Here is a 53,251-nt window from a genome sequence, read left to right on the forward strand (position 1 = left end):
GCCTGCAGCTACAGTACAGCAGTAGTAATATACGTATTATTATTAGGCATTGTTTAGATCCAAATTTTTTTTGGATTTTGACAATGTAGCATTTTTATTTTTATTTGACAAACATTGTCCAATTATAGAGTAACTAGGCTTAAAGATTCATCTCGCGATTTACAGACAAACTTTTTTTTGAACGCAGATTTACAGGCAAACTGTGTAATTAATTTTTATTTTTATCTATATTTAATGTTCCATGCATATGCCGCAAGATTTAATGTGACGGAAAATCTTAAAAAGTTTTTTTGTTTTTAGAGTGAACTAAACAAGGCCTTACTGTACAGCAGCAGTAACTCGTGGGCCTTGTTTAGTTCACCCATCAGCGTAAGAGCAACTCCAACACTACCCTAAACTTCACTTGGCAAATCTTGGATTTTGCCAAGTGTAAAGCTCAAATGCCAAGTGAAAAAAAGAGGCTTCTCCAACAGTTAGCTATTTTTTTGGCAAATTTGGACTATCTTGTGATTCCTGAAAAAAATCAGAGGGACTTTTATGCAAAAGTTGCAATCTATTTAAGGCATGCGTGCATGCTGAATGTGTGGGTCCCACCGCGTAGGCAGGATGCCAAGCGCTCCCAACGCTCCTAAATTTGAGCCAGTTGGTCCTCTTTTTGCCAAGCATCCTATTTTGCCAAGTGCATATAGGGTAGTGTTGGAGGAGCTTTTTTCATGTTTTGCCAAAAATTAAGATTTGCCAAGTGCATATAGGGTAGTGTTGGAGTTGCTCTAAGTGCTGGAAGACACATGGACGACATGAGGTAGCGCACGTCTCGCAGAAGTGAGAAGTCCATAGTCATATGTGCATGCCGAAGCGGTTGCGACCTCAGTTGAGACATCACAATATATGACGAAAATAACGATCTACCTGCAAAAAGTAAAGCTACTTTTCAGTCACCTGTTCCAGTTTATACATCCATATATGACAGACCAGCACCTGTTCCAGTTTTCTCAAAAATCATGGAACAGTAGGGCCTATGGAACAGCACGAGGGTAACCAGCAACAGAAGATAAAATAAGACAAGTCATCTTTGCTGAGCAGGGTAGCTCAATGTTCTAGTACATCGATTATGATTTTCATGCACATGTCTCAATGTATCAGGGTAGCTCTCGACAATACACTGGGGAGATAAAATAAGACAAGTCAAGCCAAATGTTGCAGGGTAAATAGACAAATCTACAGTTTGTTAGTAAAAGATGATGAAATCCAATGGTAAAACAAGGCAAAATCATCAACTTTGCTGACCAAAAACAGTGGTAATATATTGACAAATCTACAGATTGTTATAGGTACACTAAGTTACATGATTAGCTGGATTTTGAATTACATTACTATTTGCAATAGGTACACTAAGTTACATGATTAGCTGGACATATTTTTAAGAACCATTTGGTCCTTATATGACAGGAAAATGTTAATTTCAAACTAACTTAGCCGGATACTGTAGTCTCCTCTTCCTGCTCTGCAGTCTACACACACACAATCACTAATTCACTACTAACCAATAGTCAAAAGCAAATAGAGTCCAAAACTAATTTTGAAGAATTTGATCAAAGAGAAATTCAGATTTATGCCAATTTGGGGATAAAACAAACTTTTAGAAAGAAACCACAGAAAATTTTATAACACAAATAACTATTAGTTTTTTTTTATTTTGACAATAGTGGTTTGAATTGATCACGTAATGAAACAACATTCAGACTAGCCAAGACACTATATAATCCCCAATTACATTTTCTAATTAAAATTTTGATCTCCATTGATCAACTTATAAAGTTAGGATCAAAACATGCAATTCTCATGTCCAGGGATCCAAGCAACACAACCATGAGAAGCAAGCCTAGGAATTTTCTCTACAATTTTCTCTAAATTAAATTATACAAATTCAAGGCAAGCTACTACAGGGAATTATTATAAAGTTTTTAGGATCTAAACACACAATTCTCATGTTTAGTAACTAACCTCAAGTAGTAGTTCAGCCATGTATTGACCATCTGGCACACCCTCAAACCATCTGTTTTAGAAGCTCCATAAGTATAGAAATAGAAATCCTCCAAATAGTATGATTCAGAAAAGAAAATATCTGCAGGCAACCAAGTACCGAAACAAGTCTGGAAATCATAATGTGAAATTAAGGTATTGAAGAAAAGGTATATTTTAGTAACAGAATTTTCACTCGTGATGTACCAGCTAAACACACATGATGTGTTTTGTGATTTTGTCACAATGGATACCAGCTTGTGAAGAATGCGTTCTACACCGTAAGGCTTGGTCAGCCATTTAATGTTTTCTGGCAAGCAACCTGTACATGACCAAATAAAAACATAGCATTATGAACTATACGAGAGGATAGTGGTAGATGAGTTCAAGCATTGAAGTGCAAACTGAAGAAATACATTTTTAGTTGTACGATATTTGTCTGTCAAAAGGAAAGCATTGAGTGAGATGCCCAAAAGAAAACTATGTGATTGTGGTCGAGCTCCAATGGTTCGGTTCAATGATCAAAAGATGAAACGAAGTAGTAGCAAATATATTTTCAAAAGCAAATAAAAGAATTGAGCAGGAAATCACCGAAGTCGAAGTTTTCGTCAATTCCCTTATGGCCATTGTAGCATAAGATGATGCTGGTAGAGTAAATTCTAATTTCACAGCCAGTTTCTCTGGTGACAGATCTAAGATGCCAATTGATTTGGTTTCTGCTGAGCTAGCTTCAATGGTTGGTCCAGAGGTGACCACTGAAACTTGCAACTGGGAATCACTTGATGGACAACTGCAAGTCCCATCAGATAACAGCTCATTTGTTTCTGATGATTGGATTTCTGATAGAACATCTAAATCAGTTGGTACTAAAGGTGTATTGTCGTCTGTGTAAGTCATTAGGTCCCTGCATTCATTAAAAACAAATCATAGCACCAAATGTTCTATAGGAGTACATGTACAATTAGCTTGGGTTGTTCATCTAAATTCACTGTGGATAAACATGCAGAAAATTAAAGTTAAATCTAAAACATAAGGGGGAAAGCATTTGATTCGACGGAACAGAAAAACTCTGATTGTATTGTGTGTACCATTCAAAATCAATAGGGCGTTGGAGTATGCGGCGGTAACCTCCTTTCATGCTTGTAATCGAGAAGTCCCTAACAAATTACAGTTAAAGAAATGCATGACAAAAAAGAACTTGCTCCACTGGCCTAAGTATATTGTGCATAAGGAACCAAAAGGAATATATCCCCGATATGTAAGGCACAACATTTGAAGCCTACATAGATAAATGCCATTTTAAAACCCTCATTTTCCTTCTGGTGAAATCAGAAGGAACTTTCTAGTGGTAGTGTATAATTACAGTTCATAAACACCATTAAGCTGTTCAAAAGAGTCAGATGGCAAAAAGTGGACCTTGTGACAGAGCGACTTACTTGATACCATGGGCGCTCTCTATCAGGCTAATGCCATCCTGAGTCACAAAATTAAGATGAACATTATGGTACATTGGAAAAGAAATCATTTCAACATGTGAAACTATCACTTGTTCATACTCTGACTGGAAGAATTATGTATTCCATGAGTTTATAAAAAATTATGAATCTCACAGATTTCTCTAAAGAAGAGATAATATAGTAAACAATGGAAGAACCACACTAAAAGTTACAAGGAACTTCATGACCTAATAAATCATTCAGACAAAACATATATACTTCATAACTAGATACTCCAAATGATATGCATGTAAACAGAAAATTTTCAAATATATCCTTTCTTGGGCATAAAAGAGCAAAGATGCTTGTACAACATAATCCAGTTATCATTACAGATGTTTCTTCAGTTCATAACATGACGACCTCTTCAATATCTGAAAAGTTCATGACAAAACTCATTACCTTCTTGGCTATTTCATGATAAATCCTAGCAACTTCATTCCCAGGAAACAATGTTTCTGACCTGCACGTGGAAAAGGGTAAGCATAAGTGCATAACACTCAAATCACAAAAACATAGGACATAAGCATATGCTCCTCAGTACTCACCCAGGCAAAGGGAGGACAACATCCTCAAACGAGTAGACTGCCTTCAATAAATCTTCAGAATCAACTATCTAGAAGAGAAGCACACAGTTGGGAATTTTGTTATATCAGTGTTATGCAAAGGTTCACCATCAGAAGTATGATCAGTAACGATCTTCTATAGTATACCTTCACAGACTGGATCTTTTCTTCAGGAAGTGTTTCACAAGACATTTCCATTTCAGATGAATTAACATGGCTATCATCATCATCAAACGTATCTGTGGTAGTTGCTTCTCCAAGAGAGGACCCTGTTTTGTAAACTAAGTCACCTTCTACAACTTGTGAAATGCCTGTTTGTTCAGCCATTAGCATATAAAGATAAACAAGAGTATATATTAGTCCCTAATCCCTAGAAAGCCAAAGGTTTTCCCGTTCAAAAAAAAATTGACAGCAGCCAAAGGTTAGTATTAGAACAACAGCTTGACAAGAGCAGCAGAATCTGATGCACAAGTAGACTTACCATATTTTTCCACTCTCATACTTGCAGCATGATTCCATAGGTAACTCTGGTAGCTATGTACATACCTGCACATTAGCATGGTTCCATTGGGGTACCAGAACACAAAGTAAATACGAAAAGCCCTAACAATATATTCTGACAGTAGATTTTGAATACTAATTTCTTACATAACAGTGATGTACCGCATTCTTCATTACGTAATTAGCAATACAAATGAAAATTTAGATAATGTATTGCAACATACATCAGCCTCAGTGTTTTAGGTATAGCCATTAGTGCTTGTAGATAGTTGCCGGGGTACTTCTTCAATCTCTGAAGCTGGAAATTGAAGAAAACATAGTTCTAAGGCTCCCACATTAATGCAATTTAATTCAGACTAACAACAAGCAAGAGTGTAAAATCTTAAAATGGTAACAAGAATGAACAGTAAAATATGGCATCCATGAATTATCATGATCACTTAGTAAATATTGGAAGTTTGGAACAGAAAATGCAAAACTCAATCTCACAAAAGCAGGACAGAAAGGAAATTTTCTATTCAATACCTCTTACTGTGCAAGTAAACAACTTTTATCTTTCGGGTGAGTACATTTTGTACAGAAAAAGTAATCGTGTATTACCTGAAGTTTCAATTGTTATGAGTAAGGCAGGCAGTATGGTGCTGCCTAGTACGGTAGTACCTAGAGGTGCCTAAACTAGTATAATGTAAAGCACATGTCTGCCCAGGCATGCAGATATTTGAGCAATTTTCACCACTCTGGACCAATTGCCAGGCTTGGTTTACCTCTCAAAGCCTCCTAGTTTGAAACTGAAGCTAAAACCAAACTGCTGAACTTAAAGTTCATGAGTGGAACTGCACCAACACCTCAACAGTTCACATAGCCTATGTATTGTGTAGTCAAGAATGCTCTTGGCGGGCGGGAAACACAAACACCTACATCTTACCTTTCTTATGTAAGTGGACTCCGTAGGAACCAGAGAGTAGGAGCCTAGGACCAATCAAATCCCAGCATCCCAAAACTATGCAGTAAATGTGCTAGGAGGAAAAGGTGGACGAATTTATTTTGATAACATGTCCTATATCTGGAAAAAGATCAAGGAAACCTACAATAGCTCTCTCCACTGTGAGATGTCGGGGCATGCCCCTAAGTGCTGCATCAACATCACCATGCCATTTATAATGTACCTGCACGTCATTCATTGCATTGAAACTGCTAGAAGTGAAATTAAGTTTCAAATATTCACATTTCACATAAATTATTTAAAAAAGAACACCTACCCTTGTACCCAGAATCAAGCTAACAGCATGTCTCCACTCTCCTCTCAGTAAAGCAGCACCAACAAAGTGAGTAGGCACAGAACCGCTGCCAAAGCGCTACCAAACACAATGGAAACATACTATGATAATTTGCAGAATAACGAACAAAAAAATCATTTCTTAAAAGGCACAAGAAGCAAGAATAATGAACCACATGTCACATAATAACATAAAAATAAAAACAGTATTAACGTGAAGCATGTTTCCTGTACCTGTAAGCCATAGTAATTGATAAATCCATTTTTACTTAGACCATTAACTGCAGCATTTATAACATCATCTGATTCTGCAATAACATTCCTGGAAGAGATAAAAGAAACGGGAAACATGAACTATCTGCTCACTCTTTAGGCCTTGTTTAGTTCCCAGAAAAATTTGCATTCCTCGTCACATCGAATCTTTAGACGTATGTATGGAGTATTAAATATTGACGAAAATAAAAACTAATTGCACAGTTTGGTCGGAATTGACGAGACGAATCTTTTGAGCCTAGTTGGTTCATGATTGGACAATATTTGTCAAATACAAACAAAAATACTACAGTGTCAATTTTCCAAAAAATTTTGGAACTAAACAAGGCCTTAATTAGAAAACAAGGTCATGGCCTGAGTAAGTGGACCAAAGACAATGGCGCATAATAATGACAAAATTCTACAGTTCCTTATAAGTTGAAACTTAAAACTTATAACCATTGATACAACACATTGAAAGCAAACCACCAAACATTTTATTGTGACTCTGACAACATGTTTCATAGTGCGTGTACAGCATAAAAATTGGCAAATCACAAGCAGTTTCGCGAAGACCATTCATGACATTCAACCAGCACGCTATGTTGCCTATAGTGCCATACAAAGCAAGGAGAGTACGCACCTCAAAGTAATTGCAAAGCGGTTCCCTCTGAGTTGACCAAGAGTAAGGCCCTCCTTCACATAACTGACGAGGCATTTGCAGCTAAGTAGTCAGTGACTTTAAATAAAGGGGTTCATAGATATATGCTTGACTGGTTACCTAAAGTCTCCAACTCTGATACCTGCGAGTTTGCTATTAAGAGCAGCCAACCTACTGGCATGCACTTTGAAAAGTGTCACCTGATCAAGCGGCAGGGAATCAGGACAATGGGGAAAAAATAGAGGGGGGCTTCACACCTGATTGACCCAGATTGTCCAACAACAAACCATATTGACCCGACCAATATGGGTATTCAAATACTTTGTTTCCCGACCAAACCATATTGACCCAGATTGTCCAACAATAAACCAACAAATGGGAAAACTCAGGGCATACCTGTTGGGTTGTAACAGCACGTTTATCCTTTGTCCCTGCAAATCCAAACGATCTTGGCTGTGGAAATTAATCCCACCAACCAGTCAATGGAAGCGATGAGAATTGAGCAACTCAACATAAAACTTGTAAAGTACTTTGATGAAGTAAAACATGGAGACTACCTGAACCCCTAGCATCTTTCCTATAACTCCTAGTGCCTCTTGTGTGTCCTTATTCTCCTTGTAAAGGTTAAACCTGGTAATATTGCTTACTATTATCTACTATATTTCAAAATCAGAATACATGAAATATGAATCGCAAGTCAAATGTGCATCCTAACACATTCTTATCTCAGCAGGTCATAGATGCATATGACAAAAAGAAATGGCAGCACCTCAGGAACTTCCCCAGGTGATAAGGCCAGGATGTAGAGCCTCTACTGTCAAATGGCTTGTCATCTCTCCAGCCTGAACTGTTCATGCCTCTCCTGTTCCTTGCCCTCCCACCGCGTGGCCCTGAACCCAAGCGCACCCTAATACATTTCTGAATACCGTCGCTGTGCTCAACCGTATCCGTGTTCAGGAACTTGAAATTTCTCTTGATGAACTCGTGCACCTCCTGCAGCAAAACAATTACAACGGAGCAGGTGACACGCATATCATCCTCATCCAGGCATCCACTGAAACCACGTTCGGGTTAACCAAACTCACCGATCGATGGGCCTTATCTGCATCGGCTGACAGAATGATTGGCGACAAATCACCATCCCCTCCCTCCGAGACCCTCTCCAGGAATCCCCTCAACGCGTCGTAATCCACTTCGCCGCAGAGCAGCCGGAACGACGCGAGCGCCCGCGATGGATCCGCGGTGGCGTCGCATTCGCCGTCCTCCACATTATCTCCACTCTGGAAATCCACAAACACCAGGCAGGCGAAGTGAGGTCAGAACCTCGGACATGGCAGATAAGATTACAGCCCAGTCCACTAATCCAAGCCCGCAGCGTGGGAGTTCGGGAGAGAAATACCTCCTCGCCGTCGGGGAGATCGAAGGAGGTGAGGCGAACGAGGGCGCCGTCGCGGGCGACCTCGTGGACGATGAAGTCGGAGTAGCGCTGCTTGAGCGCGCCGTTGAAGCCCGGGATGGAGGCGGCGAAGCGGGAGATGCCGACGTCGGGCTCGGCCAGCGGTGCGCGGCGCGGCGTGGGCGGATGGGCTGCGGCACGGGCGCGGAAGTGGGCGGCGGGCGGGCGGGAAGGGGGTTTAGGGGTGAGGAGGGGCAAGGGTTTTAGGAGGTGGCGGCCGCGCATTCTGTCGGGCGCGCCGCGGGAGAACGAGCCGCCGGATTGGGGGACGGGGAGCAACTGCTAGATTGCTATCCCGCTTGTGCAGTTGTGCCTAAAGATGTCAATGGGGGCCCACGACCCGCGACCCGATGGGTATTTACTCTATTAGGGTACCAATATGGAGTGAAACCAGTACCTATGGGTACATAAACGGAGCAAACCCTTCACCCATTGGGTACGCGGGTATGGGAACGTTCTAGTAGTCCCCATACCCATTTACCCATGGGTGAAAAATACCCAGCCCAAAACTAAAGAAGCCCACCAGCCACCAATCCATCGGCAGCCCATACACTGAAACCCTATGTAGTGCTAGCAAAGTACTACTCTCTACTACGTGATTTGTATGGACAATGAACTATTATGGTGTTGTGACTAGTGGTTGCAGCAGAAATTATTATGTTGCTATTTGCTAGGTATATGATGAGGTGGCTATGTGACGATGCTTGTGAATGGCTATGTGACGATGCTTGTGAATTGCTACTATGTGACTGGTGCTTGTGAATTGTTGATGTTTGGCGGGTATGGGTGACCCACCGGGTCTAATTTACCCATCCGGGTATGGGTCTGGGGAAATTCTTCCACCCATCACTGTATATGGGGATACCCGTGGTGTCATATTGTTGTCACGGGGATGGGTCTGGAGACTTCATACCCCATGGGGATTTACCCATTGCCAACACTAGTTGTGCCGCTGTGCGCGGGCGGGCGCTCTGTTTCTTCTCCACGCTCGCAATGAGCCAATGGCGTGGCAGGCCTCCCTCCGTTTTTCTTTTTAATATCCAGCGGGTACAAAATCAAACATTTCTAATTTATAACTATCAGTTTTAAAAATATACTGATTAACAATATAAGATTTATATTGTTTAGAATTATATGGTCCACATGTTATGAATCTATATAATTTTTTTTTAAAAAAAGTTCAAAAACTCAAAATTGAAAATATTTAACTTAGAAAAATCTAATGTAGCATATGCAAAATAGAGGGAGTATAATTAATTTTGTTTCTACTCACTCTCTATCCTGCAAAAGAGACACATGTACTCCCTTTCTAGTTGTGCCTGATGATACAACTGTTGATGTTTTTTTTTCATTGCTTCATATGTGTCTTTTATTGGTACTAGTTCAAGAATGTACTCCCTCCGTCCCAAAATAAGTGACGTTTGCGCTTTCCAAAAAATAACTTTAACTAAACACATAGTAAAAAATATTAATATTTATAGTACATAATTAGTATCATTGAAAAGATCTTTAAGTCTAGTTTTTTAACAAATTTATTTCGAGACACAAATATTGTACATATTTTCTACAAATCGAGTCAAACTTGTAACACGAAAACCTAAAACGACACTCTTTTGGGGACGGATGGAGTAAGATTTTGCATGTCTAGTGCGTTACGGGATTAATCTTTGGATTCGACGCAAGCATTGTACTCAGATTTTGATGTTCAATTGGCCTTGTTTAGTTGTAAAACTTTTTTGGGAAATCGACATTGTAGCACTTTCGTTTGTATTGATAAATATTGTCCAATCATAGACTAACTAGGCTCAAAAGATTTGTCTCGTCAATTCCGACCAAATTGTGCAATTAGTTTTTGTTTTCGTCTATATTTAATACTCCATACATATGTCTAAAGATTCGATTTGACGGGGAATCTGAAAAAATTTTGCAAAATTTTTTGGGAACTAAACAAGGCCAAAGCTTTATCTATGTAAAGCACAGATTGCTTTGAGGAAAGCCATTGGAAAAACGATGAAAAAAATTGAGTATTATTGTACTCCCTTAATTTCAAATTGTAAGTCATTTTAAGAATTTTGAAGAGTCAAAATATTTTCAAGTTTGACTAAAATTATAAAAAAAAATACTAAGATTTGTAAGATAAAATAAGTATAATATATGAAATGAAAATATAATTAAAAAAGAATCCGATGATACTTAGTTGATATCATAATAATTATTATTTTATTATATAAATTTGATTAAATTTAATATAGTTTGATTCTTCAAAATTTACAATTTGAGATAGAGTGAGTACCTTTTATTATGTATGCTGCATCCACGTATCCGGCAATCCACTTCCGAGTTTAGCTTGCGTCGCGACACACTGAGGAATTCCACATTGAGAAGCATGTGAGGCCAGCGTTTCTCGGCGTGCCGTTGTCTGCTACCTTTCGCGGCTTCGCCTCTGCTCTGCTGCCGCGTCTCGTGTCAGGCTGTCAGCTAGCTTGGGGGCGCGGGGGCAGTGGGGCACTACGGCCGGCCATGGCCGCCGCGGCGAGTACACCTCACTGCCACCGACCGTGGCAGCTGCTCGTCCCAGCGAAAGCGTGCGCGAGCCGCCGCACGGGCTGGCCTGCCGTAGCCGCAGGAGTCGGAGCTGGCGGTGCGCCGAACGCATGGACGGGCAGGCTGCTACCGCCACCTGCAGCTCGGCGCGCCGTGAGGACCAAGGCCGGGGCGGCCGAGGCGCGGCCGTCGTCGCCGCCGGACGCCGTGACCTACAGCGCGAGCATCTCCACCGACACGCCCCTCCACGAACCCCCTGGGGTAAGCCAGCTACCACCTACCACCTAATCTCTTCGAGTGCGGCCATGGATGTGGATTGGGGCAAAAACTGAAGCTGGCCTGGACGGGCCGTGCGCGCGCGCGTGCAGGTCTCCTTCGACGAGTACCTCCAGGACAGCGCTCGCGTGTTCCGCGCCATGTTCCCCGACGAGAGCAGGAGCCAGCGGGTCGGCGACGTACGTAACCACCACCTCACGCGCTCGCAGCTCTCCTGTCGATTTCTCCAGCTCGCCCGGCGAAACCTATCGATTTTTGGGTTGTGCAGGGGGAATGGCGGGTCCAAATGCTGCCGCTGCAGTTCCTCCTCCTCACCGTGCGCCCCGTCGTCGTCATGCAGCTGCGGCACCGCCACCGCGCCGGCGGGCTCGACCTCCGAGTCGTGCGTATAGCTTGACTAGCCAGTAGCCACGGCTGGCTTACCAGAATTCTTCTCTCCTTCCTTCGTGGACCGTCACCTGCAACTGCGAGTGGTGAACGATGCGCCTTTTACTTTTACAGACGGAGTGGGAGCTGAGGGGGCTGGACGTCAGCTACGCGCCCTCCAGCTTCGACCTCGACGTGAGCGGGTCGCTGTACGCCGACCGGAGCCGGAGCCGCGGGTGCCGGATGAGAGGCCACCTGGAGATCGCCATCACCTGCGTCCTGCCGCCGCCCCTGCGCCTGGTGCCAGAGACTGTCCTGCGCGGCGTCGCCGAATCGGTAAGATGGTGACCACAACTGCGCGTCTGCAGACTGCAGATCCTAGCTCTCGTCAGGCATCCAAATATATAGCACCAGTTCGGTCACTGAACGGTGGAGCTAAGGCCTTGTTTGCTTCCAAAAAATTTTGCAAAATATAAATAGTAACACTTTCGTTTGTATTTGACAAATATTGTCCAATTATAGACTAATTAGTCTCAAAAGATTTGTCTCATCAATTTCGACTAAACTGTGCAATTAGTTTTTATTTTTATTTATATTTAATACTCCATACATACGTCTAAAGATTCGATGTGACGGGGAATCTAAAAATTTTTGCAAAATTTTTGGGGAACTAAACAAGGCCTAAGTAATTTAATGCAGGTTCTGTCGAGGCTGGCGGAGAAGATGAGGCGGGACGTGGACGTCGGACTCGTCGCCGACTTCAGGAGGTTTCACCGGGAGAAGGCGGCAGCGTCCAGGGCCACGCCGACGCTGGACGGGACGGCATCGAGCAGAGACCAAGCCTCTGAAAGACAGAGTCGCTGATGATCCTAGCCTTAGCTTGTATTGTACATGGAGAGGTGTACGTGTGCAGCGTGATCATTTACATCTGGTTTCTGCTATATACAGGAACTAATCCGAGACTAGAACACACGGAAACACGGCGGATCGGAGTCCAGTCCACTGTCTACATATGAATCGATCTCTGTAGCATCTTTATGTAATCTCCCATCCCAGCACATCCAAACGCAACCCTGACATGTACACCAACACCGCCACGCGAGAGCGATCTACCCAAGAACATAAACACAGTAAGCTATAGCGCTCTACTAGCAAGCACTGCCCCCGTCTCATCTGCCGCCGCTGGTGGTCAGAGGAAGAAGAGCGGCAACGCCAGCAGCAGGGCGCAGATCGCCCACCGGGCGCTGGACACTAGGCTCTCCGCGCCGTCCAGAGGGATCAGGGTGTTGGAAGGGCTCCCGATGCCCGGCGTGAACGTTGACGGCGGGGAGAGGCCGCTGGGGGCGCTCGCAGCCGGCGTGCTGCCTCCTGCCATGGAGCTGCATGCCAACAAGAGAAATACTGCGTGTTACAACTTACAAGCTGGTAAAACGTTTCTGAATGACTGACATGTATAGTGTGTTCTGTGATCTCAAGACGCTCACCTTCCTGTGAAGACACACTGCCCCGAGCCTGAAATGAGAAGAATTCAGATGAAAAGATCAGAGGTCGTGATTCAGACAATTCCCAGCAAATCTAATGAAACTGAATATCAGAACATCGGTACTGCAAACTTTGCTGAACCTGAACTTTGCCAACGACGAGGACATGCTTTCTCTTGCAAGGAACATTTCATATTGACAGGTAACAAACAGTAGACTTACTGGGATCAGAGGTGGTGGTCGCGGCCGTGCCGTTGAAGTTGCAAGAGGCGCCGGTGGCAAAGTTCTTCTGGTAGTAGTCGTTGTAGGCGTAGGACGCTAGCGCCTCCAGGTTGTCCTGCTTGTAGCACGACCCGCCGGGCTGAATGGGCGCACAGTTCGCTTGCCCCGGCCCGCACGCCCAGTTCAGTCCCATCTGCAGAGCCGTCGGGTCCGCGCCCTGTTTCGCCACACAGAACAAGCTGGTGGCCAGCGACCTCCTCTTGCTGCCGTCCACTGAATCTGGATCGACGGTGGTTTCAGCATGGCTGCCTGCACATTGTAGGAACAGAGCACGTTGTGAAGTTGCGACAAATGGCGAAACTGGTGGCTGGGGTTTGAGCTACTACAGAAAACATCAGAACCAAGAGCGTTCTTGTCTACAACACGTCAACACCACCCTCATCCAACCCTACAGACTCCACGTACATATAGAAGTAATATCTATATATATTTTCACATAAGTAGTGGTGAACTACACTTGATCAAGGGAAAAGGGGTAAAAAAAAGTACCGATCCGCACACAAAAAGAGCACTTTCACTGATGTAAGACTACACATGAAAGTGATACTCTCCGAGCTTCATATAAGCAGATATTTTGCAGCATAAACCCATCCACAGCCACAAAAGTAGCACCGCCTTTTATGGTGAAATTTTCAGGGGCATTGGGAATCTCAATAATGAGAAAAAGAAGTGAGAAAGAAATGGATGCGACTACTGCAGCGAAAGCTACGTTACACGTACCTGCTACGTTTGCCAGAAGGAAGACGAGCAGGAGCAGGAATCCGTGCAATCTTTTGCCAAACATTTTACTGTTCCACTCTCTAACCACCAACATTCTCAAAGACCACCTGCTACCGTAACAATGTGCTGAAATTTTAGATAACAGTAATCGAGAGCAAAGGAAAAGGAACAAAGACATCACGTCAGTAAGAGCAATCGAGAGAAAACTAGGGAAAGCAATTCAGCAAACAAGTTGTTCAAGGAATTAAACATTAGATTTTGAGCATAATCAAACAGGAGTTGTTGGCGCACAATATTATACTTTTTTCATCACGGGATACGTACGTGGGAGATACACGTATTGATTATCGAATCATGTGAAAGAAAAGATACCAAACATGTGGTTTTGTATTTTTGGATTGGAATGTCTAAATGTTTAAAATGATAGACAATGTGGCAATATGGAGGAGCGTCCATAGTCTGATAGTCCTCTAATTAAAAAGAGGATCGACCAACATTTGATCTTCAATGTGGCAATATAGAGGAGCGTCCATAGTCCTCCAAAGCTTACAAAGGCTGTATGTATATAGCAGCACTCAAAACTCTAACTTGACTCTTCTTCTTGTTGTTTCCCCGTATAACCCGACCCTTGTGGAGCGAATTACATATTCGCACCATTATAGCATGACGCAACAGAAGCGGAACAAGATACGTCTCTTGGAAATCGAAGATAGTGAAACGCGTGCGTCACAGTCATACTCCAAATTTCTAATCCTACTCTTCAGTCTTGACTCACAATCAAGTAAAACTATTGCGTCGGCATGAACTAACACCACTTCCTTTCCCCCTTTTTGTGCTGCGTATTAAGCTGAAAGAAACATCGACATACATGGTAGACGAATTCTTAGCTTCACAGGTGCATATACCCTACTATATTCTAGGGAAATTCTCGGCGGATCATAAACTACTGATTTGATCCTTCGTCATCTATGGAGAGAAAATAGGATTGGCTGGTAAAAGAGCAGTAGGTTGATCAAATTGCGTCAATTCAACGAATTCTGACGAGTGATTCTGCAACCTGATAGCAGGGGCGAACCCATCATATTCCTCCCGAGTTCCGATGCTCGGTTTCGCACAGCAGAAAGGGAAGCGAAGAGCGCATACCTGGCGGGTGCTCGTCGCCGGCGAAGACCCGACGAAAGCCTGGCGAAGGGACCGACGATGCTACTATACCAGCAGCAGTGGCAGCAGCGGCGGTCGCCGAGTTGCGGGTAGGGAGAAAACGAGCGAGCGCAGGCGGGGTGAACGGGAGAAGCTAGAAAAGGCAACGAGTCCGGTGCTGTTTGGAAGGACCCTGAATTCCTGAAAGAAAGTTGTGTGGGTCCACATCAGAGGAGTAAGTAGATCGCCCCATTTTTTATTTTTTTGGAAGAAAACATTTCGGCACCTCTAAAACCCTTCTGGATTTTATTAAAATAACAATATACTTCATTCATAAAAAAAAACATTTCTCACATCTAGAAAATGAAACAAATTTAAGTTTAATAAAAAAATATTGACATTCATGATACTGAATAAGTACAATATCACTAATAATGAAATTTATTTTATATTAAATATGTTTAGAGATATAAACTGATATTATTTTATATAAAGTTGTTTACTCGGACGGCCCAGCCTACGACCGTAAGACATTCGAGGGCGCTCGACAGAAGCGTGTCATTTGTACGATTAAATTCTTCTTTAATTACAATGATATGCAAATCTTTTTGTGTATTTAAAAAAACATGCAATTATACATTTTTAAAACAAAATCAGGCATTTATATGGTTGCTACCGCGGTAGGCATATATGAGAGAATGAATAATAATTAGAATTGTTAATTCTTCTTGAAAAAAGGGAAGAAAAAGAACTATATGTACCACTGACTTGGAGGGTCTTATGCAAATATGCATTGTGTTTGGTTTGAGAAATTAACTCGTTGTATACATCCACTAATCTTTTATGATTATACTTAAATATATGCTCGTTTCGCAAAAAAAAAATACTCGTGAAGGATGAGTCCATTTAACAGCCTAAACACTCATTGCCTACATTAAACTACTTATAAACATGCTATAAGTTGTTCAAAGGATTATTGTTATACCATATTTCTATAGACCAAGATAGCGAGGAACATATAGTGCTAAGGGATATAGCATTGCATGAATGGAAAGGGGGAAATTAGCATACTTTTAGTGTTGGGGGCAGTGGACTGAGCAGATAAGGGGTGGAGTGTGTGTGGGGGGGGGGGGGGGGGGTGTAGGGGTCAATGAGCATAGAGAATGGATAATATTCATGCTTAAACCTTTACTAATGATCAATCAGCATGGCTTTTGTTTTCGCTTGCACTTTTTCCACTAATTCTTGTTTCTTTTCCCACAACGAGGAATCACTGTCTTTGTTCTAAAAGGAGAAGACAGGGAATTTAAGATTCTATATAATTTGGAAGGCAAGCATAAACATCAATCCACAAAGGAAGATTAGCAGTGCAGATGTTCTACTGTTTTCCAACTGCTCTGTTCACTCCAAAGCAACTATGCACACGCTTGCGTAATGATCGAGCACATCGACCTTTTTCCCCTTTGTATTTGTATGTATCTATCTATCAATTCATTGCTCATGGACATTCACTTTGAGTTTCACAAAAGCAACCAACAAAATGTTGGACCTTTTTGTTTCCAAATATTCGTCATGCTTCTTGCACCTTATCTTTTTGCTGCACACGCTTGTAGGGTATCCATGTCGAGGGAAGATAATGGCATAGGTGGTTGGTACTACCACATCAGACACAATGAGAAAATGGAGTCATCACCATCAAGAGTGCGGCACCATGTGGTCAACCGTGGAAAAACACAATGGCCACACCGGCCATTCTAGGGGTTTCTGTCACCACACCGGCCAGATCGTCTATATCTACATTCTTAATAATAAGAAATCAATGATACAGGGAGGCAAACCTTGCAGTCCTTCTGCACTCTTTCTTGGGAATAAAATATTGAGAGAAGACGAAGAATATTGATGTGATATTCCATATACCAAGCACAGTCTCGCGAACGGAAATATTAAGCATTGTAAGTACATCTCCAGTACTTCAAGATAAAAAAACAAATTGCAAAGGAAACTTAGGAGCATATTCCGTTGGATTCCTCTAATCATTTTTAAACTATTTTTCTTTTTAAAAAATAAGGTAATTTTGTATATGGAATCTCAAACTATTTCTTAATCTCTCCAACCGCTTTTATACTTTATTTCTCTCTTATACATTTTGCACTGGAGATCTTGTTCTTAGTCTATATGATATTCGAATTTGGGTTCAGCTTTCAACAATACAATCTAATTTTGTATCCATATTTATTTCTTCTCTTATACATTTGCATTGGGAATCCTGTTCTTACGCTATATGATATTCGAATTTGAATTCAACTTTGAAAGATCCAATCTAGTTCATGTCCATACTTGATGATATTTAATTCTATATTGTATTTGTTTTAGAATATAAATATAAGTGTGGGAAGTGTGCTATCCAATTTGACGGCTAGGAACAGTACGTGTTAAGGACATTGGTGCCTACTGATGAAATGATGATTGTCCATCTCTGTTGGGGAGTTGTGCTGGAGCTGACCAGCACAATAGTGTAGCTTTCCATGAGAGCTAAAGTTGAGCAGGAAAAAAGTTTGAGAAATGAATCACACACTTTAATAGTTAATTAACGAGTGAAATTGAGCTCAAAAAGCAAAGTTTGAGGATCAAAACAATCACTTTAAAAATATATTCCACAATCAATTTATAATACTTACTATACATCATACATATTAGTATTTTTTTATACATATCTGGTTATACTTAAGATCGGCGGACTCCTCGAGAATAAAGAATTTAATCTTTTTTTTAGGGCGGAGGCAGTAATTCATGAATTAAATTGAGCCCAAAGGGCAAAATTTGAGGATCAAAATGATCATTTTGATAATTTAAGATGGTAATAAACCAAAAATAAAAATTGATAATTAAAATGACTATTTTAAGAATTCAAACACAAAAATTGAGCGCGGTAGTCTAGCATCCTCCGGCACCCGCCGGTCTGTTTCTGTCGTTCTGGAAAAAAAACAATCTCATTTCATGCGTTGCATAAGGGCAACTCCAGCGGTAGCCTCCAAAACTATGCCTCTATTTTTAATTTAAGTGTTCTCCCTACTTTTTGAGGTTCAACTTTTTTGCTTCGACTCCAACAGTAGCACCTAAATTTGGGCCCCCAAACCTATTCTAGAGAGAATGACAGAAGGGACCCATTCATCAGTGTCTTTTTCTTTTTCCTCTTTCTTCTTCCTTTGGACATGAACACAATTAGAGCATCGAGCCGGTTATCGTAGAGTGTCATGCACATACAAGGGTAGAGAGAGAGCATGCGCTGGGGCTAGGACACGCGATGGAGGATGGGGGCTACCCTGTTGGCCCAACAGAAATAGGGTCTGGAAGAGAAATATGGGTGCCCAGTTAAATATGGGGTCTGGAGTAGGGGTTCTGCTGGAGTAATGTTTTTAGTCTGGCTACTTCTATTGGGCTTGAGGGCTCTGCTGGAGTTGCTAAGCCGAAAAAGATAAGAGGCCCAGAAACATGCAGCCCACTCACAAGATCTTAACGACCCTCACGGCCCAGCAGCGCCCGCATCCGCCGCGCATAACCCCATTCCGTTACAACGCGTGTCGCGATCCAACGGTTCTCCAGCGCGCTGTCCGCGCGATAAAAGCGCCGGCGCCTCCTCTCGCGTGGCCTCCCGAAGGTTCCAGACTCGATTGGACGGATCGGAGCAGCACTCCTCCACGGCTCCCCACCTACAGCCCTGACTGATCCGGTCTCTCTTGAGGTAAGCGTGGCTGTGAACTGTGATATTTCCTCGCAGAATTGCCTTTTTTTAGCTATTTTTTCGATGGAGGCGCGGATTAGCTGTGAAGTGTAGCCAGTAGCTGCTTTTGGAGGATGGATCGTTAGTTATGCTCAACCCTAATCCCTTTTACTGGTCATCGGTATGTCATTTTGTTTGTTTAGACTATGATCTACTCAGCAAGTGATGCACGATGGTAGGTAGATGACTCTTCTGTGATTGTTAAATTCAGGGCGTTTCGCTAGTTTTTTCACAGTTTGCACGTGAATTTGTGTCTGGTTTTGTTCTGTGTGATGACTCTGAATATACATGTGGCGGTAGTCTGCTGTGATACACCCATTATTTCGCGATTAATCCTATTTAGTATTCTTTTGACTTCTTTTTTTTAAAAAAAAATAATAATCCTTTTTAGTATTCTTTTATAGTCTCGATTGATATAGAATAGCCAGTGAACCCATTCCATTTGATGTTTCAATATATCGAGTATTATGTCGTCCCAAAGGGTAGCTTTTAGGGAGGGAATGATGAGATGTTGGAAGTTCACAAGTTTGTGCCTTTCTGAAGGCTGGGTAGACTGCCCCTTGTCTTTTATAATGTCCTTTTCAGATGTCTTCTTTGTGCACGTACTGTTTCATTACTTAGGGAGTTACTAATGTCTATATTTAACTGTAGTCTCTCTGCTTATATTAGTGGTTAATCCTAGATCAATATGAGAAGGGGCTACAGTTACAGCCCTTCACCACCAAGGGGCTACAGGAGAAGGGAGCGCAGCCCAAGCCCCCGTGATTATTATGGTGGCCGTGGTAGGGATCTCCCAACCAGTCTTCTGGTCAGGAATCTCCGTCGGGACTGCAGGTAAAGATTTGTCAAACACTCACTTTCTCCTACAATTGCAGCTACACTACTCGTAGGTGTGCTGGATGACAAAGTAATTTGTTATCACTTACTCAAATTCAGTTTGGTGCTATGCATCTTCAGGGCCTAATTGGAGGGCAAACATCTATGGCTTATCATTTATATTTATTTGTTTAAGCATGCCAAACATATTGTCTTGTAAACCTACCCAATTACAAAAGGAAAATCAATAACTATAGCTTGTTGATACTTGGATAAATTATTTAACACCAAAGTTATTTCCATAAATGCCTTGGCCACCCCTCAATTTGAGCAGTTTGTTAAGAAACCCTTGGCCACCCCTCAATTTGAGCAGTTTGTTAAGAAAACTAGTGATTTCAAAGTATTTTATTGGTGAATAAACCATATACATTGCTATGTCTGACCTGTCTTCTTCGTCATTAGCCTCTCCTGAGATTTCAATCAAGTTCCGCCACTGATGTCATTCATATACATGTGCTATTTTGCCGGTAGCCAAGTCAGAGTTTGCTTTAGATGCATCCATGAAAAAGAATGTATATTACCTGACACCTCAATGGTTTCTATCTATTTATTCTCTTTGTGCCTTTTATACCCCTTATTTCTTTGTTATGGTTATCATACTGTGGTGTTACCGCTGAGACTTAATTGTACCCTGTGTTTTTGTCATCTCTAACGCACAGTTTTTCTCTGAATGCAGGCCAGAAGACCTCCGTCGGCCATTTGGACAATTTGGTCGACTTAAAGATATATATCTTCCAAGAGATTATTACACTGGGTAAGGCACCTACCTAGACTGTGTGCATTGCAAACTGTTGCGGCCTTAAATGGTATTGACATGGAACATTACTTTTGCCCACCTCTTGAAGTAACGTGAAAATAATTTTTTGAAGACACAAGCTTAAAAGATTACTGTTGAAGAGAAGGAAGAAATAGAGAATTTCAATTAAGTGATCTGCAACTTAAAAGAGTACTCAGTACTGTTCAAGAGATGGGAAGAATTAGAGTTACAAGTTTAAGAGATACATCATGAAGAGTTTCAAGTCTCTATTTAAACTCTCATGAGTGCAAGGTCAGCAGCAAATTAAACTAGTGCACTCTGCACCTGTCTAACTTATTCTTGTCTTCATCTCTTTCAGCAGCCATGTAGAGATCCATAGTTTTACCAATTTGATACTGTGTGCTGTGAAATACCTGTACCATCTTTCTTAGAACATAGCCTTTTTATAGTGCACTCTGCACCTGTCTAACTTATTCTTGTCTTCATCTCTTTCAGCAGCCATGTAGAGATCCATAGTTTTACCAATTTGATACTGTGTGCTGTGAAATACCTGTACCATCTTTCTTAGAACATAGCCTTTTTATCTTTGGAAGATGAATACATATCTTTAAGAGCTCATAAAGATTTTCCTTCTGTGCACTACAGGGAGCCTCGAGGGTTTGGATTTGTCCAGTATTATGATCCTGATGATGCTGCTGATGCAAAGTATTATATGGATGGGCAGGTAGTTCTTGGTAGGCAAATAACAGTTGTTTTTGCAGAAGAGAACAGAAAGAAGCCTCAAGAGATGAGAGCTAGAGATAGAGTCAGGTTTGTTGGCTCCTCCCAGGACCTTGCCACTGAATGGCACACTGCCTCTCTATTCACTTTTTGCTGCATATTGCAGGGGTCATTCTTATGATCGGAGGTATTCTCGCTCTAGGTCCCCTCGTTATTATAGAGGTGGCTCTCCTTCACGCAGCCGAAGCTACTCAAGGTATGCTTGCGCCTTGCATCTTGATCTTACAGTTTTGTCTACATAGCGAGCACCCATTTCTCAATGATGCAATCAAATCTGTTGCATTGGTAGGTCTCCTTCACCTCGGGATCCAAAACACAGACTTAGAGAGAGGTCGTACTCCGGCTCACCTGTGGACAGCATATCAAGAAGTGGGAGCCCGTATGAGGATGGATATCCCAGATCATCACAAAGGGAGAGATCTGTTTCTGTCAGCGGATGAAGCAGTTTTACAGTCTAGAGCTACTGCTGTGAATCTACGCATGGTGGCCTACTTGTTATGTCTTTCTGAACCATATATATTCTGTCTAGATTATCATTCCCAGTACCAGAGAAGTATCGTGAGACTGTTTGCTGTACTTATTAGTCTTGAGGATACAGAACGGGGGTCACCAATTCTCAGTAGATGGACTATGACCACTAAGCTACGCCAGTGCCACTGCTTTGTGTATTTATAGAATTATAGGCAGTTTTGTGGTATGAATAAAATTGGTTGGATTGTGAAAGCTAATTGGTAACTTTTTTATGGATCATGAAACGAACGTTTTACATCACTGAACAAAGGCGGGGATACGATTTTTTTTCTTTTTTCCTTTTGAAGAACAACTTGGCAAACCTGCGTCTTATTAAGCCGACATGAAGGGCAGGTTGGCTAAGCATTTCATCAAATATGTGCAATAGATGATGGATGTCCATGTGTTTGGTGGTTTTTAAGGAGTGAGAAAATTGCTTAATAGATAATGGACATGTCAGTACAGGATATTCGATATGAAATTCAAATACTGCCAATGCCACCATTGCTGGTGATTTAGAGCCACTCTGCAAAGATGAAAAGGAGGGCAAAAGGTTTTCATTGAAAATGTAGCTAATGGAGAACTCTTTCTTGCACTACCAAAGTACTTCGTTGCCTGCTTATTAAAACCTTGATGGCAGTCACCAATGATTTTCTGCATCGTATACTGGCCGATGTCAGATCACAAAATTTTTGCGAGTAGCACGGCCGCTGATGCACTCCAGGATTACCTATTTTTCAGTAATGATATAGTGTTTTTCTCTCACAATAAATTAGTATCAATATCATTTTTTTTCTCCAGCCAGCCGAACAAGACCGCTAGAAAGGTTTTGATGATTCATCAGTAATGGAGGTTTTGATGATTCATCAGTAATGGAGACGGAGACTAGGGAATTTCCTCGTTCGATTTTCCCTAGTAATGACTTGAGCAATGGAAATAGTTTGGACTATATAGTTTCAAATTATTAAAATTATTTTGTTGAGTGAGGTATTTCATTACTTGTTAGGGCACCATTAATGGAGGCTAACATAGTGCAAACTAGTATTACTTGTGGTTTGCAAAGAAACTTGCCTCACCTGTATTTCCTCTCCTTTTTTTATCATGGACCACCTTCTCTCTCCCCAAGTATATGCAACTTCTGCAAACTACGACAAGTTTAGAGCACCTACTGTTGGGGAAGACCTTAGAAAGTGTAAAAACATACACAAATAAAACAAACGTGAACTAGACTCCATGTGAACAACAGATACAGGCGTTATGCAAGACATCAAAGCAGATAAGACCACTTACTGTATTCAGTAAGTCATGAAGAATTGAAGACTGAGAGTTGATTGTGCAGATAAGACCCAATTAACGCAGGCTTCCATCCAAATTCAACAAATTTACAATAACCCAGAAAGATTCAGATGAAATGAAAGATATATCAACCATGAATCGTATCCTGGGACGCCAGATAATGCTGCAGAGCCATGGAACTTGATAATTTGCTAAGTACGGAGCACAGGCAGCATAAGCTGCATCTTCCCAAGATGGAATGGAAGAAACAAAAGCATGCCAGTGTCGTAAGCTGCCTAAAATAGTACCAAACCAAAGCAAATCAAAACATTTTAACATCCCAGGTCACTATGTTATTGCCAAAACCCACAGAAAAATTGTTCATGTCGTCTAGCACTATATGAATAAAAAGAACAGTAGAACAGGGCCTGTTTCGTCCTGAGACTCCAGGTCAGTTCTTAGCAGTGAGGGCATTCTTTTCCTTGATCCTAGATCGGTTGTCCAACTTGACAAAACGCTTCAGGTCTTCATAAGGGAGTGTCTTGGGATCTTTCCTCCGCAGCTCACTCAGCACAGGACGCTTGTTGAGCATGTGCCACAGCCAGTCAGGATACTCAGAGTCTGGTTGAATTTTTGGATCAGAACCCTCCTTGAGGATGTTTGCCCCAAACACTGTTGTACTCTTAAGCTCTTGGCTGAGCGCAGGAGTTTTGGCAGCATCAGCCGCACCGCCCTTTCCACCCTTCTTTCCCTTGCTTGCAATTGCAAGGCTTCTACTCTCTATCAATTGAGCGGCATGCCTCGGAACAACGCCATGCTTTAACCCTCTTGTCCAAGACATCGCCATTCCTGGGTTGAAGTTTTCACTGCATATACAGACCACGAGAATGAGATCTGATTGTGAAACTGGTGGAATCAGGGAAATGTCTGGTGCAGATTATAGAAATTCAGAAATCAGCAAGGAAACAATATATCTGACTGGAAGATCATTCAAATACACTGATGGACAAGCACCTTGAAAATATGAGCATCTAGTGAAAGGTCCAAGGCCTTCCTAATGTAGTTTGATGCTGCTATTTGGTTTTCAAATTTATAGTATTACAGCTCTGAAGCTAATACAGGCATTACTTAAAGTATATCATTCCTTTTTTTTTCTAAAGATGTTTGTTACAGCTTTATATTGAGAAACACTGATAATCCCATCGCATACTTTCACCTGTTGTTCCAATTGTTCCAGTGAATAAGGTTTTATAACCATTTCAGTGCAGTTTGGTTTAGGAAAATAGAAGCGTGTAATAAGTTTGCAAAATTGGAAAACGGTGTGCTACGGGAGAAATTTACAAGTTCCACCGTCTCGTCTCGATCCTAGCAGGCGGGAAGCTAATACAAAACAGCACCTATATTTTTTCGATAGGAGGTATCTCCCCATTTCCATTGATAACAACGAAAATACCAGTTCTTACAGATAGTTTCAGGAAGATTACTAGAGTTATCAGAGAGAAACTGGAAACTACCCTTACGAAACTAAAAGCGCCTGTATCAGACGACTTACACATAGACCAGACTGAGAGAACAGCATAAGAGTAACGAAACTACCTCCCAGAAGGTACCCAACAAAAAAAAAGCAGCACCTATTTGTAGCATGAAGAACGAACCCTTGCACGGAAATCAGTACTAAGAACTGAATCATGGGCCATATATTTGAAGAAGACTTGTAACCAGACCAGATCCGAGTACGGATAGGTCAAGTTAGGGTTTGGGTGCCCGGCTTCGCACAGCAGGAAAGGAGGAGAAGCGGCGGGCGTACCTGGTGGTGGGCGGTCGTCGCCGGCGAAGGGTCCGAAGATGGATACCTGCGTATGGCGGCGGCGGTGGCCCAGCCGTCGGCACTAGAGAAGAGACGACAGGGAGAGCGCCCGCAAGGGCCGCCGAGGAGAACGGGAGAAGGAAACGCAGCCGCAGGGTAAACGCAGCCCAGTCTCAGGCTGGGCCGAGCCAGGCCGGTGCTGTTTGGAAGCCCAGGGTCTTGGGCAGTTGGCACCGGCGGCCGCTGGGTTGGGCTCCAGGCCAGTCCAGCGACTCCTCCTCCTCCTCCTCCGGTCCAACAGACTGTGGCCTGTGCTGCTGCTGGTCTCCTGCTGCGAGCAAAAAGAGGAGACCTTGGCGTCGGCGCCCGCACCGCCGTACGTGCACGTCCCGTCCCGTTCACGAGCGATCGACGCGTAGTAGTACTAGTATTCCTGGGGTGGGAAATCAGAAACACCCCGCGGCCCGTCGCCCCGTCCGTCGTGCTAAACAACAAGTTGCCGAGTGCCGTTGACAAGCTGGCGAAAAGCAGCGGCCGGATCGAGTTGGGGTTGGGCGGCAGTTCGCCGCGGTCGGCAGAGCGCGCGTGGGCGTGGGCGTGGCGGTGTGAACGAGCCGCACATGACGAGATCGACCGGACCCGCGAGCACGGACAGCCAGCCAAGCCTAGCGAGGGAGTGGCGGCATCCATGCGTGCAACAGCGATGACCCGCGCAACCACATGGCACATGAGCACTTCGATCGCCATCATGTAGTACTAGCTAGAATCACACTAGCTAGGTAGCAAGTCGTAAGTCGTTTTGTACCCCGTACTGTTGCGCCTACGGTACGGTCTAGTGGCGGTCTCGTGTCGGAGGCACGGCAGTCGGCACACGGACCACGGGCCGGTGAGATGGGATCCTTGTGCGACTTTTGGCAGCTTGGACTTTTGCAGCGACGACGAGGAGGAGTTCGGCAGCAGCCGGAGAAAACTAACATTTGTTCCAAGTTTCCCGCCGTACCATGGATCGGACTAGGGAGCAACACACACTACTACGCGGTATGTGCGCGCGACTTCATTACACAGCGCGAGAGGTTTGAATTTGACCTCGGATCGACGATCATGTCTAGTCTACCCCCTCGCTTAAACTAAGAACCAGGCCAGCTCAACAGTAAGGCCGAGTAGTCATCACTCTCACCCTCACCCCCAACTCGTAGGTCTCCTTCACACCAGCGTGGCGCCTGACGTAGACTCTGCACTTGGCCTTAGTTTTCCGAGCCACACCTACCGAACCTTTTCTCCATGTCTTCGGATGAAGGAAAATCAGGCACAGGACATACTACGCGTGTTTGACCTCGTTCGTTCGTCCCGGCGGCAAAGTGTGGCGCCGGATAGGAATGAGAAGGGACCGATCGATGCTGGCAGGTCAATTCGGTTCTAGGTGCGGCATTGCCATCCATCTGTCCACGCCCCTGACGCACGCACGCTCGCAGCCAGACGACCGATCGACCCATCCATCCATCCACCCGTCCGTCCATCGATATATTATACCCGCACCACTAGCCGTCGCCCGCGCGCGCTCGCGTCGCCGTCGCACGGTCGCTTCATGCGCCGCGCGGGGAGATCCCATTACGTCCGTTCCTCTCGCGATTCGGGACGGGACCGGGACCGCGCGCGCTCTTGACTCGCCACGCACGGAGGAATCCGGGCCGGTGGTGGTAGTTTCACGTCACGTTGCGCGCGCCGCGCCGCCTCCGCGTGCGCGTACGTGATGGAGCGTCGATCTGCGGCGCGCGGGGCCGGGCCGGGCGGTGCACTGCTCGTCGGTGACGGTGACGCCGACGTCGTCCCTGCTGCAGCGTGCAGCCACAGTGCCAGGGAGGCGAGGACGGGCACGGGCGGGCCGGGCGTCGTACGCCGGCGCACCAAACTAATAGGCGTCGGCTTAAAGCTAGGCAGACGATCGATCGATCCTCGGCACCGTCCTCGCGTGTGTCCACTGGCCCGACGCCCGCCCCGAGATCGCGTTTGGTGAGCACTTGGACCCCGTTCGCTGTCCGCTCGCCACTTCGCTTGCGAGTTGAGTGTTGAGACGACGGGTGTAAAGCGCCGATCTGGTGGAGCTCAGAGTGAAGGGGCATGCCCACGCAGAGGACAGCAAGAAACAGACACGGAATTTCAACCCTTCTATTATTGTGGACTCTGCCACTTGGTGGATGAAGTAGCCTGCCTGTTTTCTATTAAAAAAATACGAAAACCATACTGTAGACCGTACAATATAATCACTATGTTTACACTTTTAGAAGACAAATTAGAGGAGGCGGATTTGCCTTGTAGATGTGTATAATTATGTTATATAAAGAGAGTATATGATGGAATTTTAACCAAAATCACTATTTTTATGGTTTTTTTTCTCTTAAGGGTACATGCATTTGCACTCCATAAACATTTTTATAGCTAGCTTCACTCCTGCTCACATCATGTATATAGCCAATACATGCAGCTTCAGTTACAATTACAAGTCATAGTCACGTAGTACAACTCCATCATCTAATAATTGTCATTGAAAACTCTTATATATATATAATGGAATGATGATGACGACCCATGATGATCGTCCATTTTGAACTGGTCTAAGCTATATACTACTCTCCTATATACTGTACAGTACACCGGTAGTAGTATAACTGTACAAGATATGCTCCGTGTGCGTCATAGATTCCGTACTTGCACAACATGTGGAGACCGGGGGTAGCGTGTACGGTAGCAGCAGGGGCCAGCGAGGTGGCGACCATATAGAACTGCAGGAGCAGACAGGGCGATATAGAGCGCGCGATTTGTATGCGGTATCTTACTACAGAAACCACTGTTGCCGAATCAGGGGATGATCAGACGAAGCAATACAAATTAAACTCCGCACATGTCAGATCGTAATCGCCGAAAGATATCTCGCAGAGCCCCTGCCAGGGCCGTGATTAGTTTACGACTAAAATAGGTTTTGGGTAATGCACCCGACAGCTGGAGCTGCTGTTGGCCAACCTGGAGTAGTCTCTCTCTCTCCGACGTACGTTTCCATACTACACCCTTTTTTAAGTCAATCATGCTGCATTTTGCATACAAAACAATCCATGTTTCCATACAAATAAGCAGCAGCATTTGACTCCTCGATCAGGAATCCGGTAATGTGTGTGTATATATATAGTCCAATCCACATCTCTCACCGTTGTTACCTGCTCTGCTCCATCGTATATATATACGTGCGATTTCTTTCTTGATTATATTTTTATACAAATATTCTCTGCGTGCCCAAGTCAAAGACTAGAGGTGAGCTTTTAACCTAACAGCATAATATGATATGGTTGTGTGTGGGTGATGAACTGATGATGCATGGGATTAGTACTGGATCAGCATCGAGATCTTGGAGGTGGAGAGACGTTGCCCTGCGCCCCTGCACCACCGGCCGTCGTCATGCATATCCCTAGCTTTCCGAGCTGTATCCGCCAGGGGGATCGGAGAGAGGTGCCGGTGGTGGCTCGCTAGGGGCGGGCATGCTCGATCTGGATCACTACAAATAATTGGTGACTAGCTAGCTAGCTCAGCAAGACATATTAACTACCTAGTTGTCCATGGATTAGTTTGGATTATTGTGCTAGACTGCTAGTGGCTGGTACTTTTTTTCCTTTCACTAAGCTACTAATTGGTTGGGAAAAGGTTGGTTTTGTCTAGTTATTATGAGTTAGATCTCGTTCATGTGGAATACATGCATGATAAAGAGGACCCGGCGTGGCCCACGCGCAACAAATTAAAGAGTTGGGAACCAGCGGTGTGTATAGGGGGTGGATAATGAACTAATGGAACTTTCTTCTCATGTTTTCTTTGTAGTTAATTATTAATTATAGTTTCTTGTTTGTTCGAGACCCAATTAACTTCAATATGAGTTTAACAAGCAGCATGGGCGGGGTTTGGTCGAGGTAAACATGCGGGACACTAATGGACACGATGGACTTTTGCTGTTGATCAGGCAGGCGTTTTTTTTTTTTTTCTTTTGGTGCCAATCCGGAGATAGAGAGTCAGCGAGCACATGGCGCTCTGCAGAGAACCACGGTGGTACGTGCGAGTACCACGGTAATGTCGGGTCCCTGCCCTTCCCTCCCCTCTTGATCTGTCCTTTGCTCCTCTGGACCGGAGACTAGTAGAGCCATGCACTCGGATCTGCATCTCGATCGTCCCCTGTCGTCTCCGGTGGGTGCGCGGTGTGCACGCGTCTGCGTCTGCGCGCGTCCAGCCAGCCGGCGCTGGCCATGCGTCTCTGGCGCGTCCTAAGGACTACGCTAGCTTGTATCCACACGTGGGACAGTAGGGTATTCAGAATTCAGCACGGAACTAATTCAAACCCACTGCGAGTAGTAGTGCCAATATCTGTTTGAGCTCATCATTAGCGCTTCTAGAACCTGTATTTATAGAGCCATAGCGTGTTCTAGTAGTCCAAGCCATGCAGGGGCGCGGTGCCAACTGCCAACGAGGAGAAGCATGCATGCACGCACGACGAACTCGCGCGTGTGCGCACACAGCGCGCGAAGCCGTGCCGTACCGAAGATCCGACGTCCGTCCTGCACTCCTGCTGCGCGCGCGCACCAGGCACACAGCTGCTCCGGTCGCCGGTCCGTCGTCGGCGTCGGCGCACGCAGCCAGCTAACTGCATGCGACGTGTCCTGGATCGGATCTCTTCTGTGTGCATGCGCCCAGGCCCAGCTAGCAGGCATGGCGGCCGCTAGCTGCTCGATCGAGCGCCCACTTTTGCCACGTACGACGCGCACGGATGATGGATGATGCATACTTACACCTACAGCTCGATGGATCGACTGTATTTATTACTGCTGGGGATTGCTTTTAATTAGCATGCATATGATGCATGACCCGACCAGCTAAGCTGACAGTCGTAGCGGCCATTGCTCCGATCAGTCATCAATCATTGTGATTGCTCGACTCGCCAGCTGCTCCAATCCAGTCCACTTCCAGTGTGATTGTTCTTCAATGCTAGCTGATCGATGAACCGGTACAGAGACTACAGAGATCCTGTATAGGTACAGCACATGCATCGTTTTAGTAGTAGTACGATCGAGCATGTCTACTGCACTGATACTGTACTGCACTTTATATATACATTGCAATGGTCCCCAAATATAAAAGAACATATTAAAAAACAAAAGAAGCCTTATATATCCATATCTCTGTGGACGATGAAGATACACATCATGCATGTCCATCGATCCGATCATTTATTTGCAAGCTCATACAAAATGCCGCGTACACCGCCCGGTACCTGCTGATATAATATACACGGTAAAAAGTTACGTATCTAGAAAAAAAATCATAATGACTTAAAATTCAGAACGAGAGGAGTTGAATGCAATTTTAGATCTCCTCAAAGAGATATTATCTTAAATTCAATTAGATTTATAGAAAATAGTAGCAACATATATGACTGTAGACAAGTCTACTATGAAAGTACATCCCACGGTGAATCTAATTAATATAATACTAATCCCATGATGAATTTAATATAATACTTATTAACTATGATAAATATTCATTAGTATCCTTTATATAAATTTGACCAACTTCAGATTATTTGATCTAGCACTAGCTATATTCTAAAATTGTATCATTTGTAGGATGGAGGGAGTATATGTTTCAGTAGGCACAGCTGGCTCCTACTGTACCTTTATATCCTTTTCTTGCATTGGACGCCGGCGGAGGGTTGTGTCCATTTTACAACGGTGTAAAGTGCAACAGATACCGAGTGTGGGCTTGTGGCGCATCCATGGACCGATCCTTTCTGCTAGATTTAATCACCGCGCGCTCGGATGCATTATAACAAAATAAAGAAGAGATGGAGTATATAATAAGGTCAAGGGTCATGCTTCTCCATTCTAGATGGAGTATGCCCTTTGTTAATTGTTAGGGATAAGTTCGTGTCGTTGTCAGTTTGCAGTTTTTGTGTCGTGACTAGGATGCAAGTTCCACCTCTTTTTTGTGTTATATTGGGTTGTTCCAAAACTTGCTAATAAAGTAGTGGTTGATTAATTTAGAGGGGAAATAAATGAGCTAACTAGCTTAACAAAAAAACTATTGGTTGCCCACTTGTGTATTGCCACCTGTGACATACTCCATTCCCTGAATTCTAAGAATTTTGCAACTAATAATAAGAGTATATATATGATTTATCTCCATTCGGACAGAGAAATTAAAGGGAATGCAAGTACTACTAGCATGCCGGAAGCTTCCATCCAAGCTTCCTGTCTGAATATTTTTATGTCCCGGAACCTAACGATCCAGCTGTACAGTTCCGCAGTACGGTTACTGTCCCCGTCTCGCGGTGCAGGCACACATCATATCCCCGCGCCGCGCATGGCCCATGAGCGCCATTAAACAACTCTGCTCGCTCGCTCGCATGCACCTACAGATAATACCCTCCTGATCGACCTAATCATCGCACGAACGTCAACGAAGCACAGCCATGCAACAATGCAATGCATGCATGCATTATCGTCGGTGTGTGTAGCTATAGTGACGAACTGACGAATAGACGACGATGGTCTCCGGCCCTACCGCTAGCAATTTGCATTGCTTGCAGAAGCAAGGCAGCTCTCGACCGCTCACTAGCTCGTGGTCAGTGGAGACTGATATATAATTGCCACGTACTGACGTACTCTTTGCTGCCATTATTTGCAACAAAAGCGTACTAGTTTTTTCGTCCGATCGTACTCCCTCCTCCATTATGTGCCAATGGATCAGCGGAGAGAATATATACAATCTCTTCCGATCGGCGGCGTGATTTGTCGGTTGCGTCTCGTGGTGGACGTCGTCGTCGCCGCCGCCGTTGAGATGATCCGGCCGGTCCGGGCATGTGGCTGCATGCATACGCTCGCAGATGCAGGGTGTCCCTGGTTCCGGGGTCGGAGCGGTTGCGCGGCGTCGCGGATGGCCGGCAACTGTGTTGCGCGGCTGGGGGACACGACGGCACTGCTAAACTGCTAGTTGCATGCATGCAGATGCTTGCATGCAAATGCATATGACCACCATTATTTGTTCCATCCATCGCCGTCTGCATCTGCATGCATGCAATCGTTTCATCTTTCACTACCGTACCGTACCATCGATTTTTCTACGTATTACGTAGCGAACGTACGTATATGGATACAGGAACAGGATATACGTACTGTATGCACGTACTATACGTGCAGGTACGGAACTGTCTTTGCACTCGATCGATCTTCTGCACAGCTAGCTGTTCCACACAGGAGAGCCGCTCGTACGGAGTTTGCGCGTGCGACACATTCATTAGCGATCGAACTCGTACACACACACGCACGAGCGCCATGAATAGTCCATGTCCATGAATGATGGATGGGAAGGATGAGATTGAATGGAACGGGCCATACATATATCTACCTCAATTAAGAGCGCTGATTGCATCGTCACGACTGCCAGCCCTAATTAAACTTTCTTCCCCGTCCGGCCTGTACTGCTGTACCGACCCACCTGGCGACCCATGCTCATCATCAAATTCGCTAGCTGCTACCTGACGACGGTTTGATGACTTGATGGCCTAGCTAGCATAGATAGGACGATGGCACAGCAGCAGTATCTTTCTGAATTCGATCGGCGTGTCGTCGTTCATCAGTTCATGTGCATGCATCACTGCTCCGAGACTAATACCAGTCAGCCAAGCCAGCCAGGGTCTTCAGTTCTCGATCACACACATGCATTGCCACTACTCATTAACACTCTAAAACTTGTTTGGTTTAAACCCCAGCTTCTTCATTGTATTTGCCGAAAAGTGGCCCATCACTTCGCTTTTGCCGAACGGACGGGCTAAACGACCCAGGTAAAAAAAAAAGGTGATCACGCGGTCCGCCAGCCGGCTCACACGCGGCAACACGTACGATAGTTTTCTCGCCAGCAAAAAAAGGAGCCGATCAGGCCAGAGCGAGCGAGCACAGGGGCGCCGCTGCGCCGACCAATGGCTTTTGTGGGCGAAATGGAAACGCTCGAACGCGCGGTCGCGGTCGCGTCTCGACACGGCAGTCGGCACGCGGCGCGCCGAGGGAAACAAAATGCGAGGCGGATCCGGGCGGGTGGAGACTACTGGTGGATCGGGCCATCGATCGGGCACATCCCTGTCACCACCAAGTCAAAATTCAGCGGTGGTGCCGGTGCGGCGGGGGGTCGGAAGAGCAGAGCTGCCGAGAGCAGGCAGGGAAACTGGGGCCTTGTTTAGTTCACCCTGAAAACTAAAAAGTTTTCAAGATTTCTCGTCACATCGAATTTTGTGGCACATGCATGAAACATTAAATATAGACAAAAACAAAAACTAATTAGACAGTTGAGTTGAAAATCACGAGACGAATCTTTTGATCATAGTTAGTCCATGATTAGATAATATTTGTCACAAACAAACGAAAGTGCTACAGTGACATCGAGACGGACCGCGCGGTGACGTCTCGGCCAGACTGGCTGCTGCTGACCCCCGGGACGCCGCCCCGCCGGCCCCCGAATCATTCATGCATTCCATTCCAACGTACACATCCGCGGGCGTCACTCGAGATTCCCTCCTGGGCTCCTGCTGCTAGCTGTTCTAGCTATTCTACCGCGCTCGACGTATCCCTGTCGAGCTGAACAAAAAAAAATATTGATGAAGACGACGGGCAGTTACATTTACTCGGTCATCAGTCGGGTCAGGTGGACGCACCTAGTCACCTAACGATAATACTACTATTGTCGTGAACGATATATATACAGCGAGGTTTATTTATTTGCTTCACTCGGTGAAAAAAAGTCATGTACATATGGCAGCTACTCACCGGCCAGGGCCAACCACTCCTTTTGGGGAAGGGCTGGTTGCTACATGCATGCAAAATGTGATTCATCCACTGTTTTTTTTACGCTTTTTTTGGTCGATCTCTGCTATGTAGTATGTGAAACTCACGTAAACACCAGTTGTTGGAAACTCATGTGCTACATGTTTCCGCGTGTAGGAACTTTTAGCGCAGGGCCTCCATCTTTCGACGGAATTATTACTACTTTGACATGGATCCGGACTCCAATGAGGCACTGACCCACCGTCGAATCCTGAGGCTAGGGCTATATGGGCGGAAAAACCATCCAACAATGAAACTGACCCCTCAGTCCCGACTCAGCTGATTTCTTATTATTATTTTCTACTACGTTCACACGTAGATGCATGTATGTATACACCCTACACTTATGGTTTTTTGACCATCTTCAAAATGGTGAGCCAACAAAACTTGGAATATCGGAGTCACTGTGGACGCTTTATTATTGACAAACACACCACATATTACTAAAAAGACAACAGCTTTCAATCCTAAAATAATAAACACAAAAAATACAAGCACTGTTTGACAAACACCATTAAAAAATATTTAAATCCTACAATAATAGACAGAGAAAAATATGAACACTCAGTGAGGAACTTGAACTCAAGTGGTCAAGTTGTACCATGAAATATCCAACCAGCTTGAGGTCAGTTCATATGGTCCTATGAGCATCTTCCAAAGATTGAGCCAAGCAGATCTTAAAAACGATGAAGACACCACAAACGCTTAAGACGTTGTGTACCACTGAAATAACAACGCATAGATTCTAAAACAATAAATATAAAAAGATATACAAGCACTAAGTCAAGAACTTGAACCCCACCGTATAGTTTCTACCATGAGAAATCGAACCAGCTAAGGTCAATTAATATTTTTCGTTTATTTAGTTTTTTTAACAATTTACAAAATTTAGTTTATCCAGCTATTACCCGTTTTTCCAATATTCATAACCTAAGTACGGGTGATATCGATATCTCGGTTATTATTTAGGTTTGGTGTATGTACTTCCGCAATGTCGAATTGAAGGAGCTTTGTCATAAATCAAATTGCTGTATCTTGGACCAACTTTATTTATTAAAAAATTACACTAACATTCCAAGTTCAAGTGAATACACAGCACCATATATTTTAAGTTGCATCTTTCTACATATTTAGATAAATTTTACCTATGGCAAAGATAAAATGACATCTTATTTGAAACGGGCAGAGAAGATTTATTAAAATAAAACCCGAGTCAACCGAACCACACATAAACCAATTAGCCCGCCATACACGACACGCTAGTCTCAACCAATCTTTTAAAAGAACTTAATCTGTTCGCAGATTCTTTTTATTTTCTCAACTTGAGCATCGAATGGTCTGTGAAATAATGCACCATTTTCCTGTTTCTAATGCATCCATTTGCATACACTCCTAAAAATTATGTAACTGTGCAATTTTCAAATATCTAACACAACAGCAACACTTCAGCATGTCTCAAAAGTGGGGGGAAAAAAAATCTAACCTAGATAAAGAAAAAAGATTATTGTGGTCTCTCTGTTCCTGTTCGGACTGTCATTCCACTATGAAAAAGGTCACCGGCCAGTGCAGTGGCCACCGAGGGGAGCTGCGGTACAGTACATGTACCCGACCGTGCGTTTGCCCGACGAGACGAGACGAGCGACCTCACCGTCACCGGCCTTGAATCCATCCATCCATCCATACACGGCTTCGTTCTCACTGACCACTGACCAGGACAGGTCAGGGCCAGGCAGCACAGCACCTCTCGCTCTCGCCGGCGCCGCATCGCCTCGCACCTCTGGAAATCCGAGTGGCGTTGCCATCCCCCAGTCCCCCACCCTCCTTCTCCCTGGAACACGTGGACGTGGAACCGCGCAACCGTACCGTACCGCGCTTTTCCGCATCCGAGGCCCGCCCCCACCTCCGCTCCGCCAGCGCTATATATGGCCATGGCTTCGAGCTGCCACCTTGGGTAGTTAGAGCAGACTTGAATCATCATCCCACTGTGCTCTCATCTCCACAGCAGCTGAGCAGAGTCAACCACGCACCAACCAGTTTCACAAGCACCTGCCGCGGGACGAAGCAAGGAATCGGGCAGCGCAGCAGCGGCATCGTCGCGATGGGCGTGCTCTTCTCATGCCCCGTGGAGGAGGAGGAGGACGTGCCGGCGGGAGCTGCCCTTCCGGCGCCGGAGGGCGGCGGCGGCGGCAATGCCGGCGTGGAGCCGACGGCCCTCAAGCCGTCGTTGGCGGGCTCCGGGAAGCTTCGGTTCGAGCGCTCGCTCGGCAGCCTGATCAGGCGGGAGCAGCAGAGCCCCAGCGCGCGCCTGCAGGTGGACGCCGAAAAGATCCCCGCCACGTCGTCGCGCGCCACCGTGGCGCCCGTGCCGCTGGTCATGCCCAGGGAGCTCGCGCGGACCAGGTTCGCCGACGCCGCGGCTGCTGCGGCCGCGCCGGAGAGCCCCAAGCACGAGGCGGCGGCCGTGACGGTGCAGAAGGTGTACAAGAGCTTCCGCACGCGCCGCCGCCTCGCCGACTGCGCCGTCGTCGTCGAGCAGAGCTGGTGCGTGCGCCGCCCTTCCTACACATGATACTTCTTCTTCCTCTACTTCCAGAATCCGCGCCCGCATTGCGCCGCGTTCGTGTGCTTGCTAGACGCTGACCTGTGCGTCTCGATCGATGCGATTCCTGCAGGTGGGAGCTGTTGGATTTCGCGCTGCTCCGGCGGAGCTCCGTCTCTTTCTTTGACATCGAGAGGCAGGAGTCGGCGGTGTCCAAGTGGGCAAGGGCAAGAACCAGAGCTGCCAAGGTTCGTTTCGCATCATCTTGCCGCCTGTCCAACTTGTCCTCTTTCAGCAGTCCCAGTTGTTTGCTTATGAGATTATTAACAGCATTTGAAATCACATCGAATTCAGGTTGGCAAAGGGTTGTCCAAGGATGAGAAGGCCCAGAAACTTGCGCTGCAGCACTGGCTCGAAGCTGTGAGTATTTAGATATATTGCTGTCAGTTAGGCCGTCATGTGAAGCATGTGCTCATCTGAAACTCTGAAATTTTACGAACAGATTGACCCGCGCCACCGATACGGTCATAACCTTCACTATTACTACGACTGCTGGCTGAGGTGCGAGAGCAAGGAGCCATTCTTCTACTGGTCAGTGTCCTTATCTGAACTGAACATGATTTGCATCTTCTTCTATATATTTCGTCAGTTATTGAAATCTGACTTTCTTCTGATTGCCTTGTTCAGGCTGGATGTTGGAGAAGGCAAGGAAATCAATCTCGAGCGGTGTCCGCGGTTGAAGCTTCTGAGCCAGTGCATCAAGTACCTTGGTCCGGTAAGCCTACACAAATAATTTCAAGATGGTATCTCGAAAGACTCCTGCTGGAAAAAAACCCCCAGAAAATAACGATCCAAGCTGTACTTGTGCAGAAAGAAAGAGAAGAATATGAGGTTGTGATTGAGGACGGCAAGTTCATGTTCAAGAAAAGCAGGCAAATCCTTGACACATCCGGTGGAGCGAGAGATGCCAAGTGGATCTTTGTTCTAAGCACATCCAAGAATCTGTATGTTGGACAGGTAATTTTCAGCTGCCTTGGTGCTGCCAATACACAAAATAGCTTTTTGGTTCACCATCTCATCATGTAAACTAACATTGTCCATGAATCTCAATTGCAGAAGAAAAAGGGCACATTTCAGCATTCAAGCTTCCTCGCTGGAGGAGCTACATCTGCTGCTGGTCGACTAGTTGTCGAAGATGGAATCCTGAAGGTACAAATCTGCCTAATAATACTACTACATAGTAACATCTAGTGGTGCTGAACTGCTGATGCAATTCCTTTTTTTTTGTTCAATTTAAAACTTGCCAGATAATAACAAAACCCTGATGCATCTGATGTTTTTTTTTTCACAGGCTATCTGGCCACACAGCGGGCACTACCGCCCAACCGAAGAGAACTTCCAGGAATTCCAGAGCTTCCTCAAAGACAACAATGTCGACCTCACTGATGTCAAGGTGAGCACTCTTCATAGATGTGCCATGCTTCAAAATTTTTGCCTGTTGTATTCAGCATTCTAAACTGTTCCGACGTCAATGCTGCAGATGAGCCCAGATGAAGACGATGAGGAGTTCTGGAGCAGGCTCAGAAGCATTCCCTCCGACTGCTGCGCCGCTGCTGACAAACCTGAACAAGATCAACAGGCCGCAGCTGAAGAAACCAACCCTTGCCAGGCACCTCAAGAAGTCACTGAATCGAGCGCACCTGACGAAGTCTCTCTCTCACAGCACGAAGAAACCAGCAAGAGTCTCAGTCCCACTGCAACTGTCACGAGGCAAGATTCATCAGAGGACGCCGAGACCTCAACGTCCAGCCACCGTGCCTCCGTGTCCGACGATAGTCAAGCGGAGAACCACGCCGCCGCTGCCGCCGCCGATGACGACAACACGGCCGTGCCGAGGGAGAAGATCCTGCAGAGGATCAGCTCGAAGAAGGAGACCAAGTCGTACCAGCTGGGGAAGCAGGTGTCCTTCAAGTGGACCACGGGCGCGGGGCCCCGAATCGTGTGCGTCCGGGACTACCCGTCGGAGCTCCAGCTCCGGGCGCTGGAGCAGGTGCACCTGTCGCCGCGGGGCGGCGCAGCTGCCGCCATCGTCGCTGGGGCCGGCAGGGCGGCGTCGTCCCGGTTCGCGTCGCCGCAGCGGTGCAGCAGCCCGGTGGCGGCGAGAGGGCGCCGCGAGCTGCTGGCGCCGGGGGGATGCGGCAGGGCGTCGTCGTCACGGTTCGCGTCGCCGCAGCGGTCGCGCTGCGAGCCGCTGACGGCGAGGGAGGCGTTCCGGACGCACCTGATGGCCAGAGGTTAATCTGATCGGATCAGCCATTCAGCAAAGCAACCGATGGATGGAGATTGGAGAGACAGTTTCATTTCGTTTCTTTTCTTTTCTTGTGCATAGAAGAAAGAATAAGATGGGAGTGAAAAATTGCTTCCCGTGTAGATCTTGTAGAGCGCTACACATACGTGAATACGGAATCAATACAGAATTCTTTCATTCTTTTGGTATCCTGATTATGATGATGAAATAATGCAGCCTCTAATCCCATGCTAGTGCCTTGACTCTGAAACTTTGTGCAGCTGCGTTTGTTAAATTAATTATTTTTATTTTTATTTAATATTTTATGTATGTGTCACATATGATAGAAAATTTTGTTTTTTTTTTAATTTTAGGTGTAACTAAACCAGGCCTGATTTTGGTGTATACATGCGTGCAAAATGTGTGTTTGACAAGTAGAGGCCATACAACACAGTACACTACATTAGGCCAGTCTCAGTGGAAGTTTCATTTGAGTTTCATTCACATTAAATAAGCTGCCACATAGGCATTTTGGATGACATGGCATTGTATTTAAGAAGAGAGAGATGAAATGAGATGAAACTCTCTTGGCATGATTACCAACTCTCTATGAGTCTTGAAATTAAATGCCTATGAAACCATGGAATGAAACTCTCCATTGAGAGTGGGTGTTCATCCAAGTTTTATTTCATTTCACATGACATGGCAACCTTGGAAACAGCGCTATGAAACTCCCCACTGAGACTGGCCTTAATAATTTTTAAAAAGTGACCTTGCACAAATCTTAAGAAAATCAATCCTATCTAGGGATAAGAATTTGATTACGTACATTGGGTTTAGGGTTTAGGGTTTAGGGTTTAGGGTTTTGTGATAAAAAACATATTTCAACATTCAAACCTCTATTTTTACACCACTCTCTTCATTAAATACGGTGCCACATTATTATATTTAATGTCCATAAACTATGATAAAACACCATTGAGATTGGCCTTATAAAAATTAAAGTCTATCATGTACGGGTATATCATCCTAGTCCCTAAACTAAAATGACCGTTTAGGTATCTAAGCTTGTTCAGTTGTATCATCCTGGTTCCTAAACTTGAAAATCTCCTAAACTTGTTTTTAAGTCTCATCTGGGTCAAAACAGGACGCATCTATAAATTGTATATCGAAAAATAACTCATAACTTTTTTATATGAACTCAAATGAAGATAAACTTTATATTAAAATTATAGCCAACAACGCGACCTACAACTATGTAGTTAGTTAAAATCATTTAGGATCCCAAAATATTTATTTTTAAGTTTATAGTTTTTGAAATTTAAAAACATTTTTTGTGACGCTACAAATAAAAAATTCAACTACAAAGTTGTAGATCGCGCTGAGAGCTACAACTTTGATATAAAGTTTGTCTTCATTTCAGTTTATATGAAAAAGTTAAGTTATTTTTTGAAATAGAGTTTTTAAATCACTTTGTTATAACTAAATGACACTAAAAACTAAATTTAGAGATTGAGATAATACATCTGAACAAATTTGAGGATTTAAATGTGATCCCCATGTTTAGAGACCGGGATAACACACTTGAGTTGAGATCCAGACGACACATATGAACAAAGGACCTAAACGATTCAGATGAACAAGTTCGAGGACCTAAACAGTCGATTAGAGACAGACTTAACGAATAAATGGTCAATTTAGACGGATAAACGGTCGATTTAGAGTAATTAAGGATCGAAATGACACCAGAGAAATGACGGATGACGGATGTACGCTAAAATATAAATCGGCCATTCTTGGGACAAAATCATTCCCCTCGATTGGAAGGCACTTGATAACTTTAATTTTATTTAAGATCAAAACCTGATTAAAACATTTTAATTAACTGCTCATAAAGAACAGCTCTTTTTAAGAAATTTATTTATGTTTATAATAATTTTTAATATTTTAAAAAACAAGTTGATTAGAAAATTTAATTTTAGTATTGTTGGGGCCCTCTCAAAACGAGAGAACACCATCCAAAAATTAGCGTATGCTGCTATTTGTGGCGTGCACACGGTATTCTTTAGTAAAAGGCGAAAGAATAGTTCGCTTTGTGCTCACCACGCAGCTGCGTGCTTTGTAACGGCTGGCACCCGCCCTCTCATATAGCCGGCGCCCAGACTTGTCGCACTTCAGCTGGCGAGGTGGTGCTAAACAGTAGCAAGACAGCAAGCAAGCCTCTCCGCTTCCCACTTCTGTGCTGATAAAGCTACAGTCCCGCACGCCTCTCCACGAAAGCCCACCTCGGTCCGCTCCCGAGAGACAGAAGGCGACGGTCTCCCACTCTCCCTCGGTGGCCTTCGTTCCTCTGCGAGACAGAAGGCGACCAAACATGTGAAGTCGATGACACGCTGATAGTTTTTTCCTAAGCCAAGTAATCTTTCTAATAAAATACACTACTGTAACTTTGAAAAGATAATCATAGGTTTAGACTAATGAAACTCTCTTAGGGGGTGTTTAGTTCCATATAGAATCCAAAATGCAAAATGCCAACTACTTTGAAGTGATGAAATGTAAAATATCAAAAATTTCAGAGTAATGTTTAGTTCCACCCAAAATACAGAATTTATTGTCCTCATTAGACCCAAAATGGAGAATAACCATATTTTTGCATAGTGCTTAGTTCCATTTTGTAAAATAATGAACCAAAACCTAAATTTATTAGGGAAAAAAGAGGAACTAAACACCCCTTAATTTCAACTAGTTTCTTTCCAGAGAAAATAGTATCTACACCCTTTGTCCAGGAATGTGCATGTAATACGAAAATTCAACATGTTAATAAAAAAATTGCATTTATAATATCGAAAACAAGTGATTCTTCATTTTTCTGAAACAATCATTAGATTCTTCATGAGATGTATTTTCACAGTATATCGTTTGGTTACAAATATAGATGATATATTTGACCAAATTGGAGTAATTAATAACTCATCAAAAAGGCCGCGCCCCCGCACGTCACGAATTCAGTGGCACATTTGCCGAACCAACCCCTAAATTTATACATCCACAGCACAAAGATAATCTTCTTTCTTCTCCGGCAAAACTGAGAAGTGTCGACTGGATGGGTTCACTGGAACAAGCCACCATCGACTCCTCGAGCTTACAGCTACTCGCTAGACTGAACAAGCAACTGCCTCTCACGTTTTAGTTCAGGCACAGCGGCCGTCAACAATGAACCATCAGGTAGTCCTTCATGGGTTTCAGTCTTCATGTTTCCTCTTTCTTGCCCGATCTCTTTTCTTCTGCTCTTTTCTGGCTTCTACTTTCTCATCGTGTCCCTCGTCCCTGCTCCTCATCTTCGCCAGACGTCTTGCTTTGAACACCTGTTGTGTTTGCATATAGTTGCAATGAAGAACTCAGCGCCAAGGGAAATGAATGCGAATAGTTTGGGCAGGGGCTGGTCAGATTGCAAAACCAGCTGGTTATTTCAGACAGAAAAAAAAACTCTAGAAGTCGAACCTTTGTAATATCTTTAGTAACTTCTTTATCATTGCACTCATAGGCCTCCAACTGCTTCCCCACAACATCTTCTATCTCATGCAAAAGACATATATCTTTCTGCAGACACAACCGGATAGGTACGCACATTCCACAAAGACAGGCAGTTGTCAGACACGATGCAAAGGCAAAAACTGAAGCACTGTTCCAAGAAAATCATGTGTATGCTGCATCATTTAAATTTCTGAAATTGATCACTCGTCATACTAGCACTAGAGGGGAGAGGTACAACTCATTAACAGGCTTTTGCTACATACTCACTTTAGGCAACTAGAACTATTTCTTCAATAGGTATTGTTCAACCAACCTTCTTGTGAAGTAATTTTATATGTAACATCATCAGAAAATTAAGCTGGAGTTTTCTTTAAAATGATAGAATTCAGCAAACCTGTGTAACAAAGCTTATAGCAAGCCCTCCCCTTGAAGCTCTTGCAGTTCGTCCAACCCGGTGGATGTAATCACGTGGAGACCTACAATAAGTAAAAACAAGAACTTTAAAATGACAAAATTCAAAAAAAAAGTGTTGATAAATAATTTAAGATATTGCATATAAATTTAGTATAAACACACATTGGCATGTCATAGTTGATAACTAGATCAACTGTTTGGATATCCAACCCACGACTGCCCACATCAGTGGAAATCAATATGGGAACCTGGCCGGATTTAAACCGGTTAAGTGCTAAGAGCCGTTGTGCCTGAGACTTGTGAGAGTTCAAAGCAACAGCAGGATAACCAAGCTCTTCCAGCAGCAGATCTAAATATTGGCAGACACTGCAAAAGAATGGAAGAAGTTCAGGTACATGAGGCGATGACATCAAGCTTTAAAATGGATAATGTCTTACATCTTTGGTACAAAAGAAGATAACATTCCACACAAATCATCTACTTAAAACATAATCCAATGCAACTTTGGCTATAAGAACACCCCAGTGGAAAATGCCACAGATGCCTTGCCGAAGTTTGCAACATCCTCAAAAAAAAAAAAAAATCAATGGGTATTTCTTAACTTTTAAAGAGTTAAAAGAAATGGTGACAGAACATATCTTAATTTCTAGCACATAATACTGATAATGTTTTAACTAAATAATGAGAAAACACACAACCAGGAAGATTTCTGATTCTACACAACATTAGCAATGACTAGTTATTGTATGGGAGAGCATAGTTTCAGGAAACTCATGTTTAGGTACTTAGAAGAGCATACTTGCATTTTGAGACAAATACAATGGCTGAACGGATAGGGTCTTCCTTTTTTTCCTTCATAATTGACAGAAGATACCAAAGATGGAGCTCTTTCCCCTGAGGAGGGACATGAATGTATTGTTGCTTTAAGGTCTCTACTGTCTTGAACCCTTCATATGCTTCAAAAAAGTATGATTTGTTGCCGGAAAGTTCAAGCAATGATCTCAGATTGTCTGACATCGTTGCTGAAAACAGGAAGGTTTGCCGTTTCTTTGGTAAACAGCCAAATATGACACGAAGTTCCTCTTCAAAATTAACATCTAGAACTCTATCCGCCTCGTCCAACACAAGAAACTGTGATACAAAAGGTAACCACTTCAGTTATCCAGAACTAGCAAAAGATCGTAATGGAACATTTCTTAGGGTACAGTTTATGTGTTAGTACAATAAAAACATAGATCACTCAAACGGATGTCCCTATCTGGCACTAACACTCAACAATAAACCAACACAACCTCACCTCCCAGGGATGAAAGACTGAATCTGCCTGTTCCTATCATAAACAATAGCATGCATAATTTGCATCAATCCTGGAATATGCACCGCAGCACCGGTAACATATTTACTTTGTGATAGTATCAATGAACAATATGAGGCCTTCAGATACACAACAAAAGGTCCTAATTCTCCACCAAGAACATCTACATGTACCCAAAACAGTGTGCCTTGGGGGCATATAAACCAATTTAAGCTACTGACTTTTATCTCTAAGGAAAGTCAGAGAAAGACCGATTTATGAATTGACTGCTAAAACAAATAAAGCAGGATGCCCTGCTTCTATACAAGCAGACAAAGGTTTGTGATCATTACATTGCAATAGAACATGTCAACTATATTTTGTAATTTGGATACACAAAACTCACTAAGAATATAAGTGAAGAAAGCAGAACAACAAGAACATACATTTTGAGCAAAGAGTAGAAGTGCACAAAGGCATCCCCGGCAACAGTAATGTATGTGTGTTGATGCTAAAAGGGAAATCGCATGCCAACCTTGGTTCGAGCGAATACTTTGGCAAGGTCAGGATCGTCTTTGACGAGCGTGGCAATGCGGCCTGGGGTGGCGACGACGACATGGGGGCGACGCGAGAGCCCCTTGGCCTGCGCGAGCGAGTCGAAGCCTCCGATGGCCGCGAGGCACCTGAGTCCGAGCGGCGCCCCGAGCGCGCGGAACTGCTCGGCGAGCTGCGCCGCGAGCTCGCGCGTGGGGGCGAGCGCGAGCGCGGCCACGCCGTAGGGGTCCTCCCCGAGGCGGTGCAGGATGGGCAGCGCGAACGCGGCCGTCTTGCCGCTCCCCGTCTCGGCGATCCCCAGCACGTCCTCCCCCGCGAGCGCGCGCGGGATGCACCGGCGCTGCACCGCCGTGGGGCGCCGCATGCCCAGGGCGTCGCACGCGTCCACCAGCCACTGCGACAGGCCGAGGTCCGCGAAGGTCGCCGGCGCCGCGCCGGACGCGGCCTCGACGTCATCGGCCTGGCTGGTCTCGGTCACGATGGTGGGAGACGGGGGGTGGTCGGCCTCGGCGGCGGCGGGTTCAGAGCTTGGGGGTTCCGGTTCCGGCTGGGGCTGGGGTTGCACCTGAGGCTCGAGCTTGAGCCTGGGTTTGGACTTGCCCCTGTTGGAGAATAGGCGGAAAGGCTGTGCCCCGCCATCGACCTCCATGCCGTGGCGCGCTGTGCTTACTATTCCCTACAATTCAGTTAACACCCAGCTAGACACAGCAGCAGCCAACGGTGACCGAGCGACGGAAGTGGCGTCGGAGAGCAGCAGCGCTGGAGACGTAGGTGATGAGCAGGAGCAGGAGCAGGAGCAGCTGCTCCACGTGATCGGCGTGGAGAAAGATGGAGAGGAAGCGGCCAGCGTCGGAAGGTTCAAGCGGGGAAGGCTGGCTAGGTTTAGGCCGGCGGCGCGGAGAGGTGGCGGGTGCCAGGAGGGGAAGAAGGCGGAGGATTGGAGAGGCAGAGCCGCCTGTGCTTAAGTTTGGGCCTGAGAGAGTTGTGCAGCCCACGTAGCTAGAAGCCTGCTAGCCCACGAAGCCGCAACGGCAAATCGCAGATGTATGGAAAGTCTTTTTGACTCCTGACGATTGTTCTAGACAACAGGACAGGTGCAACGCTATGTACCATACCATGATCCCATCAACACCATCAATTTTCCTCCCAAAAGAAAAATCAACATCATCAGTTTTCCAAATAACTTTACTCAAGACAGCTGCTAAGGAACGGTATTAAACATCAGCGTATGTATTCTGCATTTGTTCATACTCTGCTTTTACAAATCCTTGTTAAAGAAGAACGAGATCTGTATGTTCTGTCTGAATTTCCATGTCCACTTATTTTACATCAACTTCTGTAGCAAAACCCTAGGAAATTTCGGAGGACCCGCAGGATGTATATATCTACACTAGAACCAGGCAAAATGCAATAGAATTCAATCACAGTAACAAGTTAACAACCAACATCATTATTGTTCAACTTACATCAGGCAATAATCCAAAAACATCCTCTGGTAAATTTAGTATCCAGAGTTTACCCTTTTCTATGCTATTGAAGCATTATCCCAGACAAACTGCCATGTCAAATGTAATTGCACTGCTGCTGCTCCAAGAGATGATAACACGCTGAGAATGACAGCTGATCTAACAATTGGTGCGCTATCATTGTCAAGGATTTGTACTACCTACCTTCTCCTATGATAGTGAAATTTACACTGAAGACGTAAAACAATGCCTGATGGCATTTGATTGATAGCTTTCCTTTGAACTAACTGTGAAATCTGATTTCTGTGGTTTACCCTTAAATAACCTGCACAGGTGGATGATGTCACCTGTCACCCAACAAAAGCTATACGTAAAATTCTGTATGGACTTGTGGTTCTGTGCCTTGTGCTCTATGCCTGCACACGGCATGAACTTGAATAGCTTAACCCTGGTCAACTAGCAATTCCACATGACCATGATGAAAGCAGAGTGTGTTATAGATTACACAGGTCGAATATATATAGTAATTTCATAGTTTGATGGGCACACTATATCTTTACTTTGCTCTAGTGTAATATAAGTTTACTGACAAATTCATTTCCTACTTCAACTATTCTGGCAAAATGCATGTGACTCATGAAAACAGACAAGTTATGAAGCTATAGTGCTCCCCTAATTTAGTGGGGTACATAGAGCAGAGATGTTGCAAATTGCCCACTAAGTACACATTTTTGGACGTTTGAACTCTTGGAGAGTAGTACATAAACTACAAAAAAGAAAAGAAAAGAAAAGAATGGAGGGCACACAACTCAGATAAACATGAAACCAATTAAACATTCCATAACAAGAAATACATTGCGATGGTATGCCAAAAGACAAACCCTGGATGAGTTCCACTGAGTTCTGATGTGCCAGCCACTGGAAGAGCATATGAACACCAATAAATAAACAAAACGTGAACTCATGTGTCACAAGTTGCACGTATTAATTCCATCTTTGCAATCCCTTGTCAAGTTGTTGAATGTCTCAACTTGTGCCTTCGATCTGTAAAATACCTCAGTGTCCACAATCACCCTCATGTATGCGTCGAATGGCACTGGCTTACCCTGACTAAGCGTTGTTGTCTCATTGTACCATTCACTAGTGTTTGACCAGAGCTCCTTGTAATCATCAAGCAAATGGATATGGAAGTGTGACCTTAGCTTGTCGAAGTAGTTATAGAACGGCTCATTAGTTGCGATGTATAGATTTCTCCATGGCTTAACAAGCTTGGTCACCTTATCAACAAGTGCATCAGGCGATGTGTCAGAATCCAGGTTTGGATACATTTGCTTGTTCTGCGCCTTCCACCCTCGGACAACATGCAAGCCATCATAATCCCAATCCATCCTACCTGCAATCTCAGTCACAATGTTCATCAGCCTCTTCGACTTCCAAATAGCATACCAAGGCCTTTGAATGACTTTGGCAGCTCGCCCTTCGCAAACTCGGTACCAGTAATTCTCGGGCTCCTGGCCATTAAATTGCCTCCAGATGATGTTGCTCTTGTCCTTCTTCAGTTGCATCGGTGTTATCTTGTACGATGGAACCTTCCGCACTGTGATCCGTCCTGGACCCTTCTTCTTCTTCTTATCCCACCGCTTCCAATCCTTCAAGAAGTCCCCTTCCTCCACCACCGGCACACTCTCCTTCAAGTGCTCAAAATCAAAATAGTACCGGAAATCTTTCCCATCCACATCCTTCCCATCCACCGTGTGTGCCCCAGACAAACAAATATTCAGATCCATCACGAACGTCCGGTTGAGGAACTTGGCTTCACCGAGCCCACACAGGAAGCTCCAAATGAACTGGTTCATGCTCTTGCAATGGTCACCACCTCTCATATAGTACAAATACTTTCCCTTCTTGAACTCTGCCTCTGATCCGACGACGGGGATTGTGTCATTGATCTCCGCATCCACAGGCGGCGGCGACACACGGGGCCTCTTCGGGCCCTTAGGATACGGCCGGCGAGCTGCATTCGTCCCCGACCGGAACTTGCCGACGCTGACGATGTCAAGAGCGCAGCCATCGCCCGAGGCGAGGCTGAACCGGCGGTAATCCCTGTAGCGGCGCCACGACTTCTCCCGGCGGTTCCTGAACCTCCAGGCGACGTCGCACTGGCCGGGCTTGGGCCCGGGCACCGGCGTCTCGTAGCTGAGAAACACGATGGACTTGCGGAAGAAGGCCCTGGCATTGAACGCCTTGACGGCGGCGAGGACGCGCGGGTCGGAGCAGTTGAGCGGCGCGTCCGGGTCGCAGGTCCTGTTGCCCGCGGCGGCGGCGGAGGCGGCGCTGACGGCCGCGGCCGCGTCGTCGTTGTCGTCCCGCGCCGGTGCCGGGACGGCGGGGGCGGAGGAGGAGGAGTTGAAGTCCTCGCCGGTGGGTAGGAGCGAGTCGTCGGGGACGAGGAAGGTGGAGTTGGGGAGGACACGGGAGAGCGAGGTGGTGATGGCGGCGGAGGACTGGAACCAGGGGTCCGGCGGCTGGTAGGTGACGGCGACGACGGTGACGACGAGGACGGCGAGCACGAAGAGGGAGAAGCACACGTTGCTCGCCGCCTTGATGAGCGACTGCGAGACGGGAACGTCGCCGACGGAGCTGCCCGAGGAGGGCCCCCCGCTGCGGCGGAAGAGGGGCGAGTCCTCGCCACCGTCGGGGACGTCGTCCGTGTCGGAGGAGGACATCCTGGATGCCTGGATCTGGGACTGGGAGGGAGCGCCGCTGAGATTTGGTGAGGGGGACTGGGACTGGGAGATGGAGGTGGAGGTGGGCGCTGCTGCCCTGCCTGGTTGGTTGTGTCGGCGCCGCGCGGAGTTTTTTTTGGGAAAGAAAGATCGCGCACGCACACGGTGCAATTTCCCGTCTCCGTGTGCAGTGTGCTCTGTCCGGAAACGAAAGTTTGTGAGCGGGTGAGTCACTGCTGACTAGCACTACTCTTTGATGCTTCACTACGTTTTTAGCTCGATTGATTTTCGAGAAAGGACATACTCCGTGCTAATCTCTTCACTACGTTTTTAGCTCGATTGATTTTCGAGAAAGGACATACTCCGTGCTAATCTCTTAATACGAATCCTGCACCAAACCGCGGGCGTCCGCTAGGGCCACGTCGCCCGTTAGCCCTCTGACCGTTGGATCTATCCAGAACGCAAGCTGGACCGTTCGATCTGGGTCATAACGGGTCCGTTCCCGTTAAGCCGCAAACCCAATCGGTCAGGAAACATCACGAACCCGCTCGTGCTCTTGCCCTCCTCGCTGCTGCTCCACTGCCGCACCTCTTCCGCCTGGTGCCCGCCGCCGTCTACCACCCCTTCCTCCGGGCGCTGGATTGCCCACGACGACACAGTTTCCCGGCTCCCCTCGCGGACACCTACTCAGCCGCAGCGCATAGGCCATGTCAAGCGGCAGCCCATCGCAGTCCTCACAACCCCGGATTGAGATCGCCGCTCCCCACTCCTCGCAGCCGCGGTGGTGTCGCAGTCACGCGAATCGTCGACAAGGCAGCGCCGATGGCCTCTGCCCTGTGCCTGCTCGAGCTACGAGCTCGTCGCCTTCCCCTTGCGAGTCCATCGAGAAGGTGCCGTCCGCTGCTTGCAACCACAGTCCGGGGAGACGACTGGTCCGGTTACTCCGGTAATCCCTGGACGCAGATGACATGCATGAGGACGTCACTGGAGCTTTTGATTCACGGCGGTGCCTCTGGTTATATCGCCAACCATGCTCATAGCTGCGTCTTCACAGCCGGTGGAGCCGCGCCTCAGTGCTACCGTGCCAGCAATGCTGCCTTCAAGGTGTCTGACAAGAGGTACAACCCCACCTGACACGGTATGCTCCACAGTCCTTTTCCATCCCATCTACATGGACCTCAGGTAACTCACCTTCTCCATTTTATTGGTTTCATTATTTGATAATGAGTGCCAATGTAAGGGGACATCCTATAGATTGATGAAGAATTGATTTGCATGCAGGCCAACTACGTGAGACCAAGAGAGAAAAACCGTATTCAGTGCCAAAGAAACTCACTTTCAATATGTATGACCAAGTCCCAAGAATTTTCAGTAAACCACTCTATCAGACTAACTAGCAAGCTCATGGAATATGCAACATGCAACTTTAGGGAGTGTTTATATAGAAACATATGGCTAGGGGTAAAGATCACCTTAGTATATTATGTATGCTTTTAAAATCTTAAGTCTAATGAGATGATGGAAAATGCACACTCATTAGTTATCTAAGTATTAAAGTGCTAAGACAAAAAACTTTCTTGCTCAATTTCTTTGAACTATCCTTAGTCAAATTTTCCTCTCAATAAGCACTTAAGCAGACAGTTTTTGCATCTCTAAGTTAGTACAATTCTAAAATTCTAAAAATACGCACAAATTGAACTTCAAGTAGGATCAAATTTGCATAGATTTGACTACAAGTGTTTTTGAATTGTTATTACTGAGTTCTCTGGACTGGTCATTTTTAATACTGCCAGCTACTCCTCAGTACTATAATATAACTATACCCAGTTTATGGGAGGGCTGCCGGCTACAATATCCATCGAATCCACTCCCATCCAATCCATTCATGACGTGAGCAACCTTAGTTTGAAGATGTTAGTTCAATCAAGAATCACTTGTTGCCAATTTCATCTATAGCATATACGGATATACCTATCATCTAAATAACACTTGATGTTCCTTGGTCTGTAAATCCCCTTGCATACACTGCAGTGACGAGTTGAATTAAAGTATACAACCTATCATTTCCCTCTGACATTTCTAATTCGATATTCATTGGAGCTCTAGCGCCTCTGACATTTCTGATTCAGTATTCTTTAGAGCTTTATAGCATTCAGAATTTATGTAACAATCACTACAAACCATAGATGGGTCCCTCGCTCCAAAAATTACTCTAACCTTGTATCCGGTCTCAAAAAAGATATTAGTGGACATTTTGTACACCTATAGACATCCACAGGCTTATTCAATTAGTTAAATTATTATACTAAATGGTCTCATACTAGCCTACACGGCAACGCCGCGTGCCTTTTCTAGTATATTTTATTTCCGTTATTGTTTTTGTTGTGCACTTGCGAGTGGTGACTATTCACCGGTGGATAGCAGATGTTATTTCCTCCATAACAAATTGTAAAATGTTTTAAAATTTTAAAATACGACAACTTATAAAAAAATAACTTGTTAAAAAAACATTATTTTATATATGTTAATGTATATCTAAGCACGTAAAAGCTATGTATCTTAAAATACTACAAATCTTAAAATTTGAAACAAAAGAAGTAGCATGTATTAGCTCATAAGAGCAATCTCTAAGATTCCAACAAATTACTTATCTCAAATCGCCTAAATAGTATATATAGGTGATCTCCTGTTATTTTATTAGCAGTAATGTGGATTTTTTTCTCTCTCGATAGATTACCATTGCCTTTAAAGTGGATAGATGATAGGATGGACCTTCTTTATGTGAGCTCACCCTGGGCGTTCGGTACTACCGAACCGATCGATTCGGTATTTCGGTACCTTCTCTAATTCGGTACCAGAGGAAGCTGGTATCGTTCGGTTCCTGGAAAAACTCGGTACCGAGGTATTTCGGTTTTGGTACTTTCGGTTCGGTACAGGTAAATACCGAAAGTACCGAACAACATGTAATATCAGGTTGAGTAGCAAATTTTGACAGAAATTTTACATGAATCCATATAGAATAATAGTGTCAAATTAAACAAATAGAAAGCCACAAATACATATATATAGTTGTCCACAAATACATAATATATAGTTGTCCACAACATAATATATAGCTATTACATGGCTGCTGTAGGCTAATTCGGTACTGTTCGGTAATTTCGGTTTACCGAGGCCCAGTACCGAAAGTACCTCGGTGAATTCGGTACCTGGAAACCTGGTACCGAACAGGAACCGAATTATTCGGTTTCGGTATTTTTCAGTTCGGTTCTCGGTATTTTTCGGTTCGGTTTCGGTTTTCGGTATTTCGTGCCCAGGGTTAATGTGAGCAAGAGAACGATGGATTTTGTGTAATCTGATGGAGCAACCATAATTCTTTTTGTGTGTGTGTGTTTTAGTACCGTGGATGGTATAAACAATTTGTTAGAGATGCTCTAAGGTAACTGTAGTCACCCTCATTCAAAACTGGAGATTTTTTTTGTCTATTCCTTGTAGCCTATTCCTATCTTTATTAGTGATATCCTACCTACGGTGGTCGTAAACCAAACATGATTTGAATATTCCTCAAACAACACTAGAAATGTGATAATGAAAAATGTTTGAATAGTTTTTTGTCATGAAAATAGCAAATTTCAGTATGTTTCTAATTTATCTAGATAGCTTGTCCTTAGTTAAGATTAAGAACCAAGCAAATTACTAGAGCGAGGTTGAAATTAGAAGCTTTCAAATTCGAGGAAAACTTGAATGGCTTCAGAGCTTCAAAAAATATTTTTTCAAACTATTCAAAATATTCTGGGGGCAATCTTTTAAAGGCTTTCATTTCACCGTAGAGAGAGAGAGAGAGGCACAATTAAAGAAGCAAAGACAGTCCATCAGACACACCGGCCCTTGTGGTTGTAAGACAGGATGACGCCGGCCCAGAAGACCCAAACATGTCATGGGCTGGCAGAAAAGTAGCCCATTAATTTACTTCCTCGACACCGATGAACGGAAGGTAGAGAGAGAGAGAGAGAGGCACAATTAAAGAAGCAAAGACAGTCCATCAGACACACCGGCCCTTGTGGTTGTAAGACAGGATGACGCCGGCCCAGAAGACCCAAACATATCATGGGCTGGCAGAAAAGTAGCCCATTAATTTACTTCCTCGACACCGATGAACGGAAGGAAGAAGTCCACTTTAGGTCCCTCAACTTTCGCAAAAGTCTGTTTTCATCCCTGAACTTTAAAACTGGGTAAAATACATCCCTCAATTTTTGAAACCATGCATATTACGTCCCTGACATGGTTATGAGCGGTTTTGAAGGCAGTTTTGTCTTTTTCATTTTTATTTATTTTGGCTGAATATTTGTAAAATTATAGTAAATCACATAAAATTCATAAAATAGTAAATCTGATTTTGTTGGACTCCAAATAAGTAGATCTACATAGTGAACATATAATATAGTATGCTTTAGTACAAAATTTTTATTGTAGCTTTAGAACTGTGTTTTCTATAATTAATTAGAATAATTCATAGCTATAGTTTGTATGGTCCAATTGTGGTGAATTTTTTTATGTTAGACTAATTATTATATGTTTAAACTATGGTAAAAAAATCATACTCATTAGATCATGTATAACTTAGTTATAGATTTATTATAATTTAACAAGCATAAACCTAAATAAATCTATAACTAAGTAATACATGATTCAATGAGTATAAAATTTT

At 44.5% G+C, this 53,251-nt stretch overlaps 8 protein-coding genes across 13 annotated transcripts; 3 read left to right on the forward strand and 5 right to left on the reverse strand.

The window, feature by feature from the left end:
- LOC8063519 (pseudouridylate synthase 7 homolog) lies at positions 466 to 9,700 on the reverse strand. Of its 2 annotated transcripts, none has more exons than XM_021453063.1 (21): positions 8,174 to 9,700; positions 7,860 to 8,054; positions 7,544 to 7,767; positions 7,332 to 7,404; positions 7,171 to 7,227; positions 6,895 to 6,974; positions 6,757 to 6,819; positions 6,096 to 6,183; positions 5,845 to 5,940; positions 5,674 to 5,751; positions 4,810 to 4,883; positions 4,566 to 4,630; positions 4,232 to 4,353; positions 4,067 to 4,134; positions 3,921 to 3,981; positions 3,459 to 3,496; positions 3,111 to 3,179; positions 2,614 to 2,926; positions 2,230 to 2,344; positions 2,005 to 2,125; positions 466 to 909 (listed from the first exon to the last, which is right to left on the reverse strand). In XM_021453063.1, the coding sequence occupies exons 1-19, from the start codon at positions 8,453 to 8,455 to the stop codon at positions 2,315 to 2,317; spliced, it is 2,076 nt and encodes a 691-aa protein (XP_021308738.1). In that variant the 5' UTR covers positions 8,456 to 9,700; the 3' UTR covers positions 466 to 909; positions 2,005 to 2,125; positions 2,230 to 2,314. The 2 variants fall into 2 exon arrangements, with proteins under 2 accessions (XP_021308738.1, XP_002463237.1); XM_002463192.2 differs by having other exon boundaries at positions 4,232 to 4,395; positions 8,174 to 9,699.
- On the forward strand, positions 10,494 to 12,448 carry LOC8063520 (uncharacterized protein SYNPCC7002_A1590). Its single transcript, XM_002461035.2, has 5 exons — positions 10,494 to 11,035; positions 11,143 to 11,229; positions 11,319 to 11,432; positions 11,552 to 11,752; positions 12,116 to 12,448. The coding sequence occupies exons 1-5, from the start codon at positions 10,751 to 10,753 to the stop codon at positions 12,278 to 12,280; spliced, it is 852 nt and encodes a 283-aa protein (XP_002461080.1). The 5' UTR covers positions 10,494 to 10,750; the 3' UTR covers positions 12,281 to 12,448.
- On the reverse strand, positions 12,319 to 17,566 carry LOC8079373 (PLASMODESMATA CALLOSE-BINDING PROTEIN 5). The gene is made up of 6 exons (XM_021453624.1): positions 17,543 to 17,566; positions 15,043 to 15,193; positions 13,900 to 14,025; positions 13,120 to 13,428; positions 12,901 to 12,928; positions 12,319 to 12,795 (listed from the first exon to the last, which is right to left on the reverse strand). The coding sequence occupies exons 1-6, from the start codon at positions 17,564 to 17,566 to the stop codon at positions 12,606 to 12,608; spliced, it is 828 nt and encodes a 275-aa protein (XP_021309299.1). The 3' UTR covers positions 12,319 to 12,605.
- On the forward strand, positions 18,626 to 21,999 carry LOC8063521 (serine/arginine-rich SC35-like splicing factor SCL33). Of its 5 annotated transcripts, none has more exons than XM_021454044.1 (6): positions 18,626 to 18,781; positions 19,490 to 19,654; positions 20,373 to 20,450; positions 21,099 to 21,263; positions 21,340 to 21,429; positions 21,523 to 21,999. In XM_021454044.1, exons 2-6 carry the CDS (start codon positions 19,509 to 19,511, stop codon positions 21,671 to 21,673), a joined length of 630 nt encoding a protein of 209 aa, XP_021309719.1. In that variant the 5' UTR covers positions 18,626 to 18,781; positions 19,490 to 19,508; the 3' UTR covers positions 21,674 to 21,999. The 5 variants fall into 5 exon arrangements, with proteins under 5 accessions (XP_021309719.1, XP_002461081.1, XP_021309720.1 ...); XM_002461036.2 differs by having other exon boundaries at positions 18,635 to 18,781; positions 19,503 to 19,654; XM_021454045.1 differs by having other exon boundaries at positions 18,666 to 18,781; positions 19,472 to 19,654.
- LOC8079374 (54S ribosomal protein L37, mitochondrial) lies at positions 23,084 to 25,010 on the reverse strand. Its single transcript, XM_002463194.2, has 2 exons — positions 24,826 to 25,010; positions 23,084 to 23,884 (listed from the first exon to the last, which is right to left on the reverse strand). Exon 2 carries the CDS (start codon positions 23,863 to 23,865, stop codon positions 23,470 to 23,472), a length of 396 nt encoding a protein of 131 aa, XP_002463239.1. The 5' UTR covers positions 23,866 to 23,884; positions 24,826 to 25,010; the 3' UTR covers positions 23,084 to 23,469.
- On the forward strand, positions 35,597 to 38,808 carry LOC8063522 (IQ domain-containing protein IQM2). Its single transcript, XM_002461037.2, has 9 exons — positions 35,597 to 36,269; positions 36,401 to 36,515; positions 36,622 to 36,687; positions 36,770 to 36,858; positions 36,955 to 37,042; positions 37,138 to 37,284; positions 37,384 to 37,476; positions 37,619 to 37,720; positions 37,808 to 38,808. The coding sequence occupies exons 1-9, from the start codon at positions 35,827 to 35,829 to the stop codon at positions 38,564 to 38,566; spliced, it is 1,902 nt and encodes a 633-aa protein (XP_002461082.1). The 5' UTR covers positions 35,597 to 35,826; the 3' UTR covers positions 38,567 to 38,808.
- On the reverse strand, positions 41,415 to 45,299 carry LOC8079375 (DEAD-box ATP-dependent RNA helicase 36). The gene is made up of 6 exons (XM_002463195.2): positions 44,332 to 45,299; positions 43,302 to 43,633; positions 42,665 to 42,868; positions 42,483 to 42,564; positions 42,056 to 42,154; positions 41,415 to 41,919 (listed from the first exon to the last, which is right to left on the reverse strand). The coding sequence occupies exons 1-6, from the start codon at positions 44,998 to 45,000 to the stop codon at positions 41,797 to 41,799; spliced, it is 1,509 nt and encodes a 502-aa protein (XP_002463240.1). The 5' UTR covers positions 45,001 to 45,299; the 3' UTR covers positions 41,415 to 41,796.
- Positions 46,448 to 48,753, reverse strand: LOC8063523. The gene has a single exon (XM_002463196.2). The coding sequence runs from the start codon at positions 48,541 to 48,543 to the stop codon at positions 46,786 to 46,788; it is 1,758 nt and encodes a 585-aa protein (XP_002463241.1). The 5' UTR covers positions 48,544 to 48,753; the 3' UTR covers positions 46,448 to 46,785.

This window comes from Sorghum bicolor, chromosome 2 (genome assembly GCF_000003195.3).
Source record: "Sorghum bicolor cultivar BTx623 chromosome 2, Sorghum_bicolor_NCBIv3, whole genome shotgun sequence".
NCBI classification, from domain to species: domain Eukaryota; kingdom Viridiplantae; phylum Streptophyta; class Magnoliopsida; order Poales; family Poaceae; genus Sorghum; species Sorghum bicolor.

Bases quoted from the DNA above. Each gene is read 5' to 3' on its own strand.
- LOC8063519 (XM_002463192.2), bottom strand. From the start codon at position 8,455: ATGCGCGGCCGCCACCTCCTAAAACCCTTGCCCCTCCTCACCCCTAAA. The intron at 5,941-6,095 runs GTACAGGAAACA...TGTGTTTGGTAG, and splicing joins TCAATTACTATGGCTTACAG to CGCTTTGGCAGCGGTTCTGT. The intron at 4,135-4,231 runs GTATACTATAGA...CTTCTCTTCTAG, and splicing joins AAAAGATCCAGTCTGTGAAG to ATAGTTGATTCTGAAGATTT.
- LOC8063523 (XM_002463196.2), bottom strand. From the start codon at position 48,543: ATGTCCTCCTCCGACACGGACGACGTCCCCGACGGTGGCGAGGACTCG.
- LOC8063522 (XM_002461037.2), top strand. From the start codon at position 35,827: ATGGGCGTGCTCTTCTCATGCCCCGTGGAGGAGGAGGAGGACGTGCCG. The intron at 36,688-36,769 runs GTGAGTATTTAG...TTTTACGAACAG, and splicing joins TGCAGCACTGGCTCGAAGCT to ATTGACCCGCGCCACCGATA. The intron at 37,721-37,807 runs GTGAGCACTCTT...TCAATGCTGCAG, and splicing joins TCGACCTCACTGATGTCAAG to ATGAGCCCAGATGAAGACGA.
- LOC8079375 (XM_002463195.2), bottom strand. From the start codon at position 45,000: ATGGAGGTCGATGGCGGGGCACAGCCTTTCCGCCTATTCTCCAACAGG. The intron at 42,565-42,664 runs GTGTGTTTATAC...TACTTATTGTAG, and splicing joins ATCAACTATGACATGCCAAT to GTCTCCACGTGATTACATCC. The intron at 42,155-42,482 runs GTTTGCTGAATT...TTGTGTCTGCAG, and splicing joins CTATAAGCTTTGTTACACAG to AAAGATATATGTCTTTTGCA.
- LOC8063521 (XM_021454043.1), top strand. From the start codon at position 18,909: ATGCTCAACCCTAATCCCTTTTACTGGTCATCG. The intron at 20,451-21,098 runs GTAAGGCACCTA...TGTGCACTACAG, and splicing joins CCAAGAGATTATTACACTGG to GGAGCCTCGAGGGTTTGGAT. The intron at 21,430-21,522 runs GTATGCTTGCGC...TTGCATTGGTAG, and splicing joins CGCAGCCGAAGCTACTCAAG to GTCTCCTTCACCTCGGGATC.
- LOC8063520 (XM_002461035.2), top strand. From the start codon at position 10,751: ATGGCCGCCGCGGCGAGTACACCTCACTGCCACCGACCGTGGCAGCTG. The intron at 11,230-11,318 runs GTACGTAACCAC...TGGGTTGTGCAG, and splicing joins GGAGCCAGCGGGTCGGCGAC to GGGGAATGGCGGGTCCAAAT. The intron at 11,433-11,551 runs GTGCGTATAGCT...TTACTTTTACAG, and splicing joins GCGGGCTCGACCTCCGAGTC to ACGGAGTGGGAGCTGAGGGG.
- LOC8079374 (XM_002463194.2), bottom strand. From the start codon at position 23,865: ATGGCGATGTCTTGGACAAGAGGGTTAAAGCATGGCGTTGTTCCGAGG.
- LOC8079373 (XM_021453624.1), bottom strand. From the start codon at position 17,566: ATGGAAAGCTACACTATTGTGCTG. The intron at 15,194-17,542 runs GTCAGCTCCAGC...TGCCTTTTCTAG, and splicing joins AAAGCTACACTATTGTGCTG to CTTCTCCCGTTCACCCCGCC. The intron at 12,929-13,119 runs GTAAGTCTACTG...TTCTCATTTCAG, and splicing joins GACCACCACCTCTGATCCCA to GCTCGGGGCAGTGTGTCTTC.